This window comes from Pantherophis guttatus, chromosome 2 (genome assembly GCF_059756535.1).
Source record: "Pantherophis guttatus breed Tessera chromosome 2, ASM5975653v1, whole genome shotgun sequence".
Taxonomy (NCBI): Eukaryota; Metazoa; Chordata; class Lepidosauria; order Squamata; family Colubridae; genus Pantherophis; species Pantherophis guttatus.
Genome location: NC_142064.1, coordinates 290952925 through 291004661, shown reverse-complemented (window position 1 = coordinate 291004661; position 51737 = coordinate 290952925). Strand labels below are relative to the sequence as shown.

Genomic DNA, 51737 nt, shown 5'->3' with positions numbered 1-51737 from the left:
TCGGAGACATTTGGCTCCGTCCTCTCTCCTCTCCTCTATAACCTCCGCATGAAGCCGCTGGGTGAGGCCATCCGTCACCAGGGCTGGAGGTCTCCTCCGTCTGCTGATGTTATAAGGTTTCATCTCCACCTCTGGGGACCCAGGAGATGCTGAGGCTGCCCCCTCGAGGGTCCTGGAGGCTGTGGGGGGAGGGGCTGACTCGTGCTGCATCTGTCCTTCCCGTCTTCTGCGTCATTTCTTTCCTGTTGTGTCTCTCATGTGCCTCCTTCTCCTCCTTCCCTCCAGCCAAGCCCACCGTCTCCATCTCCCCCACCAAGATGGAGCCCTCTTCCCCCAACACCATCCTCCTCTGCACCGCGACCGGCTTTTACCCCGTGGAGATCGAGGTCCAGTGGCTGAAGAACGGGCGGCCGGAGGAGGAGGGCGTGGCCTTTGGGGAGGAGCTCCAGAATGGAGACTGGACCTATCAGCTCCAGGTGATGTTGGAGACCCAGCCCCAACGGGGGGACGTCTACACTTGCAAGGTGGGGCATGCCAGCCTGGAGGCCCCCATCACCGTCCAGTGGGGTAAGCCCCTCCCTCCCCTCCCTCCCCTCCTGGTCTGTGGACCCCATCCTGCCCTGAGAAGGGGGAGAGACCCTCCCTGTGGGGGAAACCAGAATGGACCCTCCTGGGGGAAGGTGGGCCTGATCCTCCTGCTCAGGTGAGGCTCCTTCTCCTTCCCCAGAGCCCCGTTCCTCCAGCTCTGCCAGGAGCAAACTCTGGACGGGGATCATGGGGGCCGTGATAGGAGTGGCCTTCCTGGCTGTGGGGCTCTTCTCCTACCTGAAGAGCAAGAAAGGTGAGTCTGGGGGCCTGGAGGAGAGGTTGTGGGGAGGGGACCCTCTAGGGGAGGCCTCTCCTCAAGCTTAGCAGGTGGCCAAGAGGGGCCCCTTGGGGAATGTTTTTGGCAGATTCATTTATTTGAGGGGCTTATAAGTGAAGATCACACAACCTATGATGGGCTATCGATGGGGAGGGGGTCCCGCTGAGTCCTCCAGCCCACGAAGGGTCCTGATTGGGTCTTTTTCTCCTTCCAGCAATTCCCATCCAACCTCCTGCAGGTGAGTTTCTCCTCTTCCCCCTCATCTCAACCTCTCTTAAAACTTATAGGTGGCTTTTAAAATTCCTTAATTGTTCCTTTTTTTAAAAAAAAAACTTGCCTGAACAAAATCTCCTTGTTGTGGATAGAGCAGTTTTTTGGATTTTGGGCGACGTTTCTTTACAGAGATCTGAAAAAGTATTGCAATCAAAAACAAAAGCACACAGAAACTCTAAAATCTTGCCCAGAATTTTTCTATATTTTGGGAAATTGCAAAAGGGAAGGGAAGGGAAGGGAAGGGAAGGGAAGGGAAGGGAAGGGAAGGGAAGGGAAGGGAAGGGAAGGGAAGGAGGTGGATCATTCCTTCCCATTCCCCTCTTGGGGAGGGAGCACCCCAGGTTTAAATTCCCCCATGCATTTTGTAAGCACCCCACCCATTCTGTTAGGCTCACTGTGGAGGGGGGTTCTTGAGGGTATCCAGGCATGAGGAAAATTCCACCCTGTGGCTATTTTAAAAGGGGTGACACCAGGGATGAAATGCTCCCAGTTCTGACCGGATCACCCAATCCAGTAGCGATGCCCAGCTGAGACGCACGATCATCAGAGCCTTTTTTTTAGTTTTAAAAGCATTTTTTCTACAACCTCTTCCTCCGAAAAAATGCTTTTAAAAGTTAAAAAAAAGCCTCTGATGATCGCGCTACTCAGCTGAGATCATCAGAGGCTTTTCAAAGCATTTTTTCTACAACCTCTTCAGCCAAAGAGGTTGTGGAAAAAAATGCTTTGAAAAGTTTAAAAAAAAAAAAAGTTGGCCACGCCCACCCAGTCACATTACCCCCCACCAAGCCACGCCCACAGAACCGGTAGTAACAAATTTTGCATTTCACCCCTGGGTGACACCCATGCTACTATGCACTGAGGTATTGTAGGCCACTTCAGCAACTGGCAGGAGATCTGCCCAGCTAAATTGCTGATAATTAACGTAGCATCTCAGGTATAGTTCTGTCATTGCCTTCGCTCGTTCTCTACCTCCGTTCGTCCTCGGGTGGGTGGTGGAGCTGAGTCCTTGAGATGAACCTATCAACTTAATGAACTCCCTCCAAAACTTCTCCCTGAACTGCACCCCACCCTCCGGTCCGAGATTGTGGAAATTGGGATCGTAGAAACACCCAGGAGCATAGAAGAGTCCAAAGGCAGATGCATGAATAACTGTGATAAATGTATTTATTCATATAACAAAACATATTAACTATATACAAAGGCTGTCTTAATATCCATTAGGGTAGGGGGCACACAGCGTGTGTGACTACCCCTATCAAAGATCATGTCTCATGGAGAACAAACGTAAAAAGAGAGAGCGTGGTGGAAAGGTTAGAGGGGGTTTTATACTCAGTGTAAGCCCCTCCTCTCCACATAGGGGTGGGGGCACTTTCTGCCTCCACTAGTGTCTGTATGATATATGTGCCAATGGCTTGTAAATACTTGACAGTTAGGATCCTTCTTGGCACCCCATGCAGACTCCTTTGGGTTCATTAGTTGGAACCTGGACAGGCTCTTCTTCCTGACCCCCCCTTCTCCTTGTGAGGATTCCCACAATTTCTGGCCAAGTGAGCCCAGGCTCCCCCCTTTGCTGCCACCCCCATCGTAGCCCCGTCTTCTCTCTTCATATGAAGCATCCCAGCCTTTTCCTCCCTGAAATGGGCGGATTCTCTCTCTATGTGTCCCTGCCTGTCAACCACCCCCCTGCAGTGTGGGTCTGCCTTGGGGGTGGGGGATGAAAGGGAAGAAGAATATAGTATTTACAGTAAAAGTGTCTCTTTATATTCTGATTTTCTTCCCCATCTCTTTTTCTACAGCACTCATGAATTAATCCTGCTCTCCGATGCAAAAGCATATTTTTTCTTTAACAGCTGATGACTCTTTGTCCTGTTTGCAACCTGTGAGAAATGGAGGCTGAAGGTGGCAGTTTGTGGGGAGGAGGAGAATGGCAGCCTGGACCTTCTCCTGCTGAGACACACATATACACCCCAGCTTCCTTTCAGGGCCGCTCTTTCTTGTGAGGGAGGGGTGGAGACCATCTAGACTGTCCCCAGGGATGCTAGGTGGACCTGTCACTCCAGACCCCTCAACTCTCCTGGCTTTGAACCCACAGCAGCTTCATCTACATTATTCTTCCTCCCACTCACTTCCCTTCCCTTCGCTTTGCTATAAAAGAATAAACTTCAGATGTAAGAAAACCCTGGAATCCTTCCTTCCTCTTCCTCCTCTTCCTTTTTGCTGCCCCCGCAGGAGGCTCCTCCCTCCGCTGCCTCTGGTTCCACCATCCCGGCTACTTTTGGTCTGAAGCCAGAACTGGTTCAGGAGGAGGGTGGGTAGATCCAGGGAGGTGAAGGGGCAGGACCCCCCTTTCTGCTCAGAGGCCCCCTTGCTCTGCTTCCCCTCAAGCCCCCTTTGGAGGAGCAGAATGGCAGTAGGCACGGTCCTCCCTGAGTATTTGTGGCGAGAAATTGTGGGGGCACCCGAGACTCCCCTACATTCACCCAGCCATTTCAGCCATTTCTCTCCTTCACAACTGGAGGGTCCTGCCCCATTTTGGCACCCAACGGCTCCCTCCCTCTTTGGGGCTCAGATTCGAATGGTATTGAGTCTCCTGCTTGATGGTATAAATGGTGTAGGCCCGAGCAGGAGGTTGGACTAGATGACCTCCAAGGAATCCATCTCAATCACCAAAGCAGAATTTCCCCCTCCCCTTCCTCATCTGGGGTCTTGGGGCCACCAGGGGAAAAATAGGTCGGAGTGTGATTGTAGGAATTGTCTGAAATTGCCTGAGAAGATTTGGGCTCCTTTGAGCAATGCCTCCCCTTGCAAGACAGTGTGCAAGAACCTGGAGAAGGGACAACACCAAATGTACCAATGGCAGGAGAGGAAAAATTAGACTGAACTTCCTTAAGAAAAAAAGAAAGTCTTGTGTTGATTGATTGTTTAGGGGAACTGAAACAGCCGTTTCTAAGACGGACAATCAAACTAAGGTGGTTGGTTGTTTCCCAGGAGCAGCTATCAAAGACGTGACTGAGGGGCTTACAGAAATAACGAAGCCCACAGATTCTTATCCCTTTTTCCTCTTTCATGCTGGGAGGAATGAAAAAGTCCCTGGAAAGGATGCCAAGAGACTGGGAGCAGGTGGGCAAGGGAGCCAAAGAGTTGGGGGCACAGGGGGATTTCTCTTCCACTCTCCCAATAAAGGGAACCATCCAAGGAGGGAAGGCAGCGCCTTGGAAGTCAAGCCTGGCTTAGGGGATGGTTCTCTTGAGAGGAATTGGGATTCTTGGACCATGGTCCACAACAGCCACATGGGGGGCTTCTGGCAGGGGATGAGCTGCCCCTCACAAGAACCCAGAAGGTCGGCTTTGGACACCAACCGGCTCCCCTCATCCGAAGGGCTTGAAAGTGAGACCGAAGTGAGAGGGAGACTGTCAGATGTAAATGCCTTATTCCCTAATGTGTAAATAATGTATATATGGGATATCAGGGGTTAACTTATTCTTTGATTCTTAATGTATTCATAATTCACCACTCCCACTCTTGGCTCCACCCTTTGTATATATAAGGAGCCACCTTCACCATTTTCTTTGCTTCTATCTGTGAATATTCAGTGAATATAGAATGCCTATTATAATTAAAGAGAAATATATTTAAACCTCTAACTCTTATTATTATTATTGAGTCTGATCCTGAAAATATTGCAACAAGCTGGTAGCAGAGGATGGTTAATTGACTCAATAAATACCTAAAAATGTCTAAGAAAGATAGGCCCAACACCAGGGCCTACAGCAAAGAAATAGAAACTGAACAAGAAATAATCAACGAATCCACAAACGCGATTTCGAGAGAATCCGAAGAATACACCACTGAAGAAGAAGAATTAATAAATGAAAATGATGGCCAGGAGGAAATCGAAATAGAAAATAACGAACTTAGGTCAGAGATATTGAAGTTATTAAAAAGCCAGAAGAGTGATGAAAGCCTCATCGCGAACCTCCAAGAAATGCTGAAGAACAGCGGAGCAGCGAGAGAGAAAAACATCGCTAAAGAGAAACCCAAAGACCAAAAAACTGTGAGTGATATGACTACAGAGAAAGTTGTTATGAAAAAGAAAAAATGTGATCCCGCGCGAAATTTTGAATGGCAGCCATCTTGGTTTCAACAAGCCTCCAAAGTGAGCGAAGCAGAGCCAATCAAAATGCTCAGTTCAAAATTTCTGGCGCGAAAAACGTTATCAGACAACGAAAGTGAAAAGGAGGATTCAAACTCTTCGGAAGAGCCAGAATCAGAAAATGAAGACGACTTAACGAAATCCCAAGTAAAGTCAGCAATGAAGACGCTTTTTGCTGCATTTGGGCCAAAATTAAAAATTTCCAAAGCGCCAACGAAGAAGCAAGCGAACAAGCCGATACTTCAAGACATGCACGCTCCCATCCTGACTTCGAGAGCGACGACGCCCGAGCCCAGAGAGCCATGTCGATTCCGCCCTACACCGCAAACCGAAGCAAGTGCCAACGCACCCAAAAGAAAGAGAAGAACAGTCGCCGCCATCAGAACTCCTAAGACCGAGCCAGAGACCGACTCGTCTGAAGAGGAGCGGAGCGAGCGAGCTACAATGGAGAGAACCTTCCACGACGACGCCAAAGAAGAAATGAACAACGCGCATGTGCGAAACTACGTAGACGGTCCGGAAAGACTTGAACTGGCCAGAGAACCGCGCAGACTCGTTGCGAGCATCCCCATGCCGTTTTGCAATTTCCTACACTTGCGAGACCACGGACTACCTCAGGTTGTAAGTAATGGACAAAATAATGTGGGAAACTTACCCAGTGACTTCCCAAAACTTAGGGTTGATGGCATTAATTTGCAAGAATGGTATCAACAGCTCCAGGTTGTCTTTATGAAAGAAAATTTACTATTTTTTATCACTAGTCCCCCAAGAAGACCTTGGACTTTAAAAATAGATTGTTTACACCATAAGGCATTTTTCTTAATAATATCTAGCGTGTCTCCTGCAATATATCATAGCATCAAACCAAATCTAACTGTTTCAGAAATAATTCAATGCATGTTTAATTTGTTTCACAGCGATAGTGTAGCTACCACCACAAGAATGTCTAAGGACTTCTTTTCTTCCAGAGTAAAACCAGGGGTTTCCATAAGTGAGCATTTAATATCTTTAAACAAAATAAGAGCTGAACTGCATTTGAGGGGGGAAGTGATTTCAGATCAAACAATGAAAAGTGTTATTATCAACTCACTTGATTCATCATGGGATAGTTTTATGTCACACTTAGACACCATCAATCTAGGATATTTATCAATAGAAAGTCTGTCTAACAAATTGATAGCAGAAGACAATTCAAGAAAAAATCGTTATAGCAATCACACAGAACACAAATCTTTTAGGAAGGTAGCTTTCCAAGAAAAATATAATGAAACTTTTAAATGCCACAATTGTGGGTCCAGGGAACACAATAGAAGAGATTGTCCCAAAATTTCAAAGGAAAGACATAGGTCAGAATATAGGAATAAATACAATTATAGACAGTCTTCCACAGATAGACATAAATATAGAAGCCCACCAAATTACAGAGAAAGTAGAGGGGGCAGAGAAAATTCAAAAGAGAGAAAATCTGGTTCACTGAATGGACTAAATAAACAAGACAGCACTAAAACGCAACAAAATGAGAACAATAATTGGCTTATTGATTCTGGGGCAACTAATCACACCACTAATAACAAAAATATATTGTCTTCATTTACAGAAGATAAGTTTGTGATAAAGGTAGCTAATCAAGAAAAAGTTCAAGTATTAGGCAGAGGGAATGTGACCTTGCCTGGTCTAGGAAAAATAGAGGGGGTATTGTTAATACCAGAAATACCTCATAACATACTAAGTGCCATAAAACTAAGCAGAGATTCTGACATCAATATAGTTTTCTCAAAGGGAAAAGCAACTTTAGAGAAGAATAAAACAAATGTAGGCACTGTGATGATTAAAGGAGGCCTACCCTATCTGATAACAAAAGAAAGATGGTTACATAACATTGATTCAAATATGGAAGATTGTATTGAGGCAGATGATGAAAATATTAGTAACAGTGACAACGATGAATGTAAAATATCTCATGATCACACAGATACACACAATGAGAAGAAACCAAAAATAGGTAAACCAATTCATGACGAGTGTGCTCATATCTTACATAGGAAGTTAGGACATGCAAGTTTTCCTGTAGTACAAAAAATGACTGAACACGCAGAAGGTGTCAAAATAAAAAATTGTGAAAATTATTTGGAATGCTCAGTATGTAAATCTACTAAACTAAAAACTAGTCCCAGGCCAAAAAAATCCACCAGATCAACTAACAAAATTTTTGACTTAGTACACATGGACTTAGTTGGCCCATTAACTCCATCAATCACTTATAGAAAACGTTACTTCCTAACAATAGTAGACGATTACAGTCGCTATGGTTTTGTTTACACATTAAAACACAAGGATGAAACCTTTCAAAAATTTAAGGAATTTTACAAACGCATAGAAACACAACATAATATCAGAATAAAACAAATTATGACAGATAGGGGATGTGAATTCATGTCTAAAGAATTCTCCCAATGGTTAAAGGATAGAGGAATGCTACATTACACGTCTAGTCCATTTTCTGCGTTCCAGAACGGGATTGCAGAGAGAAAGAATTCCACATTACAAACCATGATTAGGTGCACATTAGAGGATGCTGGTTTAGGCAAACAATTTTGGTCAGAAGCCTTACATTATTCAAATTACACTCAAAATAGAACCTGGTCCAGTATTGTGAATAAGACACCATATGAGGTGATGTATAATAGGAAACCAAAATTAGCACACATGCACATATTTGGGGTCACTGCAGACGTACACATACCTAAACAGTTGAGAAGAAAGGGAGAAAACGTATCCAGAAGACTAAGATTTATGGGATATGAAACTGGCACCAAAGGGTACAGATTCATTGATAATAATAACAAATTTATAGTTTCCAGAACAGCTGTGTTCCATGAACAGGCCAACTGGTCTAAATTACATCTTAATGAAATATTTCCAAATAAATGCAAAGATACAAAATCTCGTGAGGAAGGGACAATAGAAAATCAAAATATCAACAAAAATAAAAACAAAACCAGAACATGGACAAATAGTCAACACAAAATAAAGACAGACACATTAACAAAAAAGGAAGCAAGATATTTGCATGACTACCATAGCAAACCTGAAAGAGCTATTAGGAACAACAGAAATCAAATACCAAATAAATACAGAGATTACATAATGCATATGGATGGTGAACAAATAACACCTAATACATATGAGGAAGTATTAAAACTCCCTCGTGAAGAAAAGGAAAAATGGGAACTAGCTATGAAAAAAGAGATGGAAAGTTTGCAAGGATTAAATGTATTCACACCTGCGATTGCACCTAAAGATAAAACAATTATTGGTACCAGGTGGATTTATAAAATTAAGAACCTAGAAGGAGGCAATACCCTATACAAAGCTAGATTGGTTGCACAAGGTTATGCACAAAAATATCCGGAGGACTATACTGACACGTACTCCCCCACAGTAAGAACAGAGAGTGTTAAAACAGCTCTAGTAGTAGCATCCGCACTCAATCTTGATGTATTTCAATATGACATACAGACTGCGTATCTACACGCAAAACTAGATAAGGAAATATATGTAAGAGCACCTCACAGTCAGTACACTAATAAAAATGAAATTTGGCTATTGAACAAGAGTTTATACGGATTAAAGCAATCTGGCAAAAGATGGTACGATTGCTTGGTAAAAGTACTTAAGACCATGGATTTCAACGCTACCACTGCTGATAACTGTTTTTTTGTCAAAAAGAGTGATGATTACATTGAATTTGTATTGATTTATGTAGATGATATTTTATATATAGGAAAACACAAAGAGAGAAGAGAAATCTTTGTAAACAAGCTAAATGAACATTTCTCGTTGAAATCTCTAGGTAAAGTAAACAAATACCTTGGTGTACAAATTAACAAAACTAAAAGGGGATTCAAACTTACTCAGAAAGATAAGATTATTGAACTTCTAAACAAATGCAATTTAAACAATGCCAAACCCTGTGACACTCCTATGCAAACTGATTTCCTTAGAAATACTGATGAATCTTCCCCTGAATTCAAGGATAATACATTTTATAGATCAGTCATAGGTTCACTTCTTTATATATCTAATTGGACTAGGCCAGATATTGCATTACCACTCAATTTATTATCAAGGCACGTTAGCAAACCAACAGTGTATCACTGGGAAGCTGTCAAAAGAATTTTAAGATATCTGAAAAGTACATTAGACTTTTGCCTAGTATTAGAACCTAGTGATAATAAAGAACCAAAACTTACATGTTACGCAGATGCGGATTGGGCTGGAGATATATCATGCAGAAAAAGTACTTCTGGTTATATTTTTCTGTTAAATGACTGTCCAGTTTACTGGTACACTGGTAAACAAGAACTGGTAGCCACTTCAACCACAGAAGCGGAATATGTTTGTTTATCCAAAGCTGCAAATAACCTTGTATGGTTTAATGATTTAATTTCAGATGTTTGGAAAAAACCTGCTTTGCCTTTTGTTATGCATGAAGACAATAAAGCAGCCATTGAAATATCTAGATCCGATGCCATTGGACAAAGATCCAGGCATATAGATATAAAATTTAAGCATGTGAGACAATTGTCTCAAGATGGATTTATCAAAGCAGTGCATTGTGATACCTCTGAACAATTAGCTGACATATTGACGAAGCCTTTACCTTCTAAACAGCACAAATACTTAACTTCCAAATTGTATGTCTTATATTGTCCTGAATCTGAATGTAATTGGTGTTGCATAGCGAACCGGCATTTAGAGGGGGATTTGTCAGATGTAAATGCCTTATTCCCTAATGTGTAAATAATGTATATATGGGATATCAGGGGTTAACTTATTCTTTGATTCTTAATGTATTCATAATTCACCACTCCCACTCTTGGCTCCACCCTTTGTATATATAAGGAGCCACCTTCACCATTTTCTTTGCTTCTATCTGTGAATATTCAGTGAATATAGAATGCCTATTATAATTAAAGAGAAATATATTTAAACCTCTAACTCTTATTATTATTATTGAGTCTGATCCTGAAAATATTGCAACAGAGACAAAGTTTTAGAAGCAAATTCCAAGCTCAAATCTCAGGGGAATCAACCAAATGGAAAGAAAGAAGGGAAACTCGGAGACAGAGCAGGAGGTGTAGAAAGCAAATATGGGGTCAGTCAAAAAGGGACTCAGATGCCTCTGCACGGATGTTCATAGTACGAGGAATAAATGGGGTGAAGGTGGAGCCCAAAGGCAGGTGTGACATTGTTGCAATCACCAAAACTTCATGGGATGAAACCCAAAATTGGAAGGTGCAACTAAAGAGGTTTAATGTGGAGGAATCACGCAGCAGCTGTCCAAAGGAAGTGGGAGACACGGACACAAACTTGTAGTTTTATGTAAATGCCACCAATAGCCTCTCACCGCCCAGTACGCTCCCATAGAGAGGGGCTTCTCAGGGTGCCGTCAGCCAAACAGTGTCAACTGGCGGCCCCCAGGGGGAGGGCCTTCTCTGTGGGGGCTCCCACCATCTGGAATGAGCTCCCCCCAGAGATACAGAAGATTCCGGATCTGCGCACTTTCCGCCGTGCCCTCAAAACATTCCTGTTTCAGCAGGCCGGCCTGGCCTAACTTTCCCTTTATATTGCTTTTTTGATTTTATTTTAAACTGGGATGTCTTGAATTATCTAGGACCAGAGTGTTTAGTATATTTTAATTGGTTTTTTATTAATGTTTGTATTACATGTATTTTTATCGTTCGCTGTTCACCGCCCTGAGTCCCTTAGGAATAGGGCGGTATATAAATTTAATAAATAAATAAATAAATAAATAAATAAATAAATAAATAAATAAATAAATGTATTTCACGTCTACATTCACAGCAGACAAGATAGTCGGGAATGCAGGGAGATTGTGAGGTAAATCTCAAACAGCATTCTGAGCACATGGAAGAAAAAGGCAGGAAAAAGGGAAACTCCCCCTTTCCACCCAAAGCAACCAATCAGAGCGCAGATCACCTCATACAGGAACCTGCATGCACTCAGCCACAACGGTGTGTTCTGGACCATTGTGCAATTTCCTCTTCCAGCTCTCAACATTTAATATCTTCACATTTAAAGGGTTCAAAAGAAACAGACCTAATAAAAGAGGAGGGGGAGTTGCACTATGTATATAAAAAATAAATAAACTGATCTAGAAACGCAACAGAAGAAAGAAAAACCTCCTTCAATGCATTTGGGTTGAGATAAAAGGGGGGGAAAGAGGGATGGGGGAATATTCGGAGCCTCCCAACCAACCAGAGGAAAGAGATGGAAGTTTCCGTTACTTAGCCGAGGCCCGGAGGAAGCTCCCCCCAAGAGTCATGGGGGGCTTGGACTCCCCTGGCCTCACCTGGGAGGCAGGTTCTGGGCCTGGTGGAAGATGAAAGAGGCTCCTGGGAAACCCAGCAGACCAGAGGCCGCCTTGGAAGCAGCCCCCCCTCCTTTCCCCCCATATGGGGCCTTTGCCACCAGGGGAGGGGAGACCCTGGACGGGGCCTTCTCCAACCCCTTCCCCCCCTCCTCCTCCTGGCCCCTCCGATCCTCTCTCTGGGAGGCTCCGGTCAGCAGGGAAGCCTTTAAGGTTCATCAGAGAGGACCCAGGAGAGAACTAGGGTGACTGTGGCCGGCAGAAACCATGGAGGCTCTACTAGGAGATTCCTTTAAGGGCAGAAATTGGAACATATTTAAAGAGGCTGCAACAAATGGAAAACAAGTATTAAAAAATATTTTAAAAAGAAGGAATATTGGGCAAAGAGCCATTGTAACTTCAAATGGTCACTAAATGAACCGTCGTAAGTCAGGGACTCCTTTCTTCAATGGGCTTTAACTGAGGGAGAAAAGGACCAGAGAGCTATAATGAGGTTGTGGGGAAGGGCCCCTTCAGCCGCCTCCAATGGGGCAGAGGACCAAGGGGCTGCCCCACCTGCAGACTCAGCCATGGGGCGGAGGAGGAGGAGAGTCCCTGAGCTGCCCTGAGGGAGAATGGAGGCTTGTTGCCTGCTGGATCCTGGCCAGTTCCTCAGTTCCGCTTCGGAGGAGCCCAAAGCTTCAGGCTGGGGAAGCGAAGCCCAAGCGCCTCTGCAGCTGTTGAGGGCTGGAGAAAGAAACTGGGGGGGGGGACAGAGGGAACTCAAGAGAAGAGCACAATATTTGGGGGGTTGGAAGCATGAAAGGGGCCCAGAGGTTCTGCCTGGGTCAGGTGAGGGATGGAGGCCCCACAGAGGCTGCCTGGATCTGGGGCTGACTGTGTGTGAGTGGCTGTGTCAGATACACAACTGTGGGGCAGATGCGGAATTCAGCTGCTGGGGGGGACCTGGCTCTGGGCTGCTGAGGCTGGTGCTGGGCCAGGGGGGAGTTTGACCCCTCCAGCCCCCCATCCCTGGAAAGGACCCAGTCCACCTCTGGACCCCCAAAGCTCTTGAAACAGGATCCGGAATTCAGGATCTCTCTAAGCCGCCTTTGCGTAACTGAACAGAACCCGAATCTCCCCCAAAGACTAGAAAAAATGTTTTCTATGGATGAAGTGAAAGAGGAGAAGAAGAAACAGAAGGTTTCCTTTTGGGATAGTTTGGGGGGGGGGAGAGATTTCCAGACTGTGATTGTTGCATTCGTTTCCCGGAGGCTGAAGATGTGTGTGATGTATGAAAGGAAAACATCCACGGATAGCAGAGTTGAGAGTAGAATCAACAGCAGAATCAACAGCAACTTTATTGAGCATCAGACATAGTTTATATAGTTTCTAAGTTTCTCAGTTCTCACCTACTATGCGTGTTACTTTATTATTGGTTAACAAATCTCCAAGGCACAATAATTGGTTAGTAATTACATCATTGGTTTTCATGAGAAAATGCATGTATTCACACACAATGATAGTTACACAAGATACACTGAAAGCGGTAAATGTTACAGGTTATCCATTGTTTCACCCTGTGTCCTTGTACATGCTAGAAACACTGCTCAAAGATGAGAATTGCTGATGTTTGCAATTTCGTGTAACTGCAGTTCCAAAAACCATACAGATGAACATTGTAATAACCCTACATTTCCTCGCTTTTTATTTTAATGAAGGAAAACGAAATTTATCAAGAGTACGCAATTGAATCACATTTAAAGTAGGTTGAGGTGACTTACGAAACATTGCAAAAAATGTAGGAATACATTGCAGACAACAACAAAAAAGTATAAGTAATGCAAGTACGATTACACCATAGAAAAACAATTGTTTTAACCAAGCAAGATCAGGTAACCAATCAGTTAACCAAGCAAAAGGAGAAAATAACCAAGAAGAAGAAATATGTTGAAGTTGCGAAACAATGAAAGCAGAAGACTTAATTAAATTAGGAATAAAGGCAACTTGACCAAAAGCCATAGGAGGTTCATAATATAAAGTTACATTATTACCATGAATCAAAAACATATATTGAGCATGACGAATCCAAAGATTAGGACTAAGGGGAAAATCAATAATAGCTTTAGAATTAGGAGAGAATAGAGAGAGAAAACAAAGGAAAAAACAGCACATAAGAAAGGACTTGTTGAATCGTTGTTGAACTTCAAATTGGTCCCAATTCAAAAGTGGAGGATGTTGTGACTTGAGAGTTTTCATTTGTTTTTCCATGATAAGGACGAACACATCGGCCTGGAATCCACACAGCTTTTTTCGTTTGCAGATCTTCAATTGCAGCGTAACCACGACCCCAGGTTATAAGTTTTGTAGGTCCACGCCAGGCCGGATCAGGAAGTTGACGATAGAGTACCAAAGGTCGTGAAACAGGATCCTGAATATGAAAATGTAAATTGACTGGAATTTCTGAAAAGGAATCTAAAAATGTTAAGTAATTCCATGCATACAAAGCAATAGAGATCAAATTTTGAATCTTTCGCAAATGGAATGGACCAGATTCAGTTTTTATTAATTTAGTCAATGTAGCTTTGAATGTACGATGAGCTCGCTCAATGATAGCTTGCCCTTGGGAATTGTAAGGAATTCCATGTATCAATTGAATGTTCCATTGTTGACAGAAAGAAGTAAATTCCTTACTAGTATATGCTGGACCATTGTCAGTTTTCAATTGACTTGGTCTTCCCATGACAGAAAAAGCAGAAAGACAATGAGACACTGCATCAGAAGTGCGTTCATGTCTAGAAGCAGTAACCCATAAAAAATGAGAATATGTGTCAATTGTTGCATGTAAATATGTGTATGGCTTAAAAGTAGCAAATTGTGTGACATCCATTTGCCAAATTTGGTTGGCTTTTGTTCCTCGAGGATTTACTCCCATAGGAAAAGGAACTGCAAATTGTTGACAAGAAGTACATCCCCGAACAATATCACGAGCCTGGGAGATAGGAACAGAAAATTGTTTAGCCAAAGATTTAGCATTTTGATGAAAATATGAATGACTAGCAACAGGATCAGAAAAAAGAATTGTGACATCTTTTAGAGTTTCATCAGCTTGTCTGTTTCCTTCAGTCAAAGAATTTTGAAAAGGAGTATGGCTCCTAATGTGCTCAACATATAAAGGAAAGACACGGTCTTCCAAAACATGTTTTAAAGATAAAAATAAAGACAAAAGATTGACATCAAGAGAAACAGAACAATATGCATAAGGAAGAGATTGCATTGCAAGAAAGACATATTTTGTATCAACAATTAAGTTAATAGGCTGATCAGAAAACAATCTCAGAGCCAAAATAACAGCTGCCAACTCAGAACGTTGGGCAGATGTCTGAGTAGAAGTGAATTTAGAAAACCATTGTTGACCATCCGTCCAAACCACAACACCACGAGTAGGTGATCCATCTGTGAACACTGTTAAAGCTTCAGAAAGAGGAGAACGAGTAAAAATAGAAGAAAATGAAAAATTTAATGTATTTGTAATAACTATTCTAGGATCTTTAGGTAAAGAATATTGAATATCACCAAGATATTGAGAAAAAGCAATTTGATAGGAATCAGAAACAGTCATTAAATGTTCATGTTCAAGTTTAGTACGAGTGAAAGCAATACCATCCAAATCATGACCTATTAATTGCAAAGATCTTCGTCGTGCTTTCATGATCAATTATTCTAAGGCTTGTTGATAAGGAAAAATATTTCTAGGAGGAGAAGCAGACAAATTCAACCATTCATGAATATGAATTGTTTTTTCAGTAAAAGGAGAATAAAGACAACCAGTAGGTAAAGGTGAAGTAGGAAGAATTGCTAACCATAATTTAGTAGCTATAGAGACAATTCTATCAACATATCTCAGTTTAAGTTTATTTAGAATGTTTTGAAGACATTTCTTTTGCAAAGCAGTAAGAGAAACCATATCATTAGGATGCTTAGAACCTTTTAACAAGGAAAAGAGAGGTAACATTTCTCCTGTAGAAATTTGAAAATATGGACGAGCCCAATTAAGTGTACCTAAAAGTTTTTGCCATTGGACTAAAGTATATGAAGATTGCACTTTCAGTTCAGGTAAGATAGGAATGGAAGAAGATCAATTGTTCCTGTACCAGGGAATGAAGAGCAATCAATTTTTCAGAAGATAAAGGCCATTGCTCAATCCAAACAGGTGTAGAACAAAGCCATTTAAGAGGAAATGCCATCATCTAGAATCAAATGAGCATTAGAAGAGAAAGAAGATCCCTGCCCCAGATGTTAGTATGAATATCTAAAATATAAGGATGTAAAGAGACAGACTTACCAGCAGAAGTTGTGATGACTATAGGATGAATGCTTTGCCAAGCAGTTGTAGACCCACCAATGCCCCACAAGGAATGAACATCACATTTAGGCCATTGCACAGGCCACTGTAAAAGGGAGATGACAGTAACATCGGCACCTGTGTCTAGTAGACCTTGAAAAGGTTGTTTATTAAGATATAAACTAAGAAGTGGTCTAAAAGAATTAATAGACTGAAGAAGTCCTATAGAATTAAGAGTTGAACCAAAGCCAGAATTACCACGTTGTCCAGTACCTGGATTAGGTACCTTATAAGGAAGAAAAAGAAGTTGTGCAACAGAAGATCCTTTAGGAAGAAATTGTGGAATATTAACCCAAATTTGCATAAGAATAACTCCAGTGTAATCAGAATCAATAACTCCTGGAACTACAAAACATCCTATTTTATGAGCAGAAGAGCGAGGTAAAATAATACCAACTAATCCAGAAAGGAGAGGACCAGTGTATTGAGAAGAAACAAGTTTAACTTCTAAAGGAAATTTAAAATCCAAGTCTTCTTGAGTAATTAGATCGATCCCAGCGCTACCTGTTGTGGCTGAGGAGGCACAAGAGAGGGAGGAGGAGGAAGGGGGAGAAGATTTACGTAATTCCATAAGCAGAAATAGCCTTCTTCAACTCTCGCAAAATTTGAAATGGCAAACCTTCCCATTCTGCAATCTGTTGTCCATCTTGTGGTCCTGGTTGATATTGCACTGGACATACTGACAACAATTCAGCTAACTCTTCCCCAGATATAGCAACATCTGCCTTACAACTTTCAACCATCTTTTGAAAAGGAGACTTTAGAACATTATTAGAAGGAGGAGGTTTCAGTTCAATGTTAGAAAGCTTCTGTTCAATATCAGAAGAAATAGAAGGAGATTTTAAATTCTTTTGTTCAATAGCAGAAGGAACAGAAGAATCAGAAGGAGGTTTTAGAATCTCAGAAAGAGGCTTCAAAATTTTTTCAAGATCAGTAGTAGCAGAAGGTATTTTAGTGTCAGTAGGAGCAGAAGATATTTCAGTGTCAGAGGGAGCAGAAGGTATTACTATATTAGAAGAAGCAGAAGAAAATACTTCAGATTTAGAAACTTCAGCTTTAGAATCAGAAGTTAAAACAGTTACAGGAGATTGAAGAATGTCAGATTTAGAAACTTCAGCTTTATCAGAAGAAACAGAAGGAAATACTTCAGATTTAGAAACTTCAGCTTTAGAATCAGAAGTCAAAGCTTCCTTTTCAGGCAGAGTGTCAGAAGGAGGTATTTTAGAATCAGAAATCAAAACTTCAGAAGGAGGTGTTAAAGGAGAAGAAAACTCCTCTTCCTTCCTACCAAACATTACTATAGCATGTCTACATAGATGCCAAGCATGCAAAATATCTACCTTTAAGCTTGTATTAGAATGCAAAACCTTGCCAACCTTATCCCAATCTGACAATTTCAAAGAACCCCTATCAGGATAGAAAGAACAAGTTAAGGCAATTTCTCGTACCAGCCGATAAAGAGCCTTCTGTGAAACAGAAAGTTCAGACTTTTTAAGAAGATAAAGTAAATCATCTACATGCTTCCTTTGTTCTTGAGAAAGCGAAGAGCCCATACTTACAAAAATCTTATAAGAGATAAGATCGAGACGGCGCGCCTGTCCTTGCCGGACGAAATATGGGTCCCTGTTCCGGGCGCCAAATGTTCATTCGTTTTCCGGAGGCTGAAGATGTGTGTGATGTATGAAAGGAAAACATCCACGGATAGCAGAGTTGAGAGTAGAATCAACAGCAGAATCAACAGCAACTTTATTGAGCATCAGAATATAAATTATTCTTATTATTCTTATATAGTTTCTAAGTTTCTCAGTTCTCACCTATGAGGAGTTTCTAAGTTTCTCAGTTCTCACTATGCGTGTTACTTTATTATTGGTTAACAAATCTCCAAGGCACAATATCTGTTCCACAGATAGCCGGATGTGAGTCCCTCTTTGTGAAGTGGGGTCGTGGAGTACAGATGGGCCTGTTGGTCACGTACCTGGCTCCCTGCCACGTGGCAACGGCCCTGCCCGAGCTCCTTAACGTTATAGCCGAGGTGGCGGTGGGCACCCCCAGACTTGCCATCATGGGGGATTTCAACCTGCCATCTATCGGTGAAACGTCTGAGGTGGCTCGAGAGTTCATGGCTTCCATGACGGCCATGGACCTTACTCAGTTAATTCATGACCCCACTCACACAGGAGGACACACTCTGGACTTAGTTTTTGTCTCTGGTCAGTGGTTGAGTGGCCTTGATATAGGGGATATAGCCATCGAACCCTTGTCATGGTCTGACCACTCGCTCCTTCGACTGGACTTTCTAACCGCTGCACCCTGCCGCAGGGAGGCGGGACCGACCAGGTGGTTCCGCCCCAGGCGCCTGATGGACCCTGATAGGTTCCAGATGGAGCTTGGGCCATTTCCTGAGATTCTGGCTCATGACTCGGCCGAAGACCTGGTGGCCGCCTGGGATAGTGCGGCTGCCGGGGCCTTGGACCGAGTCGTGCCTTTGCGGCCTCTGACCCGGCACCGAACTCACCTAGCTCCTTGGTTTTCCGAGGAGCTTAGGGAGATGAAGCGCCGGAAAAGACGCCTGGAGAGCAGTTGGAGGACCAGCCGCTCCGAACCTGACCGAACACTGGTGAGGTCTCATATTAAGACCTACCTAGTGGCGATAAAAGCGGCGAAAACTAATTATTTTGCCGCTCTTATCGCGTCATCAGATAATCGCCCGGCCGCCCTGTTTAGGGTGACCCGCTCCCTCCTCCATCTGGAAGTGCGGGATGACCCCTTGCAGGGTCGAGCTGAGGATTTTGTGCAGTATCTGTATGACAAAATCGCTCAGATTCGGGAAGGGCTGGCCTCTGACTGGGTATGTCCAGATGGGATGACTGAGGCAGGTCTTGAGAGTGTTATCTGGGGGGAGTTCGATCCTGTGGCTCCCGAGGACATGGACAGGGTCCTGGGACGGCTGAACGTGACCACATGTTTATTGGACCCGTGTCCCTCCTGGTTGGTACTGGCTTCCCGGGAGATGACATGAGGCTGGCTCCAGAAGATTGTTAACGCTTCTTTGAGTGAGGGAGTCCTGCCGGCCGCTTTGAAAGAAGCGGTGGTGAGGCCCCTCCTCAAGAAGCCTTCTCTGGATCCGGCTGTTTTGGCTAACTATCGTCCAGTCTCCAACCTTCGCTTCATTGCGAAGGTTGTTGAGAGTGTGGTGGCGCAACAGCTTCCCCGGTACCTGGATGAAGCTGTCTATCTAGACCCGCTCCAGTCCGGCTTCCGGCCTGGGCACAGCACGGAAACGGCATTGGTCGCATTGGTGGATGATCTCTGGAGGGCCCGGGATAGGGGTTGCACCTCTATCCTGGTCCTGTTAGACCTCTCAGCGACTTTTGATACCATCGACCATGGTATCATGTTGCACCGGTTGGCGGGGTTGGGGGTGGGAGGCACCGTTTTGCGGTGGTTCTCCTCCTACCTCTCTGACCGGTCGCAATCTGTGTTGACAGGGGGGCAGCGGTCGACCCCGAGGCACCTTGCTTGTGGGGTGCCACAAGGGTCGGTCCTCTCGCCCCTTCTGTTCAACATTTATGTAAAGCCGCTGGGTGAGATCATCCGTGGCTTCGGGGTGGAGTTCCATCAGTACGCTGATGACACCCAGCTGTACATCTCCACCCCAGGCCACCCCAATGATGCCCTTAAAGTGATGTCCCAGTGCCTGGAGGCCGTGCGGGCCTGGATGGGGAGAAACAGGCTCCAACTCAACCCCTCCAAGACCGAGTGGCTGTGGCTTCCGGCGTCCCGATATAGCCAGCTGACGCCATCGCTGGCTATTGGGGGCGAATCACTCGCCCCCACGGAGAGGGCTCGTAACTTGGGCGTCCTCCTGGACGCACGGCTGTCGTTAGAAGATCACTTGGCGGCCGTGGCCAGGGGGGCTTTTTATCAGGTCCGCCTGATACGCCAGTTGCGCCCCTTTCTAGATCGGGACTCCCTACGCACAGTCACTCAGGCACTCGTCACTTCCCGCCTGGACTACTGCAACGCTCTCTACATGGGGCTCCCCCTGGGGTGCACCCGGAGGCTCCAGCTGGTCCAGAACGCGGCCGCGCGGGGGATTTTGGGGGCGACGAGGCGCTCCCACGTGACACCTCTCCTGCGCGAGCTGCACTGGCTCCCGGTGGTCTTCCGGGTGCGCTTCAAGGTGTTGGTGACCACCTTTAAAGCGCTCCATGGCTTAGGGCCGGGGTACTTACGGGACCGCCTTCTGCCACCAATAGCCTCCCACCGGCCAGTACGCTCCCACAGAGTGGGCCTCCTCAGGGTGCCGTCCACCAGACAATGTCGGCTGGCGACCCCCAGGGGGAGAGCCTTCTCTGTGGCGGCGCCCACCCTCTGGAACAACCTCCCCCCAGAGCTACGTACAATAACAGACCTCCGGATTTTTCGTCGGGCCCTAAAAACCCATTTATTTCAACTAGCTGGGCTGGCTTGAGTCAAATTTTAAACGGATTTTAAACTGGAATGTTTTAATTACGGCCAAAATTATTTAATTATTTTAAACAGATTTTAGATTTTGTATGTTTTGTATGTATGTCTTGTTTTTACTTTGGCTGTTCACCGCCCTGAGTCCTACATTGGAGAAGGGCGGTATAGAAATTTAAACAAATAAATAAAATAAATAAAAATAAAATAAATAATTGGTTAGTAATTACATCATTGGTTTTCATGAGAAAATGCATGTATTCACACACAATGATAGTTACACAAGATACACTGAAAGCGGTAAATGTTACAGGTTATACATTGTTTCACCCTGTGTCCTTGTACATGCTAGAAACACTGCTCAAAGATGAGAATTGCTGATGTTTGCAATTTCGTGTAACTGCAGTTCCAAAAACCATACAGATGAACATTGTAATAACCCTACATGTGATGGTTAAAAGGCTGTAATCCTATAGTGGAGGAAATAGGATCCCTGAAGTCCCCAGGATTTCTATTAAAATTCCAGGTTATTCTATAAATTATAAATTTATTGTTTGGTTTAATATACTGTCCCTCCATCCATCCTTCCTAAATAATCCTGAAATCTTTTCCAAGGAAGAAAATCCACTCAGATCCTCTGACACATCATATCCGTGGATATGGATTTTCTTCTTCTTCTTTTGGGAAAATGTTTCCTCCAACTCCCCTCCAGAAGAAGTAAATTTATCTCAGAGGCTGATTCTTAGGACTTGGGAGTCCCAGGACTGATTCCTTTCCCCCTAAAATCCCCTTTTCTCTCAGGATCCCTGCAGGCAAAACGTTGAGTTTCCTGGCAAAGAAGAAACTGCAGGAAAGGAGAATCTGCTCCTTTATAATATAAAATGTTTCTGAGATTTATGGAGCTTAAAGGTTTATTTCAAATCAAGGCAGAGATTTGGAAAGGTGGGAAAAGTTGCATTTATTTGGAAACAATATTTCTCTTCAAAAGACATTTTGTATGAACAAAAGTTGGAGGGAGTTGTGGACAAAAACACCCTCAAAATTTCCAGGGAGGAAAAACTGTCTTGAGGGCCCTTTGGCTGAGAATTGGGGGGGGGGCCGGAGGAAGAGCCGCTGCTCAGACGGGGGGGGGGACCTCCCTGAATTCTGGGCTTGGGCCGGAAGAGAAGGGGGGATGGGGGGGTCTTGGCTGGGCTCTGGGTGGGGGGAAACTCCACTTGCGACCCTTCCTGGAGGGGAAGACCACTCCTGCCCTTGGGATCTCCCTCCCTCACTGGAGTCTCACAAGCAGATCCTGGAGTGAGACAGCGTCAGCCCCCGACCAGGAATTGTGTGGGGAGGAGGGGGGCTGCATCCCTGGAGGCCACGGGGTTGGACTAGAAGATCTCTAAGGTCACCTCCAGACTTTGAGTCTCCTTCTCCCCATCGGCCCTGCCCTCCAAGCTTTCTGCCCACCCACCCCCTCCTGCTTGTGGGGGGAGGGGGAAGAAAGGCTGGGACTGTCCATAAAAGAGGAAGCAGCCGGAGACCCTCCAGACTCTGAGCTGAACCCCGACAGTCTCCGCTCCAGCAGTCCTTCAGGGGGAGATTCTTCCCCCCCCTTCTGATTCAACACCCCGCCCCCATTGAGCTCAACAGCAGCCATTCTGGAACCCAAACCGACCTAAACCCCACAGTGCTGGGGGTCAGACCTCCCCTACGGCAGCCCCTGTACCAGGAAGGAAGGGGGTCAAAGGTCAGAGGCTTCCCTGGGGGTTTCACCTGGGGGGCCAGGAAATGTGGGGAGGGGTCAGTGTGCGTGCGTGTGTGTGTGTGCGTGTGTGTGTGTCCACAGTCACCAGCTCATCCCCACCCCCTGCAGAGTCCAGATGCTGCTGGGGGCTCCCTCCCTCCCCCCCAATTGAGCCTGGCTCCTCTTTGCCCTTCTGGAGACTCGGCAGCCCCAGCCTGGATTCCCCCGGGCACTGCGGGAACTCAAAGGGCATCTAGTCCACCAGGCAAAGTCTGCCCACAGCCAGGTGTTCGATCCTGAGGGTGCTCAGGGCTGGACTCAGACTTCTCTTCTTCCGAGGTGGGTAAAAGGAGGAGCCAGATTGTTGGGGGGAGAGGCTGACTCTGTCAAGCGCTTAGAGAGGGCTGTAAAAGCAGCGTATAAAGCGGTGTATAAGTCGAAGGGCTGAGGCTCTCTAGGGAAGATCCTGAGGGCCGAGGCGAGGGGGGTTTCCTGCCTGTTTCTCCGCCCTGCCAGAGTTGCTGTCTTTCCCTCCTGGATGGAGCCTCGATTGGAGTTCTGGTTTCCTGCCTTCCTCTTTGTCTGGTGCTGATCCCTGCTTATCTGTTGGCTCTTGGAGGGGAGGCGGGTCTTTTTCTTCCCTTCTGAGGTTTATTATTGTCTTTTTCGAATGGGGTGTAAATGTGATTTATCTCTCTGGGTCTGTTGACAACCAGAAGTTTTCCTCTCGGGATTCCTGGACAAGGAACGTGAAATATAAATTTATGACTTTATTACTGGACCTGCTGACTGCAGCAAGAATTCCTCATATGCAAAAATGGAAAGAAACCTCCATCCCCAGGATGGAGAAAGTGATGGAATGAAAAATGTGGCAGAGATGGCAAGATAAACTTTTTGACCAGAGGAAAGAAGAGATTTCCAGCTGTTTTTCTACCTGGAAGCCACTTCTGGACTTTGCGCTTGAGGCAGGAAAAGAATGAAATCTGGAGTTTTGGGATTTACTGATTAAATTAAGTTGTTGTTATAGAAATGGTTAATATTTACTTAGAGAAGAAATAAAAACAGAGACTACAAGTTCAGTTTGTATTTTATTGTACTGGGGAAAGATTTCCTCTCTTTTTTCCTTTTGCCCTTTATCCCCCACTTCTCCTTCCCCTTTCTTTCCCTTCCCCATTTCCCTAATACTTTTATTTTCCATTTTATGCCCTTATAATCTTCATGAAACATCATAAAAAGGAGACTTTTATTTTAGGGGCGTTTCCTGTTCCACAGTCAAAATATCCAAATCTCATCAGGATCTGCACAATCAGATGGCAAAATTTCTTCCAAAATGTAACTTTATATATTGTTTCTGCTGAAAGTAGAGATTGTTGTGCATTATGGCGAAGATGTGGACGTTCTCCGAGGAAAGGAGAGGGAAGCGGAGGAGAAACGGCCGAACTTCATTCCGGGATCTTCATCCGGGGCTGCTTTGCAAGGAAAAGGGGGATCCCCACCCACAGAGAGAAAGGAAGAGGGAGATTCCTACAAAACCGGGGTTCAGGGGCGGGGAATCTGAAGAAGTCGGTCCATCCAGACGTTCTCAGCAAGGGAGACACGTGTTTCAAGGAAGGGAAACGCCCTTTTCTCTTGTAAAGCCAAGAGATCCCTATGGAGATTCCCCCGCGAAGGGGGAGGATCCGGATGGATTAGGAGGGATCCCTTCAGATCCCCTCCGCCTCTTCCTGCGTGGACTGTCAGCTGAGGGTTTTCCTGGCTTCCCTTCGGATTGGGGGGAGCGTGTGACCCCCAAGTCCTGGCTGGCTGTGGGGCTGCCCCTCCCCCCTTGTCATCCAGGGCAGCTGCTGGGGGCTCCCTCCTCCCCTTCTGAGCCCCGAAGGACCCCTCGAGCTGTGGATCCACTTTGCCCTCCTGGACTCTCCGCAGCTCCAGCTTAGGCTCCTTCTGGGCACTGTGGGAACTCAGAGGGCATCTAGTCCACCTATCCAGTCCAGGCGCCCAGAGAAAGGGAGATTGGAGGAGAATCATGGGGGGGGGGAAGGAAGACGAGATTCCCCTCCGGAGCTGGCATGAAAGACCCCCCAGATTGCAGCCCCCCAAGACTGAAGGGATTCCCCTCCCCCACTTTCCCCGCTTCTCTCTCTGCGCAGAACTCTCCTGCATCGGGCGAAGTCAAGGGAGGCTCTGCCCGGAGACCGATGACGCTGCAGAGGGGAGGATTCCCATTGGTCCTCCTGCTCTTTCTGGACACTCCCTCTTCCGAAGTCCGAGGGAAACTCCTCCCCCCCTCCAGACCCTCCGATTCCTCCTCTGGGGCTGGGAGCGTCTTTCTCCCCCCTTTGGGGCGCTTGTGGGGAGCCTCCATGGCTTTGGCTGGGCTCCCCCTGATGCTGCTGCTGGGGGCGCTGGCCCGGATCCCCGGGAGCGAAGGGGGGGAGGAGACCCCCGGTAAGGAGGGGGCTGGGCGGGGGAGGAGGGGGCTGGGAAGGGGGGAGGAAGCCTCCCCCAGCCTCCATCTCTGCGTGGTCTCCTCTCCCTTCCTCCCCACAGCCCCCCCCAGGGGGACGGAGAGGGACCCTAATCCTAACCCTTCCCCCATGTAGCCAGGTGGGGGTCGCAGCCTCTCCTGTGCCTGGGTGGGAGGGGGCTGCAGGGAAAGAGGAAGGGAGGAAAAGCGAAAGAGGGAAACAGGCATTTTCAGCCCTGAATCCCCAGAAGGGAAAAAAAGGGTATTTGAGCGAAAGTCTTTTTCCTTCTTCGGAAACTTCACTTTTTCTTCTCAGTCTCAACTTTGACGCTTTGAAGGTCAGGCGAGAGGGGGGCTTCGGACCCTTCTGGGGAGCCCCTGAATTTGGGGAGGAGACCAAGAACCCCCCATAATCCCCCTGGAGGGGAGGGGGAAGGGAGGGAGGAGGATGTTGGGGGTCTGAGTTGCTCCTCGGAAACTGGCTCCCTTTTGTGATGGGGGCGGGAGACCCTCGCTTTGAGCGGCTCTTTTTGGGGAGGGGGAGAGGAATCAGGAGTCCCCCAAAGGGAGGGAGCTGGGCTGAAGATTCGGGGGAAGAAGAAAGGGGAGGGGAGAGACGGAGGGGAGGTGAAGACTGAAGGGCTGGGAGACGCCAGGAGAGCCAGGAGAGTAGGTCTAGATGTCCTCATTGTGGCCCCTCCCCAGATCCCCTCCCAAAGGAAGAGAGAGTGGGGGGGATGGAAGCTACTTTCTCTCCAGCCCCCCCCCCATCCTTCCTGCCCCTTGAGATCCAACCTTCCCTGCAGAGAGTGAATGGGATCGCTGGACCGGTTGAGCTTCTGCCTGCCTTTTCCCACCCCTCCCCCTCTTTCCTCCCCTCCCCCCTCCATACCCCCCAGGAAGCCTCCCTTCCTCTCTGGGACTGAGAGAGTTCCCCTTCCCTCCTCCAGGGGGCGTCTTCCGCCAGTCTCTCTCGGAAGGTCCCCCGCCACCCTCCCCCTTCCCGCGTAGATCCCCCTCCTCTCCCAGTGGCTGGGAACGATGGGCCCTGGAGTCCCTCCTGACGGCCTTCCCTCCCCTCCTCCTCCCCCTCGCAGCCCATTTCCTGGCCCAGGTGAAGTCCGAGTGCCGCTTCCTCAACGGGACGCAGCGGGTGCGGTTCCTGGACAGGCGCTTCTACGACCGGCAGGAGATCTATTACTTCGACAGCGACCTCGGGAAATACGTGGCCGTCTCTCCGTTGGTGCAGCCCGATGTGGACACCTGGAACAGGGATGAGCGCATCCTGCAGTACCAGAAGGCCTCCGTGGATCGCTTCTGCCGGCACAACTACAGGGGGTTCAGCTACCAGGCGGCCAAGGCTGAGGAGCGGGTGGTTGGCCGGAGAGGTGAGTCTGGGGGGAGAGAGGGAGGGGGGCTCTTCCCTGGGAGGGGGAGGCCAGGACCCCCCTTTTCTTTCACTCCTTGGGATCCTCCCAGGTGGAGATTTTACTCATTTATTTATTTATTTATTCTGCACTCTCAGATGGACAAAATCTTCTTCCCAGGCTCCAAACTCTCCTCCTGTCTGGAATCTGGGATCCCTTCGATCCATTTCCCCCCCACAAGAAAATCCATCCAGATAAGGTTTTTTGGGGGTGGGGGAGGGGAATCCAGCCAGGTCTCTCTCTCTCCTGCTCAATACTGGCAGTCCTCCACTTAACAACAGTTCGTTTAGTGACCGTTGAAAGTTACAACAGTAGTGAAAAAAAATGACTTATGACTGTTTTTCACACTTACGACCGTTCAGACTCCCCAGGGTCACGTGGTCAAACGGACTCAGACTTGTGACGGTCACAGCGTCCCAGGGTCACGTGACCCCCTTTTGCGACTTTCTGATAAGCAAAGTCCATGGGGAAGCCTGATTCACTTAACAACCTTGTTACTCATTTAACAACTGCAGTGATTCACTTAATGACTGTGTTTTGTTTTTTGTTTTGTTTTGTTTTTATTGGATTTATATACCTCCCTACTCCCGAAGGACTCAGGGCGGTGGAACAGCCACAGAATAAAACACATAAATACAAAAATTTAAAATAGAATAAAAACGAATTAAATAATTTGGCTGAGACAAATTTAAAATACCCAATAATTTAAAAACAAATTAAAATTTACATTTAAAAGGCGAAAAGATTTAGGCCAGGCCAGCTTGATGAAATAAGAAAATCTTGAGCGCGCGACGGAAGGTGCACGGATCCGGGATCCTCCGTATCTCCAGGGGGAGCTCGTTCCAGATCGTAGGCGCCCCCACAGAGAAGGCTCTCCGCTCTCCCCATTGGACATTGTTTGGCCAATGGCACCCGGAGGAGCCCCTCTCTATGGGAGCGTACTGGCCGGTGGGAGGCTATTGGTGGTAGTAGGCGGTCCCATAGGTAACCAGGTCCTAAGCCAAGAAAGGTCGTAACATGGGGCAAAATTCATTGAACAAACTCCAACTGGTGCAGAATGAGGCTCCAACTGGTGCAGAATGCGGCCGCGCGGGGGATTATGGGAGCGACGGGGCGCTCCCATGTGACTCCTCTCCTGCGCGAGCTGCATTGGCTTCCGGTGGACTTCCGGGTACACTTCAAGCTGTTGGTGACCACCTTTAAAGCGCTCCATGGCTTAGGGCCGGGGTACTTACAGGACCGCCTTCTGCCACCAATAGCCTCCCATCGGCCACTTCGCTCCCACAGAGAGGGCCTCCTCAGGGTGCCGTCGGCTAGACAATGCCGGCTGGCGACCCCCAGGAGGAGAGCCTTCTCTGTGGTGGCACCTACCCTCTGGAACAATCTACCCCCAGAGATACGAGTGATCTCCGACCTCCGGACCTTTCGTCGGGCCCTAAAAACTCATCTCTTTCAGTTAGCCGGTCTCTCTTGATTTTATGATTTTATGGTTGGTTTTAAATTTTGATATGGATTTTAAATTGATAAATTTTAAACTATGGGCCAAATTTAATTATTTTAAATCTATTTTTAATCGTATTTATGTATAAATGTTTTTATTTTGGCTGTTCACTGCCCTGAGTCCGAAAGGAGAAGGGCGGTATAGAAATTCGAATAATAAATAAATAAATCTCACTTAGCAACAGAAGTCTTGGGCTCAATTGTGGTCCTAAGTCGAGGACTCCCTGTATCTACATATATATTTCTCTCTATCCCTGATTCATTTCTATCCTATTCAGGAACCTCCCGTCTCCCTCCCTCTTCCCACCCAGAAGCCCCTCCCTCCCTTTCTCTGCTCCAGAAATGCTGCTTTTGGGCACTTTGGGATAAAACCTTATTTTTTACCTAAAATAAAAAAAAAGAATTAGCAGATGCTTTTTCACCCGTCGACCCCTTTCTATGGATCTTCTGCTTTTCTTTCATCTTTCTTCACTCAGAGTCATTTCCAGCCCTTCAGCTTTTCAATCCAATAAAGAAACAGATGAGTAACGGAAGCAGCTTAGAATTTGTAATCACGATTCAATGCTTAAACCGAGATGTAAAAACCCCAATGATAGGAATCCTGATCTCTTCCGTTCTTCCTTCCTGGGGAGGCTCCTGATTTGGGGGGAGAATCCAAAAACACCCACAAACCTTAAAACTGAATTTGGGGTCCTAAGAAAGAAATTGGGCCTCCATTCAGCCCTGAAGCCTCAGATTCTTTCATTCTCCCTTCCAGATTCCTTCAATGTTGCCTACATTTCTTTTTCTCCTTTTATTTCTTTGTCTAATAAAAATCTTCTATATTTCTATCCACTGATGGGGTTTCAGAGGCCAATCAAGGATTTTAGCTGCCCTTGTTGCCATTCGGCCTTTCCAGGGAAATTATATTCCTTTTATTCGAATCAGAGAAGTCTTGAAAGCATCAATACTTAAGAACTGGTTAAGTTTAATGTTCCCATTGTGACTCCAGAGATTCTCCAAAAATAACGTCTCACCATAGAATCCAACAAGATCTTTCTTCCATAAGAGGAAAACCTCCAGATCCTAAGAGAGAAAAGCCTCTTGGAGCATTTGCTCCTTCCGGAAATTATTCAATATTTTAGGGAAACCAAAAGAGTTTTTGCTCTCCACATATTCAGTCTGGAGGCAAAACTCATTTTCACTCCTAAATTCTTCCCTGCAAACCTGGGAGGATTTTCAGCTGCCACATAAGATGCATTTGGATATGTTTTTACTACCAAAGAGGATATTTTCATGGAGATAATAATATTCAGCTGTTTAATTTGTTTCTGGATGATATTTAAAGTTTATTTTCCCCCTACAAAGAGCCCAACATTCTTGTCATCTGGCACAGTACTTGAAATAATTCTCATTCCAATAATATTTAACATAGAGATTTCACCTTCACTTTTATTCATTTATCTAGTGATTTTTTCATAACCTGTGAAAGATGCATTTGGAAATCTTTTTACTACCAAAGAGGATATTTTCATGGAGATAATAATATTCAACTGTTTAATTTGTTTCTGGACAATATTTAAAGTTTAAATATTCAACCACTTTGATTCATTTATCTAGTGATTTTTGATAACCTTCAAAAGTGCCCCAAGTGCCAATTGTGTTGGTGTTGTGAGTGTGTCTCTTTTGTGGGCCTCTCAGAGACTCCCTCCCTCCTCCCTCCTTTTGGGGGTCTCTGGGGGGATTTTCCCTTCAGGGAAAGGAGCTTCATCAGCTGCCCAAAGACCTCAAAGCCCATCCTCCCCTCCTCTTTTCCTCCCTCCCCTCCTCCCTTCCTTCCTTCCTCTGGTTCAGGGACAGGACCAAAATCTCTGGATGGTTTGTTGCTTTAGCTGCTCACAAGCTTTATCCACATAAATAGAATGCATTTTTATTATAAATCCAAAATATTGATCCTGAATTTCATTGTGATTCATATAATTTCTTCTTCATCTAAAGTATTATTTTTACTTCCATGAAAATACTTCAGACAAGAGTCCAATAATTCTCCAGGGGTTCCTGTTCCTTATTAAAAGAACAGGAATATTTATTAAATTCCGTGTATTTAGAGCAAATTGTTGGTGCAGCTCCAGTTTAGGAGACCTGAAATCACAGGATGTTTCTTGAGTCTCTTTGGGGGGAATTTTCTCTTCCTTTTTCTTTGACTTCTGAGCTGACTTTTCTCTCCGGAGAGATCCGGGCGTCTCCTTCCCCCGAGAGACCAAAGCTTTTCTCCGGCCACCAAGAGAGGCTCTCAACCTTCCCTCAACTCTCCCCAGAATTATATATGTGTATATGAAGAACTTAATGAATCCTGCTGAATCAGTTTGCCTGTGGGTGCTTTCTGGATTTGATTTTTACAAGAAACTTTTCCTGGAAAATAAAAACAACTCACACCTGAAATGTTGCTATTTGTCTGCATGGAAACCTGACCAGATCCCAGGTTGGAATTACAAAGAACCATTTAAAAATGGGTTCTTCTTAAGCATTATAGAATTTACTGTTAATAAGAAAATCCCTCAAGAGAAAACAAAATGGTTAGCAAAGGACTCTGGGCTGGAATGGATCTATTGTCAACTCTCTTGGGGGGCTCATCCAGACTAACCCCCCCCCCATTAATCCATCCAAGAGTTGTGCCAGTTGGAGCATTTGCTGAAGGAGGAGATCCAGATCCCAGATCCCCTCTGGATCCCTTCCCCACTCCCTGCCCCCCTCATCCAGGGCAGAAGCTTCCCTGTGGGAGTCAGAGGGACCCCTCCCCACCTCCTCCCCCAGGAATGGCCGGTTCCTGCGGCTGGGAAGGAGGCCGGCTGGGTGGAGGCAGAGCCTGGTCTGGGGTGGGTCTCCCTCTGAATCCCCCCAAAGCCCCCCAGGAAGGATCCTTGAGAGAGATCATGAGATCCCCCAAAACCTCTTCCGTCCTTCCTGCTCTGAAGGGGGGATTCAGGGTCTCTCATCTTCAATGGGGGGAAAACTTTTCCTTCAGGGGATTCTGGCAGTTATGGGGAGCAAAGGGCTGCCCCCCCCCCATTGGGCTCCTTTGCCCTTTCCTTCAAAATGCCTCTTTCTATTGATGATGCCCAAAATTGGGGGGTTTTGCAGCCACATCACATTTTGCACATTTTCCCCTGAAATCTTCTGCTGATTTTTTGTGTATCTTGTGGATCCTAAAGGGAGAAAAGGGAAAGTGGAAGGAGAAATTTTCTCTCTCCAAATAAAACTTTTTGAAAAGTGATTGAAACACCGAAGAAAATTGAGACAAAGATCTTCTCTTCTCTTCTTCTCTTCTCTTCTCTTCTCTTCTCTTCTCTTCTCTTCTCTTCTCTTCTCTTCTCTTCTCTTCTCTTCTCTTATCTCCTCTTTTCTTCTCCTCTCCTCTCCTCTCCTCTCCTCTCCTCTCCCCTCCCCTCCCCTCTCCTCTCTTTTCTCCTCTCTCTCTCTTTCTCTCTCTCTCTCTTTCTCTTTCTCTCTCTCTTTCTTTTTCTTTCTTTCTTTGGCAAACTTGCTTGATCACCTTCAGGGCTGCCCAGAGGCGTTTGGCTCCGTCCTCTCTCCTCTCCTCTATAACCTCCGCATGAAGCCGCTGGGTGAGGCCATCCGTCACCAGGGCTGGAGGTCTCCTCCGTCTGCTGATGTTATAAGGTTTCATCTCCATCTCTGGGGACCCAGGAGATGCTGAGGCTGCCCCCTCGAGGGTCCCGGAGGCTGTGGGGGGAGGGGCTGAGTGGGGGATTAGGGGCTTCGGCTGAACCCTGGAAAGGCCAAAGGGCTTTGGGTGTTGGGAGCCCCAAGATGGGGGACTTTAACCAACTTCCTTCTGGGTGGAGCTGCATTGTCCCAGAGACCCAGTTGGCATTTCTGGAGATTCTCCTGGACTCCCGGAGAGCAGGTGGCAGTCACGGCTAGGAGAGTGTCTGTAAGACTTTGGGTTAGTTGTGGCCACTTTCGCAAATAAATTTAATAAATAACTAAGTTTATTAAACAAACAACAAACAAAAAAATGTGGTATTGCACCTAATTAAAAATCTGGTTTCATTTTCAACAAGATCCCAAGAATCATCCGACTCGTGCTGCATCCATCCTTCCCATCTTCTGCCTCGTTTCTTTCCTGTTGTGTCTCTCATGTGGCTCCTTCCCCTCCTTCCCTCCAGCCAAGCCCACCGTCTCCATCTCCCCCACCAAGATGGAGCCCTCTTCCCCCAACACCATCCTCCTCTGCACCGCGACCGGCTTTTACCCCGTGGAGATCGAGGTCCAGTGGCTGAAGAACGGGCGGCCGGAGGAGGAGGGCGTGGCCTTCGGGGAGGAGCTCCAGAACGGAGACTGGACCTACCAGCTCCAGGTGATGCTGGAGACCCAGCCCCAACGGGGGGACATCTACACTTGCAAGGTGGGGCACGCCAGCCTGGAGGCCCCCATCACCGTCCAGTGGGGTAAGCCCCTCCCCTCCTGGTCTGTGGACCCCATCCTGCCCTGAGAAGGGGGAGAAACCCACCCCATGGGGAGAGCTGGAATGGAGCCTCCTGGGGGAAGGTGGGCCTGATCCTCCTGCTCAGGTGAGGCTCCTTCTCCTTCCCCAGAGCCCCGTTCCTCCAGCTCTGCCAGGAGCAAACTCTGGACGGGGATCATGGGGGCCGTGATAGGAGTGGCCTTCCTGGCTGTGGGGCTCTTCTCCTACCTGAAGAGCAAGAAAGGTGAGTCTGGGGGGCCGGAGGAGAGGTTGTGGGGAGGGGACCCTCTAGGGGAGGCCTCTCATCAAGCTTAGCAGGTGGCCAAGAGGGGCCCCTTGGGGAATGTTTATGGGAACTTCTGTTCTTGGAGGGGCTATAAGTGAAGACAATGCAACCTATTATGGGCTATCGATGGGGAGGGGGTTCCCCTGAGTCCTCCAGCCCATGAAGGGTCCTGATTGGGTCTTTTTCTCCTTCCAGCAATTCCCATCCAACCTCCTGCAGGTGAGTTTCTCCTCTTCTTCCCTCATCTCAACCTCTCCTAAGAGTTATAGGTGGTTTTTTTAAATTCTTTAATTGTTCTTTTTTTTTTAAAAAAAAAACAATTTTTGGATTTTGGGCAACTTTTCCTTACAGAGACCTGAAAAAGTATTGCAATCAAAAACAAAAGCAGACACAAACGCTAAAATCTTGCCCAGAATTTTTCCAAGTATTGGGAAATTGCAAAAGAGGAGAGTCTCAGGGTTCTGAGGGATGCCCTCATTAAATCATGAGCCTCGAGCCAAGCTTCCAAAGAAATCCAGTTATTGATTAGGAGCTTCATGTCCGCACGTTCCCAAGTGAAGACAGCTCTGACCCTACATAATTTACGCCCCAGTCATGACCCTGCTTCCCCCCTCTCCCAAGGGTGTGTCATCAATCACATCTGCCAACGGAGCAATTTTGCGGGTTGTAGAGATCCCTCCCCTCCAACTGCTGTGGGTAACCCTGGGATGCAGCCTTGAGAGAGATAAGTCTGGAATGTGCATCTGTCTTTGGCTGCCATGCTGTTTCATCAATTTCTCATCCCCCTTGCTTATGGCAACTCGAGAGCAGGCCAGGGATGATTTGCCACTTGACATTCGGCTCCCCTCACTTCCTGAAGAATTTTTTCAGAATTTTTCCACGTTTTGGGAAATTGCCAAAGGGAAGGGAAGGAGGGGGCCATTCCTTCCCGGTCCCCCCTTTGGGGAGGGAGCACCCCAGGTTTACATTCCCACACGCATTTTGTAAGCAACCCACCCATTCGGTTAGGCTCACTGTGGAGGGGGGTTCCCGAGGGTATTCAGCCATGGGGACAAATTCCACCCCTGCGGCTATTTCAAAAGGGGTGAGTCCCAGGCTACTATGCACCGCGGCAGTGGTGGGATTCGGCCGGTTCTGTCTAGCGATGACTGTGGGAGGCTCTGCCCACCCTCCCAGACGTAATGCGCGACTACTGCACATGCGCAGAAGGCCGTGTGCATGCGCAGAGGTGGCACATGTGAGCGAAGCGAGTGCTTGAGCACACTCACATTTGCAGTCCGGTAGGGAAGGTAAGTGAATCCCACCTCTGCACTGGGGTATTGGAGGCCACTTCAGCAAACGGCAGGAGATTTTGCCCAGCTAAATTGCTGATAATTAACACAGCATCTCAGGCAGGGGAGGGGTCTACTTACCTTTACTACTGGTTCACAACGGGATTGCGTGCGCACTCTTGTTTTGCTCACATGTACGCCTTGCTTCTGTGCATGTGCAGATCGCCGATGACGACATCCGGGGCGGTGGGCGGGGCCTCCCTGAAATGGGCAGATTCTCCCTCTTATCTGTCCCTGCCTGTCAACCACCCCCCTGCAGTGTGGGCCTGCCTTGGGGGTGGGAGCTGAAAAGGAAGAAAATTATGTTATTTACACTAAAAGATTCTCTTTATATTCTGATTTTCTTCCCCATCTCTTTTTCTACAGCACTCATGAATTAATCCTGCTCTCTGATGCAAAAGGATATTTTTTCTTTAGTGGCTGATGACTCTTTGTCCTGTTTGCAGCCTCTGAGAAATGGAGGCTGAAGGTGGCAGTTTGGGGGAGGAGGAGAATGGCAGCCTAGATCTTCTCCTGCTGAGACCCCCCTCCAGCTTCCTTTCAGGGCCGCTCTTTCTTGTGAGGGAGGGGTGGAGACCATCCAGACTGTCCCCAGGGACACTGGGCTGACCTGTAAGTCTATCCCCCTCATCTCTCCTGGTTTTGAACCCACAGCAGCTTCATCTACATTATTCTTCCTCCCACTCACTTCCCTTCCCTTCGCTTTGCTATAAAAGAATAAACTTCAGATGTAAGAAAACCCTGGAATCCTCCCTTCCTTCCTCTTCCTCCTCTTCCTTTTTGCTGCCCCCGCAGGAGGCTCCTCCCTCCGCTGCCTCTGGATCCACCATCCTGGCTACTTTGGGTCGGAAGCCAGAACTGGTTCAGGAGGAGGGTGGGCAGATCCAGGGAGGTGAAGGGGCAGGACCCCCCTTTCTGCTCAGAGGCCCCCTTGCTCTGCTTCCCCTCAAGCCCCCTTTGGAGGAGCAGAAGGGCAGCAGGCACGGTCCTCCCTGAGCGTTTGTGGGGAGCCATTGGGGGGCACCTGAGACTCCCCTACATTCACCCAGCCATTTCAGCCATTTCTCTCCTTCACAACTTTAGGGTTGTGCCATTTTGGCATCCAACGCCTCCCTCCCTCCCTCTTCGGGCTCAGATTCGGTATAGGTCCATGATGGCAAACCTATGGCACGCGTGCCGGAAGTGGCACGCAGAGCCATTTCACCTGGCATGCAAGGCGTCACCCATTCCTCTTCTGGGTTTCTGGCACACGCATGTGCATTGTCCTGATTGTCGTGCACGCATGCATGCCAGTAAACAGAAGACTAGCTGGCCAGAGCACATGCGTGCCCCAGGACATCCACCCCCTTGCCAGCCAGGATCACTGCCCCAGTCGCTCCCCTGTACCCGCTCGCCTGCCTGCCTACCTTGTCATCGACACTGCGAGGAAAGGCCCCGAAACTGCACTGCCAGGGATCCACATGGGCTGCCGCAGAGAGGAAGGGAAGCCCCAGCCTAGCTGGCAGCTCTGCTCCTTTTCTTCTTCTGGGTTCCGGCGTGCCCCCTCACCCCTCTCAGCCAGGAGAAGCGGAAGCGAGCTGCCTCCAGGAAGACCGGAGGAGAGCGCGGTAAGAGGCACGCCGGCTGGGAAGCAGTCATGCTCCCTTGGAAGAAGTGGTGGGAGAGGGTTGTATCATCTTTTGCTGGCGTGAATGGCCATGCTGGATGCTGTCTAGAGCTCAAGGCAACACCAGGGAAGGAGCAGCGGGCGGGGCAGCTGCCACCCAGCCAGCAAATGCTCCTCCGTGTGCCTGAGCCGGCGGGTCGCTCCTACCCTTTCCCGTGCAGCCTGCGGCCCCCAGCAGAGAGGAGTCCAAGCAAGCCGCGCATTCGGAGCTTCCCTGTTGGGGCTGAGAGCACTTCCTCTGTATGCCGCCCTCCCTTCTCTGGGGAAGGAGCCAGCTGGCCTGCTCGCCATGAGCTTTCCTGCCCCGAGCGCAGCGCACAAACTGTCCCCGGTGCTTCCCAAACTTTGGGGCAGGGCTGAGGGCAGGTGGGAGGCGGAGAGGGAGGAGCAGGCAGCTTCTATGCCTCGGGGCTCCGGGGAGAGGCGGCCGAAAGCTCCATGTGGAGGCTGCCAATCACGAGCCCCGGGGCCGCCTGCTTCCCTTCCACGGGAACGGCTCGGCTACTTCGAAGCGATCGGCTGGGAAGCTTCCTCGCTGAGAGACGGGCAGGCGAACGCTGCGCTTGTAGGGGGAAGCGGCACCACACACCTCCCTCCCTTTTGCCCCCGGCTGACTCTGATCCCGGCCCTGCCGCTCCTCAGCCTCCTTCGGCTCCGGAGTTTCCCGCTCTCCACAGCTCAGCGCTCTTTTCTTTTTAAAAAAATAATTTTTATTATGAAACATTAAAACAAAACAAAACATACAACATTTATATATACAAACTCTTTTTACAGCTCTTTCGTAGTGATCCTTCCTTATTGTTTACTATTTATACAAATTTTTACTTCATCTTATTCCATATTATTATCTGTCTCCTTCTCAAAGGCGCCTAGAAGAAAAAGGCGGGAAAAAAGGGAAACGCCCCCTTTCCACCCTCAGCAACCAATCAGAGCGCAGATTCCCTCAGGCGGGAGCCCTCCCTCCCTCCCTCAGCCACAAAGGAGTGTTCTGGATCATTCTAGACTTTCCTTCCCCAGCTGTTAAATTGAACACATTTAAAGTGTTCAAAGGAAACGGACCTAAAATGACTTTGCTTTTGTCCGTTAGATTGAATTGTCCTTCTAGAAATGGCTGCTGACATATTAAGGTGTAAAAGCAAAAAGTTGTTTTTTTAAAAAATCTTCAACTGTGCTGAAAAGAGCCGGAAGTCAAAGCCTTTTTTCCTTTTTTCCCTTGAACCTCAGACTTTCTTTTCCCCTCTTTTTCTCCTTCCCCTGATTTCCTATTTCTGTTTTTCTTTGCGGTTTATGAAATAAATAAATAAACAAATAAGAAACAGACCTAAAAAAAGAGGAGGTGAAATTGCAGGATAGGTAAGAAATAACCAAACCGCTCTAGAAAAGCAACAGAAGAAAGACGAAAACCTTCCATGCATTTCAGATAATATAAAAGGGGGAAAAGAAGGAAGGAGCCATGGGGGTATATTGGAAGCCACCCAACCCCCAAATCAAATGGTCACTAAATGAACCCTTGTAAATCAAGGACTTTCTTCAATCTGCTTCAACGGAGGGAGAAAAGCTTGTTTCATGATGGTTTCGTGCCTTCAAGTTGGTGTCGATGTTTAGCCACCCATGGATAGACTTTCTCTGGGGAGACCCCTCCCCATCCCCCTCCTCCAGGTCCTCTGAACAGTGTCCTCCCCCCCTCACTGCAACTGAGCCCCTCCCCCTCCATGCTGGTCCCCCTTTTCCTTTCTTCCATCCTCCGTCAGAGCCTCCCCAAAGAGCAGGGAGGGTCTCCCCACAAAGGGTCCCAAGGGGGAGAATGTGGGTCCTTTGAGTGACATTTCTCCAACCCTCCATCGGTTTCTTTCCTGGGCTCTCCAGGGTCTCCTTGGGGGTCAGGAAGGGCCCCTTCAGCCGCCTCCAATGGGGCAGAGGACCTTGTGGCTGCCCCACCTGCAGACTCAGCCATGGGGCGGAGGAGGAGGAGGAGGAGGGGAGTCCCTGAGCTGCCCTGAGGGAGAATGGAGGCTTGTTGCCTGCTGGATCCTGGCCAGGTCCTCAGTTCCGCTTCGGAGGAGCCCAAAGCTTCAGGCTGGGGAAGCGAAGCCCAAGCGCCTCTGCAGCTCTTGGGGGCTGGAGAAGGAAGGGCTGCTCTGTGTGTGTGTGTGTGTATGTGTGTGTGTGTGTGTGGCAGAGGGAACTCAAGAGAAGAGCACAATATTTGGGGGGGGGAAGCATGAAAGGGGCCCAGAGGTTCTGCCTGGGTCAGGTGAGGGAGGGAGGCCCCACAGAGGCTGCCTGGATCTGGGGCTGACTGTGTGTGAGTGGCTGTGTCAGATACACAACTGTGGGGCAGATGCTGGGGGGGACCTGGCTCTGGGCTGCTGAGGCTGGTGCTGGGCCAGGGGGGAGTTTGACCCCTCCAGCCCCCCCATCCCTGGAAAGGACCCAGGCCACCTCTGGACCCCCAAAGCTCTTGAAACAGGATCCGGAATTCAGGATCTCTCTAAGCCGCCTTTGCGTAACTGAGCAGAACCCGAATCTCCCGCAAAGACTAGAAAAAAAGTTTTCTATGGATGAAGTGAAAGAGGAGAAGAAGAAACAGAAGGTCTCCTTGTGGGATAGTTTGGGGGGGGGGGAGATTTCCTGACTGTGATGGTGAAAAGGCTGTAATTCCTGATCCCTGAAGTCCCCAGGATTTCTATTAAAATTCCAGGTTGTTCTATAAATTATAAATTTATTCTTCGGTTTAATATACTGTCCCTCCATCCTTCCTGAAATCTTTTACAAGGAAAAAAATTCACTCAGATCCTCTGACACATCATATCCGTGGATATGGATTTTCTTCTCCGTCTTTTGGGAAAATGTTTCCTCCAACTCCCCTCCAGAAGAACTAAATTCATCTCAGAATCTGGATTCTTAGGACTTGGGAGTCCCAGGACTGATTCCTTTCCCCCTAAAATCCCCTTTTCTCACACGATCCCTGCAGGCAAAACGTTGAGTTCCCTGGCAAAGAACAAAAGGGAGGAAAGGAGAATCTGCTCATTCATAATATAAAATATTTGTGAGATTTATGGAGATTAAAGGTTTATTTCAAATCACGGCAGAGATTTGGAAAGGAGGGAAAAGCTGCATTTATGTGGAAACGATATTTCTCTTCAAAAGACGTTTTACACACGTACAAAAGTTGGAGGGAATTAAGGACAAAACGCCCTCAAAATTTCCAGGGAGGAAAAAGTGCCTTGAGGGCCCTTTGGCTGAGAATTGGGGGGGGGGGGCGGAGGAAGAGCTGCTGCTCAGACGGGGGGGGGGGGACTCCCTGAATTCTGGGCTTGGGCCGGAAGAGAAGGGGGGATGGAGGGTCTTGGCTGGCCTCCAGCCCTTGGGATCTCCCTCGCTCACTTGGGATCCCACAAGATCCGGCTGGATTAGGAGGGATCCCTGCAGATCCTGCGTGGCCTGTCAGCTGAGGGTTTTCCTGGCTTCCCTTCGGATTGGGGAGAGCGTGTGACCCCCAAGTCCAGGCTGGCTGTGGGGCTGCCCCTCCCCCCTTGTCATCCAGGGCAGCTGCTGGGGGTCCCTCCTCCCCTTCTGAGCCCCGAAGGACCCCTCGAGCTCTGCATCCACTTTGCCCTCCTGGACTCTCCGCAGCTCCAGCTTAGGCTCCTTCTGGGCACTGTGGGAACTCAGAGGGCATCTAGTCCACCCCTCCAGTCCAGGCGCCCAGAGAAAGGGAGGGTGGAGGTGAATCATGGTGGGGGCGGCAAAAGGAAGACGAGATTCTCCTCCGGGGCTGGCATGAAAGACCCCCCAGATTGCAGCCCCCCAAGACTGAAGGGATCCCCTCCCCCACTTTCTCCGCTTCTCTCTCTGCGCCGAACTCTCTCCTGCATCGGGCGAAGTCAAGGGAGGCTCTGCCCGGAGACCGATGACGCTGCAGAAGGGAGGATTCCCATTGGTCCTCCTGCTCTTTCTGGACACTCCCTCTTCCGAAGTCCTAGGAAAACTCCTCCCCCCCTCCAGACCCTCCGATTCCTCCTCTGGGGCTGGGAGCGTCTTTCTCCCCCCTTTGGGGCGCTTGTGGGGAGCCTCCATGGCTTTGGCTGGGCTCCCCCTGATGCTGCTGCTGGGGGCGCTGGCCCGGATCCCCGGGAGCGAAGGGGGGGAGGAGACCCCCGGTAAGGAGAGGGCTGGGCGGGGGAGGGGGGGTTGGGGGGAGGAGGGGGCTGGGAAGGACCCCGGAGAGGGGAAGAAAGCCGATGGGTCTCCGGAGCCTCCAACAACCTCGATCTCTGCGTGGTCTCCTCTCCCTTCCTCCCCACATCCACCATCCCCCACCCCCCAGGAGGACGGAGAGGGACCCCTTCCCCCCTTCCACGATTGTAACCGCAGTGGGGGTCGCACCCCCACGGTCTGGGTGGGAGGGGGCTGCATGGAAAGAGGAAGGGGAGGAAAAGCGAAAGTGAAAGAGGGAAACTGAGGCATTTTGAGCCCTGAATCCCCAGAAGGGAAAAGAGGCATTTGAGCAAAAGTCTTTTTCCTTCTTCAGAAACTTCCGTTTTTCTTCTCAATCTCAGATTTGGGGCTCTGAAGGTCAGGCAAGAGGGGGGTTTACGGCCCTTCTGGGGAGGCCCTGAATTTGGGGAGGAGACCAAGAACCCCCATAATCCCCCTGGAGGGGAGGGGGAAGTGAGCTTGGAGGATGTTGGGGGTCTTTTGTGAAGGGGGCGGGAGACCCTCCCTTTGAGAGGCTCTTGGGGGTCTTTTTGGGGAGGGGGAGAGGAAAGGAAAGGGGGGTGATCCTCCACAGTCCCCCAAAGGGAGGGAGCTGGGCCGAAGATTGGGGGGAAGAAGAAAGGGGGGGTGAGAGGGAGGGAAAGTGGGGGTTGAAGGGCTGGGAGACCCCAGGAGAGTCGGTCTAGATGTCCTCATTGTGGCCCCTCCCCAGATCCCCTCCCAAAGGAAGAGAGAGTGGGGGGGGATGGAAGCTACTTTCCCTCCAGCCCCCCCCCCCCATCCTTCCTGCCCGTTGAGATCCCACCTTCCCTGCAGAGACTGAATGGGATCGCTGGACCGGTTGAGCTTCTGCCTGCCTTTTCCCACCCCTCCCCCTCTTTCCTCCCCTCCCCCCTCCAGACCCCCCAGGAAGCCTCCCTTCCTCTCTGGGACTGAGAGAGATCCCGTTCCCTCCTCCAGGGGGCGTCTTCCCCCAGTCTCTCTCGGAAGGACTCCCGCAACTCCCCCCTCCCGCTAGGATCCCCCCTCCTCTCCCAGCGGCTGGGAACGATGGGCCCTGGAGTCCCTCCTGACGGCCTTCCTTCCCGTCCTCCTTCCCCTCGCAGCCCATTTCTTGGCCCAGGAGAAGGGCGAGTGCCGCTTCCTCAACGGGACGCAGCGGGTGAGATACCTGTACAGGCAACTCTACGACCGGCAGGAGTTTCTCCACTTCGACAGCGACCTCGGGAAATACGTGGCCGTCACGGAGTTGGGGAAGGTGGATGTGGACAGGTGGAACAGGGATGAGGTCGAGCTGCAGCACCGGAAGGCCGAAGTGGATCGCTTCTGCCGGAACAACTACCAGGTGGCCCAGAGTATTTCTGTGGTTGGCCGGAGAGGTGAGTTCGTGGGGGGGGGGAGTTTGGGGGAGGGGACCCCCTTTTCCTTCCCTTGATTGAGACTCTCCCGGATGAAGATTTAGTGGTGGTTTCAAAAGGAAGGATGACTCCAATTCAGTGGAAAAATCAATGAATTAATGAAAAGATTAATCAAAAGGCTTCAGGGGATTCAGGCTGCCTCCCCCTCTCTGCCCCCCCCCAGCAAAGCCCCAGAGCCCCATTGGGAGCCCTTTCCAGAAGGCCAATAAGGGGGGGGCTCCCTCCTCCTCTGGGGTCTTTGGGATTTTGGGATTAAAAAAATCCTTTCTCTCCAGGTCTCCATTCTCTCTGTTCTTCATTTGGAGTCATTTCCACTCCGGCATCTTTTCAATCCAATAAATAAATAAGTAAGTAAGTAAAATAAACAAATATATAAAATTAAATAAATAAATGAAGAATCAATAAATGAAAAGCTAAATAAATAAATAAATAAATAATAAAATAAATAACTAATAAAATAAACTAAAGAAAGAATAATAATAAATTAACTAAATAATAAAATAAATTTAATAAATAATAAACTAACTAAATGATAGAATAAATAATGAACTAATAATAGCAATAAATAAACTAAACAATAAAATCAATCAATCAATCCAGATAGAATTTATACAACAGTTGTATACAGTGTACAACTACCAGGAGCGCCTGATTGGCCGGAGAGGTGAGTCTGGGGGAGGGGGGCTCTTCCCTGGGAGGGGACCCCCCCTTTCATTTCATTCCTTTCATTCCTTGGGATCCTCCCGGATGGAGGTTTTACTCCTCATTTATTTATTTATTCTGCACTCTCAGATGGACAAAATCTTCTTCCCAGGCTCCAAACTCTCCTCCTGCCTGGAATCTGGGATCCCTTTGATCCATTTCCCCCCCCACAAGAAAATCCATCCAGATAAGGGTTTTTTGGGTGGGGGTGGGGGAGGGGAATCCAGCCAGGTCTCTCTCTCTCCTGCTCAATACTGGCAGTCCTCCACTTAACAACAGTTCGTTTAGTGACCGTTGAAAGTTACAACAGCAGTGAAAAAAAATGACTTGTGACTGTTTTTCACACTTACGACCGTTGCAGTCTCCCCAGGGCCACGTGATCCAAATCCAGATGCTTGGCAACACACTTGTACTTGTGACGGTCACAGCGTCCCGGAGTCACGTCATCCCCTTTAGCGACCTTCCCATAAACAAAGTCCATGAGGAAGCTGGATTCACTTAACAACCCTGTTACTCATTTAACAACTGCAGTGATTCACTTTTTGGCACTTTGGGATAAAACCTTATTTTTTACCCAAAATAAAAAAAAAGAATTAGTGGACACTTTTTCCCCTGTCGACCCCTTTCTATGGATCTTCTGCTTTTCTTTCATCTTTATTCAGTCAGAGTCATTTCCAGTCCAGCAGCTTTTCAATCCAATAAAGAAACAGATGAGTAATGGAAGCAGGCTAGAATTTGTAATCATGATTCAATGCTTAAACCGAGATGTAAAAACCCCAATGATAGGAACCCTGATCGCTTCCGTCTTCCTTCCTGATTTGGGGGGAGAATCCAAAAACACCCACAAACCTTAAAACTGAATTTGGGGTCACAAGAAAGAAATGGGGCCTCCATTCAGCCCTGAAGCCTCAGATTCTTTCATTCTCTCTTCCAGATTCCTTCAATGTTGCCTACATTTCTTTTTCTCCTTTTATTTCTTTCCCTAATAAAAATCTTCTATATTTCTATCGACTGATGGGGTTTCAGAGGCCAATCAAGGATTTTAGCTGCCCTTGTTGCCATTCGGCCATTCCAGGGAAATTATATTCCTTTTATTCGAATCAGAGAAGTCTTGAAAGCATCATCACTTAAGAACTGGTTAAGTTGAATGTTCCCATTGTAACTGCAGAGATTCTCCAAAAATAACGACTCAACATAGAATCCAATGAGATCTTTCTTCCATAAGAGGAAAACCTCCAGATCCTAAGAGAGAAAAGCCTCTTGGAGCATTTGCTCCTTCCGGAAATTATTGAATGTTTTAGTGGAACCGACAGAGATTTTGCTCTCCACTTATTCAGTCTGGAGGCAAAACTCATTTTCACTCCTAAATTCTTCCCTGCGAAACCTGGGAGGATTTTCACCTGCCACATAAGATGCATTTGGAAATGTTTTTACTACCAAAGAGGATATTTTCATGGAGATAATAATATTCAGCTATTTAATTTGTTTCTGGATGATATTTAAAGTTCATTTTTCCCCTACAAACAGCCCAACATTCTTATCATCTGGCACAGTACTTGAAATAATTCTCATTCCAATAATATTTAATATGGAGATTTCACCTTCACTTTTATTCATTTCTCTAGCGATTTTTGATAACCTCCGCAAGTGCCCCAAGTGCCAATTGTGTTGGTGTTGTGAGTGTGTCTCTTTTGTGGGCCTCTCAGGGCCTCCCACCCTCCTCCCTCCTTTTTTTTTTTTATTAAAAAGTTTTATCAAACATTACAACATTTTTCCCTGTCCCTCCTCCCCCCCTTCCCTCCTCCCCACCACCCATCCCCCATCCCCCCTCTCCCTCCAACCCCCCTCCCCCCACCTCAGACTTCCCAGAGCAAATACAGGGTGTAACATTTAACAAACATAAACTAAAATATGCTAACTTTCTGTAGGCTCTTAATTCCCTCTTGCTCTTTAACTCCCCTTTCAACTAACAAAACATAATTCAAAAAGAAAAAGTTGGTTTCATTCATAAGCTATTTGAAGCTTTTTAGCCCGATATTTGTTTTGAATATAGTCAATCTATCTTCTCCATTCCGATATATATCTTTCATTTGAATGGTCCTTCAAATACGCTGAAATTTTTGCCATCTCTGCTAAATTCACTACTTTTAGTGTCCATTCTTCAATGGTAGGCAAGTCTTCCTTCTTCCAATACTGCACCAACAAGAATCTGGCTGCTCTTATTAAATTTAAAATCAACTTAGTCTCTATAACCGTACAATCTCTAATTATGCCTAACAAAAAGAACTGTGGAGTAAATTTTATCTTCTTTTTGAGAATGTTTTGAATAATCCACCATATTTTTATCCAAAATGCCTTAATTTTTTTACATGTCCACCATATATGATAATACGTGGCATCATCACATTCACATCTCCAACACTTCGGTTGCACACTTGGATACATACAGGCTAGCTTTTTAGGATCCAGATGCCACCTATAAAACATTTTATAAAAATTCTCTCTTAAGTTTTGGGCTTGCTTAAACTTCACATTTCTAACCCATATTTTTTCCCACGTTTCCATCATTATTGGTTCTTCAATGTTTTGTGCCCATTTTATCATAAAGTCCTTAACTAACTCCGTTTCTGAATCTATTTCTACCAATGCATTATGCAACCTTTTTATATGCATTTGACTTTGATCTCTAATCTGTTTTACCAAGTTCTCCTCATTTTGCAAAATACCAATTTTGTGATCTTCTTTCCATCTAGCTTGCAACTGTACATATTGAAACCATGTTTGAATTATCCTTTCTTCTCTTAGTTGATTCAAAGATTTTAGTTGTAGTATACCTCTTTCCTTGTTAAGAAGCTCTTTGTATGTAATCACATCTTGTTTTTGTTCTACACTTATATTGTCTATCACGTGTCTGGGTATTGCCCACATTGGTAACTATTCGTTTAATTTATACTTATACTTTTTCCAGACACGCAATAAAGCATTCCTTAATATGTGACTTTTAAAAGTCTTATCCACTTTCTTATCATATGGTAAACCTCCTCCCTCCTTTTGAGGGTCTCTGGGGGGATTTTACCTTCAGGGAAAGGAGCTTCATCAGCTGCCCAAAGACTCCAAAGACCATCCTCCCCTCCTCTTTTTCTCCTTTCCCTCCTCCCTTCCTCCCTACCTGGTTCAGGGACAGGACCAAAATCTCTGGATGTTTTGTTGCTTTAGCTGCTCAGAAGCTTCATCCACATAAATAGAATGAATTTTTATTATAAATCCAAAATGGTGATCCTGAATTTCATTGTGATTCATATAATTTCTTCTTCATCAAAAGTATTATTTTTACTTCCATGAAAATACTTCAGACAAGAGGCCAATAATTCTCCAGTTCTTTGAATAAATATTCCATGTATTTAGAGCCAATTGTTGGTCAGGCTCCAGTTGAGGAGACCTGAAATCATCGGATGTTTCTTGAGTCTCTTTGGGGGGATTTTCTCTTCCTTTTTCTTTGACTTCTGAGCTGACTTTTCTCTCCGGAGAGATCCGGGCGTCTCCTTCCCCCGAGAGGCCAAAGCTTTTCTCCGGCCACCAAGAGAGGCTCTCAACCTTCCCTCAACTCTCCCCACAATTATATATATGTATATAAAGAACTTAATGAATCCAGCTGAATCAGTCTGCCTGTGGGTGCTTTCTGGATTTGATTTTTACAAGAAACTCTGATTTATATCTGTCTCCTATTTTACTACATTATTTTACTACATTAGGCATCAAGCTTGATATCAAAAAGAAATCTTGAATGACATGATGTGGGGCAGGTAAAATGTACTTTGTCCTCCTGCTGTTTTAAATCAAGAGGTCTCTATTTGTCTATTAAATTGGATTCTTGGATGGGCAGAGGGAGAAAGTTGTGTCCCTTGGGAGGTATTTAAAAGGGGAAAAAAATACCTTTTTCCGATCCAATTAAAATCTCCAGCAACTCCCATCTGGCCAAATAGGAACCCCAAAATCTTCACACGGCAGTCTTGTAAATAAGGAGGTTTGGGATGGGCTATAAAAATAAACATGGAAAAATACCAAATTGCAGCTTTAAAATCTGATCCTTCCATTTTCTTGCTAAAAGACTTTTTCTCATCCAAACTTTGCATTTCCTGTTGAGAAAAAAAAAAGCCATTTTCAGTTTGTAAAGCCTCTGCCTTCTTTTAGCAATTCCACAAAGGCCTTTAATGTCCCAAGAGGCAAATGGGATTTTCCTGGAAAATAAAAACAACTCACACCTGAAATGTTGCTATTTGTCTGCGTGGAAACCTGACCAGATCCCAGGTTGGAATTACAAAGAACCATTTAAAAATGGGTTCTTCTTAAGCATTATAGAATTTACTGTTAATAAGAAAATCCCTCAAGAGAAAAAAAAAATGGTTAGCAAAGGACTCTGGGCTGGAATGGATCTATTGTCAACTCTCTTGGGGGGCTCATCCAGACTAAACCCCCCCCCTCATTAATCCATCCAAGAGTTGTGCCAGTTGGAGCATTTGCTGAAGGAGGAGATCAAGATCCCAGATCCCCTCTGGATCCCTTCCCCACTCCCTGCCCCCCTCATCCAGGGCAGAGGCTTCCCTCTGGGAGTCAGAGGGACCCCTCCCCACCTCCTTCCCCAGGAATGGCCGGTTCCTGCGGCTGGGAAGGAGGCCGGCTGGGTGCAGGCAGAGCCTGGTCTGAGGTGGGTCTCCCTCTGAATCCCCCCAAAGCCCCCCCCCAGGAAGGATCCTTGAGAGAGATCATGAGATCCCCCAAAACCTCTTCTGTCCTTCCTGCTCTGAAGGGGGGATTCAGGGTCTCTCATCTTCAATGGGGGAGAAACTTTTCCTTCAGGGGATTCTGGCAGTTATGGGGAGCAAAGGGCTGCCCCCCCCCATTGGGCTCCTTTGCCCTGTCCTTCAAAATGCCTCTTTCTGTTGAGGCTGCCTAAAATTGGGGGGTTTTGCAGCCACATCACATTTTGCACTTTTCCCCCTGAAATCTTCTGCTGATTTTTTGTGTATCTTGTGGATCCTAAAGGGAGAAAAGGAAAAGTGGAAGGAGAAATTTTCTCTCTCCAAATAAAACTTTTTGAAAAGTGATTGAAACACCAAAGAAAATTGGGACAAAGATCTTCTCTTCTCTTCTCTTCTCTTCTCTTCTCTTCTCTTCTCTTCTCTTCTCTTCTCTTCTCTTCTCTTCTCTTCTCTTCTCCTCTCCTCTCCTCTCCTCTCCTCTCCTCTTCTCTTTCTCTTTCTCTTTCTCTTTCTCTTTCTCTTTCTCTTTCTCTTTCTTTCTTTCTTTGGCAAACTTGGTTGATCACCTTCAGGGCTGCTCAGAGGCATTTGGCTCCGTCCTCTTTCCTCTCCTCTATAACCTCCGCATGAAGCCGCTGGGTGAGGCCATCCGTCACCAGGGCTGGAGGTCTCCTCCGTCTGCTGATGTGATAAGGTTTCATCTCCACCTCTGGGGACCCAGGAGATGCTGAGGCTGCCCCCTCGAGGGTCCCGGAGGCTGTGGGGGGAGGGGCTGAGTGGGGGATTAGGGGCTTCGGCTGAACCCTGGAAAGGCCAAAGGGGCTTTGGGTGTTGGGAGCCCCAAGATGGGGGACTTTAACCAACTTCCTTCTGGGTGGAGCTGCATTGTCCCAGAGACCCAGTTGGCAATTCTGGAGATTCTCCTGGACTCCCGGAGAGCAGGGGGCAGTCACGGCTAGGAGAGTGTCTGTAAGACTTTGGGTTAGTTGTGGCCACTTTGGCAAATAAATTTAATAAATAACTAAGTTTACTAAGCAAACAACAAACAAACAAATGTTGTGGTATTAGACCTAATTAAAAATCTGGTTTCATTTTCAACGAGATCCCAAGAATCATCCGACTCGTGCTGCGTCTGTCCTTCCCGTCTTCTGCGTCGTTTCGTTCCTGTTTTGTCTCTCATGTGGCTCCTTCTCCTCCTTCCCTCCAGCCAAGCCCACCGTCTCCATCTCCCCCACCAAGATGGAGCCCTCTTCCCCCAACACCATCCTCCTCTGCACCGCGACCGGCTTTTACCCCGTGGAGATCAAGATCCAGTGGCTGAAGAACGGACGGCTGGAGGAGGAGGGCATGGCCTTTGGGGAGGAGCTCCAGAACGGAGACTGGACCTACCAGCTCCAGGTGATGCTGGAGACCCAGCCCCAACGGGGGGATGTCTACACTTGCAAGGTGGGGCACACCAGCCTGGAGGCCCCCATCACCGTCCAGTGGGGTAAGCCCCTCCCCTCCCCTTTCTTCCCTCCTGATCTGGGGACCCCATCCTGCCCTGAGAAGGCAGAGAGACCCTCCCTGTGGGGTGAGCCAGAATGGAGCCTCCTGGGGGAAGGTGGGCCTGATCCTCCTGCTCAGGTGAGGCTCCTTCTCCTTCCCCAGAGCCCCGTTCCTCCAGCTCTGCCAGGAGCAAACTCTGGACGGGGATCATGGGGGCCGTGATAGGAGTGGCCTTCCTGGCTGTGGGGCTCTTCTCCTACCTGAAGAGCAAGAAAGGTGAGTCTGGGGGGCTGGAGGAGAGGTGGTGGGGAGGGGACCCTCTAGGGGAGGCCTCTCATCAAGCTTAGCAGGTGGCCAAGAGGGGCCCCTTGGGGAATATTTTTGGCAGCTTCTCTTGTTTGTGGGGCTATAAGTGAAGATCCTGCAACCTATTATGGGCTATCAATGGGGAGGGGGACCCCCTGAGTCCTCCAGCCCATGAAGGGTTCTGATTGGGTCTTTTTCTCCTTCCAGCAATTCCCATCCAACCTCCTGCAGGTGAGTTTCTCCTCTTCCCCCTCATTTCAACCCCTCCTAAAAATTATAGGTGGCTTTTAAAATTCCTTAATTGTTCCTTTTTTAAAAAAAAAACTTGCATGAACAATATTTCCTTGTTGTGGATAGAGCAGTTTTTTGGATTTTGGGCAGCTTTTCCTTACAGAGATCTGAAAAAGTATTGCAATTAAAAATAAAAAGCACACACAAAAGCTATAATCTTGCCCAGAATTTTTCCATGTTTTGGGAAATTGCCAAAGGGAAGGGAAGGGAAGGGAAGGGAAGGGAAGGGAAGGGAAGGGAAGGGAAGGGAAGAAGGGGGCCATTCCTTCCCATTCCTCCCTTGGGGAGGGAGCACCCCAGGTATAAATTCCCCCACACATTTTGTAAGCAACCCACCCATTCTGTTAGGCTCACTGTGGAGGGGGGTTCTTGAGGGTATCCAGGCATGAGGAAAATTCCACCCTGTGGCTATTTTAAAAGGGGTGACACCAGGGGTGAAATCCTCCCAGTTCGGACCAGATCACCCAATCCAGTAGCGATGGGAGCAGGTGGTCCGGAGAACTGGTAGCAAAAATCCCTCCCCCCCCCGCAATGCCCAGCTGAGCCGCACGATCATCAGAGACTTTTTTTTTTACTTTTAAAAGCATTGTTTCTACAACCTCTTCCGCCGAAAAAATGCTTTTAAAAGTAAAAAAAAAAGCCTCTGATGATCGTGCGGCTCAGCTGGGATCATCAGAGGCTTTTCAAAGCATTTTTTTCTGCAACCTCTTCGGCCGATGCTTTGAAAAGTTAAAAAAATGCTTTGAAAAGTTTTTTTTTTTTAAAGTTGGCCATGCCCACCCAGTCACATTACCCCCCACACACCAAGCCACGCCCACAGAACCAGTAGTAACAAATTTTGCATTTCACCCCTGGGTGACACCTATGCTACTATGCACTGCGATATTGTAGGCCACTTCAGCAAATGGCAGGAGATCTGCCCAGCTAAACTGCTGATAATTATCATAGCATCTCAGGTATTGTTCTATCATTGCGTTCGCTCGTTCTCTACCTCCGTTCGTCCTCGGGTGGGAGGTGGAGCTGAGTCCTTGAGATGACCCTATCAACTTAATGAACTCCCTCCAAAACTTCTCCCTGAACTGCACCCCACCCTCCGGTCCGAGAGGATCCTTCTTGGCACCCCATGCAGACTCCTTTGGGTTCATCAGTTGGAACCTGGACAGGCTCTTCTTCCTGACCCCCCTTCTCCTTGTGAGAATTCCCACAATTTCTGGCCAAGTGAGCCCAGGCTCCCCCCTTTGCTGCCACCCCCATCGTAGCCCCGTCTTCTTTCTTCATATGAAGCATCCCAGCCTTTTCCTCCCTGAAATGGGCGGATTCTCTCTCTATGTGTCCCTGCCTGTCAACCACCCCCCTGCAGTGTGGGTCTGCCTTGGGGGTGGGGGATGAAAGGGAAGAAGAGTTTATTATTTACGGTAAAAGTGTCTCTTTATATTCTGATTTTCTTCCCCATCTCTTTTTCTACAGCACTCATGAATTAATCCTGCTCTCCGATGCAAAAGCATATTTTTTATTTAACAGCTGAAGACTCTTTGTCCTGTTTGCAACCTGTGAGAAATGGAGGCTGAAGGTGGCAGGTTGGGGGGAGGAGGAGAATGGCAGCCTGGACCTTCTCCTGCTGAGACACACATACACCCCAGCTTCCTTTCAGGGCCGCTCTTCCTTGTGAGGGAGGGGTGGAGACCATCTAGGCCAGGGGTCCTCAAACTACGGCCCGCGGACCGAGTACGGCCCACTGACACAATGTATCCAGCCCACACAGTGGTGGGATTCAGCCCCGCCCGCTGCCCCACCACTCCCACCCACTCCTCGCATGGCTGGCTTTTCCTAGCTGACAGGTGCCTGGGGAAGAGGTGCCTCACCTGCTGTGGCTGTCAGAGGGTCCGGGGGACGGCCAGGGACTGCACGGTCCTTGTGTGGCAGCAGGGACTCCGCAGCTGGCCCTCCGAGAAACAGGCAAGGTGGCGGCAGCAGGCAGAGGGGCGGGGGCGGGTGAGGCACGTGATACGGATCACACGCCTGCTCCATCCCATGTGGTTGGGACAAGACACATGGTTGTCCGAGGCATCCAGCCCGCGGGACGGCATTCCTCTCCCCTGCGCCTCTGTCTTTGGCTACTGCTCCCATTGCGGGGGAAGACAAGGTGAGGAGTGGGTGGGGGGGCTGCTGCCTACTGCCTCCCATCTCTTTTGCCCTGCAGTTGGAGATCACGTCACTGCTGGTCATCTCCTTGGTCCCCTCGCGGGTCGTGCCCTTGGCCTATGCATGAAGCATGTTCCCCTCACGCACCCAACTGCAGCCGTGGGTGCACAAGAGGGGCGCTTTGCCAGCAGACCCTGCAGGAAATGGTGGGGGGCAACCCAGCCTTTCCCTCTCTGCTACCAGACAGAACATGTGGGGCCATCTGGGCTTCCCTGAAGCATCGGGGGGCGGGGGCGTGGTAAGAAGCAGCACTCACCCCAAGGCTGGAGGAACAGAGCCTTTGAGCCTTAGGCACCAGTTTGGGTGGCGCCTTGCCAACTTGCCTGCTCACACGGAAGGAGGCCCGGCTACTCACGAGCCATGCCTTCCCGGAATTTGGCTGCCACCCTCCCTCTCCAGTGGCGGAGACGGCTGTCCTCTTTCAGGAGTGGGCAGCTGAGCGACGGTGGGGGGGGGGAGGGAGAAGGCAGCAGCTGGTGCAGCGCCCACTCCCTAGTTCGCTCGCCTCTCACCAGTCCCGCTTTGCCAAGAGGTGCATGAGAGCTCGGAATGGAGATGCGGTGGGGGGGGGGGAGGGCTGCAAGGCAGAAGGCTGCCTTCAGTCCAGGGAAGGGACCGCAGGAGGAGCTGTGTCACTCGGGCAGCGTCCCGAAAGCACTGTGGAGCTGCTGCCTCGCAGGACAGGGCGGGGCGCTGCTCTCTCTGCTGAACAGCCCCAGTGAAAGAGGCACATCATTGGGGGTCTCTACTCCTGGCAGCTCCTGGGTGGCAACTCCACCGCCACTCAGCAGACCTGTGCAGCCTGAAGGAGGCGAAGAGGCCAGTTAGAAAGGCGTGTTCCTCTCGCACACCACCAAGGCTGTCAACAGCTTGCCCAGGTCCATTAGGCTGCGGCCATGAGTGGGGAAAGCTCGATCCCCTTTGGTCCTACGGCTGCCC

General features: G+C 47.9%; 1 protein-coding gene and 1 long non-coding RNA gene across 2 annotated transcripts; one reads left to right on the top strand and one right to left on the bottom strand.

Moving 5' to 3' along the window:
- Positions 1-12988: 12988 nt before the first annotated feature.
- On the bottom strand, positions 12989-17892 carry LOC148116138 (uncharacterized). Its single transcript, XR_015732723.1, has 2 exons — positions 17629-17892; positions 12989-14095 (listed from the first exon to the last, which is right to left on the bottom strand). It is a non-coding gene; the product is annotated as an uncharacterized LOC148116138 (long non-coding RNA).
- Positions 17893-20784: 2892 nt separating this feature from the next.
- Positions 20785-50865, top strand: LOC148116137 (H-2 class II histocompatibility antigen, E-S beta chain-like). The gene is made up of 6 exons (XM_087885400.1): positions 20785-20833; positions 25830-26120; positions 40738-41010; positions 47719-48000; positions 49488-49552; positions 50797-50865. Exons 1-6 carry the CDS (start codon positions 20785-20787, stop codon positions 50863-50865), a joined length of 1029 nt encoding a protein of 342 aa, XP_087741526.1.
- Positions 50866-51737: the final 872 nt, after the last annotated feature.

Excerpts from the sequence above, each read along its gene's own strand:
- LOC148116137 (XM_087885400.1), top strand. The coding sequence starts at position 20,785 with ATGCATGTATTCACACACAATGATAGTTACACAAGATACACTGAAAGC. Across the intron at positions 26,121-40,737 it reads GCGGGTGGTTGGCCGGAGAG|CCCATTTCTTGGCCCAGGAG; the intron begins GTGAGTCTGGGG and ends TTCCCCTCGCAG. Across the intron at positions 49,553-50,796 it reads TAATTATCATAGCATCTCAG|TTGGAGATCACGTCACTGCT; the intron begins GTATTGTTCTAT and ends TTTGCCCTGCAG.